This window comes from Stigmatopora nigra, chromosome 14, assembly GCF_051989575.1.
Source record: "Stigmatopora nigra isolate UIUO_SnigA chromosome 14, RoL_Snig_1.1, whole genome shotgun sequence".
NCBI classification, from domain to species: Eukaryota; Metazoa; Chordata; class Actinopteri; order Syngnathiformes; family Syngnathidae; genus Stigmatopora; species Stigmatopora nigra.
Genome location: NC_135521.1, coordinates 8018101 through 8079048, shown reverse-complemented (window position 1 = coordinate 8079048; position 60948 = coordinate 8018101). Strand labels below are relative to the sequence as shown.

The window sequence follows — 60948 nt, the reverse complement described above, 5'->3', positions numbered from 1 at the left end:
TGGTGTTACTTTCAAGCAATATGTTAAATATCGGTCAATTTCTTGTAAATTTTAGGGTATCTAAAAGGTCCTTTTCTATGCACTAACCACTCAACTGCCGGACTGCTCTTGCTTGTGGCATCATGTGACTAATTGGACAAATGACAGGTTGGCTGTGGTTCCCAATCAAGCCTAATTGTCACGTTCCACTTCCACCTCCTTAAATTTGGACGAGATTCAGTCTTGACTGTATTGTGCTGAAGTCTGTTCAACATGTCCCTGCTGTGGTGGTCCTTCCTTTTGGTTGCATGGCCTGTAGCCATATTGGAGGGAAGCACTTTCAGTGAGAGGCCTCCCTGTTATCGACCTATCCCTCGCAAAGCAGACTGGGGAGTCAAGTGAGTTCATTTTTTGTTGCAATTCTACCCTTACTTTTACAAATGAATGAGAGATGCATGCACGTAAGGGATTTTTTATGTGGTGAAACAATGCTCTATTTAGGTGAAACATTGTGCACTTCAAAGTATTTAAGAAAATTGCAAATGACTTTGCTTTCATTACCCAGCAGCAGTTTTTTATTAGTAACTGGAAACAAAGTCCTCTTGCATTATTATATTCACTTTTAGAACTGCACTGCGGGCCCATGAGCTCCTCACCCTGGTGCAGCTGCCCAAGTCTTGGGACTGGAGGAACGTTGATGGGGTCAACTATGTCAGTGCCACTCGCAACCAGCACATCCCCCAGTACTGTGGGTCCTGTTGGGCCCATGGGAGCACCAGTGCCATGGCGGGTAAGGTTTCTATAAATGTCTGAACTGTTAAAAAACAGAATAATTCAGTTTTTTTTTTTTATACTATACTTCTTGGCAGATCGCATTAACATCAAGCGGAGAGCTGCGTGGCCTTCAGCCTACCTGTCAGTTCAGCATGTGCTGGACTGTGCCGACTCTGGTACCTGCCATGGAGGTGACCACGCCGGAGTGTGGGAGTATGCCCACAAGAACGGCATCCCGGACGAGACCTGCAATAACTACCAGGCCATTGATCAAAGTAAGTGTCGTGCAAGGTGCAAAATTATTGCCCGACTAACTTAAAATGTTGCTAGGTGAAATTGAGTTGAGTTATTTTTAGTGATTGTGTATAACGTCTTTCCTGGCTGCAGAATGCCATCCTTTCAATGCATGTGGTACATGTGTCACTTTTGGAGAATGTGACAAAGTGCGCAACTACACTCTGTGGAGAGTGGGTGACTATGGCCTTATCGCAGGACGGGAAAACATGAAGGCAGAAATCTACACGAGAGGACCTATCAGGTTTTGTAAATATTGTTGGTTGTGTGTAGAGTAACACTTTTGTTGCTTTCATTCAATCAGAAAATTGTTATCATATCCGTGTGCATTAAATGGCAGTTTGAAATCTATCATGTGCTGTTTCTCATCTTGCAGCTGTGCAATCATGGCCACTGAGAAACTGGATCTTTACACTGGTGGATTGTACATGGAATACGCCAAATATCCTGCGATCAACCACATTGTGTCTGTGGCCGGCTGGGGGATAGAAAATGGCACAGAATACTGGATCGTACGCAACTCTTGGGGAGAGCCCTGGGTTAGTTGTGATTTGAATGAGAATGCAGAAACTGCTTTGCTTTGTAACACTTCTAACTCAACATCTTACTATTAGGGTGAGCGTGGGTGGCTTAGAATTGTGACCAGTGCCTACAAAGGAGGAAGTGGACCCCTCTACAATCTGGCTATAGAGGAAGACTGCGTGTATGGTGATATCATTGTACCAACTAAATATTAGATTTGTTGAAAACATGTTCATGTCTTGTCCAAATCATGGCAATAAAACTATCAAAATAATTTTTGGGCCTCTTGCTATTAACTTGAAATTGTGGTATTTGATCGATATTATCTGTTTTCCCAAAGTTGGTTTGAATGCAATTACCCAAACTACAAAATATAATCATTTCAGTAGAAAACAATTGTACAAATCTGCCAAATGAATGGTAATAGAAATAATTGATTCTTCAAGCCTAATTTAAATAGAGATATGCCACTTTGTAAACAATAAATGTGAGTCATTTAAACGGTTTTAAAAATATATTTTACTGTTTAAGGGACATCATAATGTAAAATTTGTTTACTGTGCACTCTTTTGATAAAAGAGCTCTAGCATATCATTATTTAATGATTTGATGATGTAACACTCTGGTCTTGCTTGGACCATTTCTTTAAGCGCTTTGAGAACTCCCTGGTCTCTGATGATGGCAATAATGCTGCAGCCCAAAGGGCAAAGCAGGCCTTCCTTTTCCAGATTCTGGAGATCCAAAAGGTACTGTTGTGGGTCATGATCCATAAGCACCAGGTTGAAAGTGCTGCTGGTTCCTGGATCTACTTCAAGAAGGCAGTGCAGTGTTGGGATGATCTGACCTGAGCTGCCTGTCAAAACCTGGAACTACATGTGTTTTATGTCAGCTTGTAGTCATTAAAGTGGACAGATACACAAAAGTTAATACCTGAACCTTGTATAGGTTATTTCAAATCATTCCATTTAAATGAATAAAAACAGAAACACTCAACATGAATGTTTTCCATAGTATTTGACTCATTGCATAGCATTGGCACCGATAGATGTCCAATTCCTACCTGTTTGTGTTTAAAGCCTGCCACCAGGATGATCTCTTCCCCGAGGTCTGCTACCGCAGGGTCCTGCTCTACCGTAAGCAGCTTCCCATCAGCTGGTAACAGACGCAGGAGGAGCACTGAGGCGTAACCGCAATGCATCCCGAGTTCCAGCACCCTTGAGGGTCGGATGTTCTTGACCATCTCATTCACGGCCTGACCTGTGACATAATTGTGAGGCCTTCCACCTGATTTGACAGTTTGAACAGGAGAATATACTGACCAATCTGTGGGCCAAGTGTGATGGAGGCATGTGTCTCTGCGTACACGTCAAAGGCCTCCAAGACACTCTTTGCATTGCCATGGGTACAATGCGAAAAGACAAAGGAGTGCGTCCTCGCGGCGCAGACCTGTCCTCGCAGCAGCCTCAACATCCAGGTCAGTACGACGTAACACAATTGGGCTGCACGGGCGCGGTGGCGACCCAATCCCAGCACGACGGTGGGAAGGAGAGGCAAAGAGGCCATCATTGGCCAAAATGACATTTTGATGGGTTTATGCTGCAATGTTATGGGGGCTTCAAAACCTGCAGATATAGAAATAAAACCACGAGAGAGGGTTGCATTATACAATGCATTGGTACATTATTTTATCAAGTTAATGACTGGTTCCCTCTGTTGACCAGTATTAGTACTACTCTTAGTATTATTTTCAAGTTTTATACAGTATATACGTACACTGTCTTTGAAAACGTTTGGAAGTGAAACAAATATTCTTTACAAATATATAGAATAACTACAAAGATTAATACGAATCTGTCCGACCTTGTTTCAAAAATAACATTTGTTGGCCTAAGGATCCAAAATTCTAAACAGGAATACATGTTGAAATACAGATCTGCATATAAATATCATTTTTTAAGTGATGCAGTAGACTTACCAAGTGTAGATTTGCTTCTGTCAGGCACAGACGCAACAGCTGACTTGCAAATAAACCCCCGATCGACCTAGTAGCACTTCACTTTTGCTGCTACCATGGCAACCAGGACGCCCGAGGACCAGATGAAAACAATTCAGACATTTTCTTTTAGGTAAATATGTATCTTATTCAAAGTTGTATCATAGCTCACCTTTCGATAAGGTATTGATGTGGTACATAATTATCCTTCTTATTCCATCTAGTAGTCGCCACTTGCTTGGATACCTTTGTAGATCCGGTTCTGTTGCAAAATAAGAGCATTGGTTGGATTCCAAATAAATGATCTAAAAATGATTGAAAATGACTTGTATGGTTAAAACCATACCCTTTCTGTTAAACTACCATCAAGTAAGGCTGACACGAACTTACTGTATACCTTCAGCATTTGCAGATCCTACCATATCATATTTCTTTATTGATTATAGATACCGATAACGACTTTTAATACTAGCATACATTTATTGTTGTTGCATGTATCTTTACACTGAGTGTTTAACTACCTGTATGATACTTTGCCCCTCACCTGGCAGCTTGTAGACCAATGAGAGTGACCCGTTTTGATTACCTTTATCTGGACAGTTCTAAAACATTTTCTCTCTGCAGAAATGAGATTTATTTCTTCTGTAAATATACTTCACAATATTTTTCCCCTGTGTATTTGCTTTAATTTATGTTTATGGCGTCTCGTTTAAAAAAGTGTCTTTTTTTTCTTGCAAATGTAAGATTTCTGCAAGACTTATTCTCAGTTTAAATGAATTGGACGTCCATTCTTGTCAAAGCAGAGTCAGTTAAGACAATTCTTGAAAAAAAATCCTATGTTGCTTTATTCAAATAACAGAAATTTTGCAGTAAGGACTCGTTGGAAGTAGGCAATTTTGTTTATCTCACACAAAAGTGCAATAAATAAATGACATTTATGTGGTTGTCACGAGCCATGAATCAAAATAGAATAGTGAATGATGAAAAATAAAAATTAAACAAATGGGATTGATTTGAAAGTTGGATGAATACGAAGGACGTTTCCTTTGTGTGTGTCTTTTTTTCGACTTTCATTGCAAAAGAACACAATAAATATACTCTAGCCACGTTACAAAGACGTCCACCGGCGCCAGCATTTCAAATGACATCTCGCTCGAATGCTCGTCTTTATTACGTCACGCGGTCAAAAGGTACACTCCTCATGAAATGGCCAACTGCGTGTGGCTTTTATTTGTATTCCAACTGCAAGCACCGACACCGGAACTAGTGGCAATGACTGAGGCTAACTTGACGCTAGCTTGCCCACCTCACCACTTGCAACCGTGCAGCCGTGCAGCCCAAACGGACGGAAGCCACCGCGGCTGGATTGCTTCTCCGGTGCCACAACTGGCCGACGCTGACTAATCTGGAATAAGAATTCCAATTTCGGGAGGGAAGCCTAACCGGCTCCGACCAAGATCAGCCATGGAAAATTCGGCGACACCCACCCGACAGTCGCATCAGCATCAGCCGGCGACCGCGTCCGCTTTCCGGGAGGCGCAGAAATGGATCGAGGTAAACCCCCTTCATTTCCAAAATCGGATTATCCTCATGTTTGATGTTGTCTTTTTTGTGGCAATTTGGCATCTTTTCACTCGTTGTCTCGTCACCTGTTGAAAGGTGACGTAGAGGGTAAAAATGGTTGCCCATCACGAATTTGGTCAAGGAAGGTAAAGATGCTGAAATAGTGAGGAGGGGGAGAGGGGGTCTCCATTAGTCTCACATTAACTTAGTGCATGCATCGTTTGCAAGTGTAGATGAACTGAAAATATTGATGTTGCTTGAATGCCAACAGGTGGATTTACAGGGGAATTGTGCCATTGACTGCAACGCTCCGATTCAAATGGATTGTAAGTCGGTTTGTTGTTCTTGCTGTTCTGTTTTCCAAATTGTGAAGACCAAGCTTGGCAATTTGGATATCAAAATCAGATGGATTAGATCGATATGTTTGGGTTTGCTCATTGGATGAATATATTTGAATTTTCTCATTTGATTTATACCATGTTTTGCTGTCAAAATACTACTTTGGTCACCCAAATACATTAAAACGGCAAAAAAGTAGAATATGTGTAACAAAAAAATGATTTGATCTCATTTGACTTTATGGGTGGCATCCTAAACATTTTGCAATGCAAGGCTCCTGATAAGAATAATCTCAAAATATGGCGATACAACAATTATGAGTGCATGGGTTTGGAAATCAATCTATGATATTCCATGATAAAACTATTTAAAGAACTAGTTTGAAATGGAAAATGGACAGTTTGTTTTTCACAAGGTCATGGGCCATCTGCCAAAATATATTGTCTTCACAAAGACTAAGGCAGTAATTTAATGCAACATTTCTGGGGAAAAAAATATAGCAACATTATTGCAATCAAATGAGTGTCTTTACTATTTCAATGCCATTTACAACAATGACAATAAAAGCATTCCATTCAATAAAAGCTAATTTTGGGTGCCATTGACAAATGGTCAACCCATGTCAAGATCAGCTGGATTCCTAATCATGAGTGATATTAATTCCATAATTTTTCTATGTTTAGGTAACAGTGACCAAAATCTCAATATAGAACATTTTTGGAGAAAACAATACCACACATTCAGAAATTGGACCGTGCACAGTTGTTTTTAAATAATCACAAAGTGGAGATTAACAGAGTGCCACAATAATGAGATGATCCATATTAGAAGTGTGCCAACAGAAACAAAGAGCACATCATGTGGAATAAATTGTAGCCTCAATAGCAGAGCGACCCAACAATCAACGCACAAGCATGGTTTTGTTTGCCGCTAGGGAAAATTTCAGTGACAGCAACTTGTCGCTTTTGACTCATCAGGCAGCTCGGCCAGTTCACTCAATGAAAAATCTAATGAATGGTTTGTTATCTGTTTTTTTTGTTTTTTTTTTGTTATTGTTGCTGGTGGAATGTAGCCATGGCTTTGTAGGCTAACAAAGAAAGCTGGCATCGCTGATAAATGCCCTACTTTCAGTCAAATATCAAATAAATGTAATCTTGAACATAACATATTAGAAAACAACCAGGAGTAAAAGACATTTAAATTTGTACATCAGTCTAGTTTAGTGTTATTTATCAATGACAATAATTCAATTGACGAGTTGGTTGTTTTGTACACTTGACACTCTTTGCACACAAAATTTTTTAAAAAAAATCTTCCAAAGTTGGAGCCATCATTTCATCAAATTCCTGGGAGGCTTGTTGGCATCTTTTAAAAAGCTTCTTTTGACCCAGAATCAGAATGGGATCAGTGCATGGCCCTGAATAGGTAACTGATAGTGCAATCACCGTGTTTTTCTTCTCTTTTCCCCCCGCCCCTCAGGGAGGAAGGGGGCTGGTATCGTTGGCCACCTGGTAACGCTCACTGATTCACCGGAGGGAATCCGAGTCTGTGTGAATGAATAAAAGAGTGGCTGAATGTTACGAGGCCTCACCATTCAGGATCTCTGTCCAAGACTGCTAATTTTTTTTTCTCCCTAATAGCTGATCATATCAGAACTTGAGGTCACCAAAAGGTTAAATTCAAAAAATCATATATACATATAAATATACATATACAAACATATACCCCAATTTATTGATTGCCCTCCTTCTCAGGCAAAGTAGGTCGCTTCACGTGACTCCTAAGTGAAGCTGGTATTTCATTGACATAATTTAGTGGGGTTTAGCAGGTCATGAGCTGGTTTTGTAAAACCCTCAGGTTAACACATTCAAAAATGACCTTGAGACGGTCCCTAAAATATTTCAGCTTTCCGTTCCATTGGGTACTCCTCCACTAGATTGAAGTTGCACCTGACTGTTGCATGATTAAGGATAGCAAAAGATTGATACATGATAGATAAGATCAAAAATGATAAATGCCATTCGTCATGTTAGATAGTTAGGACTTAGACTGAGGAACCTTCCCCCATCAAGGGACCGTTTTTAATTGGGTCACGATGGGCTGGGTTGCTTTTCTCATTTCAGAGCTGAGACGGTGGGGAGCTTGACTCTTTTGATCCTCAAGGGAGTTTTGAATCATACCTTGGAAGGAACACTGCCATTGCAGTGGCATTGTGAGATAACAGTGGTATTGCAATATTTTGGATTGTCCATTTTACTTTTTTGTTGTTGTTGTTTTTGTATTAATGAAGTTTCAAATTATGTCGCTTGGAAAAAAAAAGATTATTTGGTTGCAAATCATTGGACAGCGTTGAGCCCGGTATTACTCAGATTAGTATTGTAGCATTTGCCATTTCCCACTATATAGCACTTATACACCAATCACCAATTGTTGAAAAGTGCAACTTTTAAAGTTTCATAGTGCGAGGCCCTTGAGTATGTGCATTGCTGAACCCCAGTCACAGTTGTCAACTGTTGCCGGGCAGCCTTAGCGAGGCACTTTTCCACTCGGCTCATCCATGCACAAAATAGCTCACTCACTCACGAAGATAAACGTGATGAATCCATGCACTCATTAGCATTTGTTGGCCTGCTACAGTAGGGACCTTGTTCTCATGTGAGGTGATGGAAGCGGGCACAGCTCATTTGACCCCGCCTGTGAAACTTTACCAGGAACAGCGATGCGATCTTCTTGAAAAGTGTAATAGAATTCAGCACCTGACATTAGGACGCCCGTCTCTGTATGATTATAAAATGTGTGACAATTCTGAAAGGTAAAACTACTGTGGATAACATCCACTGTGCTTTCACTACTTTCTTTTCTGTAAAGAATGTCAAATAATTCCTGGAGTGAAATAGTTTACATGAAAGCACGGGCCTCTTGAACGCTTATATCGCCATCCTCTTGCTACAAGCAAGGGATAAAGTCTAATCCTAACTAATCTTTCCAGTTGCACCTCCCTCTTTTGAGGGTGATGGGGTGCGGTGCATTAATGGTTCCCAAAATCTGGCTTGTTTCCCACTTGGACAACTTGCATGAATTGAGCAGCATGATAAGTACGCCTTCAGAATCTATTCAGAGGTAAATCTACTTTCACCAGACATTCTAATTCTGACTTTTTCAACTAATAGTAAGACTGATAGGCTCAGGGTGGTTAATTTTCAACAAAAATCTAATTTTGAGTTTCCTGGTTAAAATTGCAATTTTAATTTCATCTGCTCCTGTTTAGAAAATCGCTTCTGGTGCTTTTTTTGATTATGAAACATGTTGCTTTTGCAAGAGAAGGGATGATTTTTACATAACTGTTCATAACCTAATCTGTTTGAGGTGTTACATGTAACAAGTAACAAGCAACAAGCACTGACCCTTACTGAACCTGATGAAGAATGCATTGCTGTTCATCTAGCCCTCATTTTCTTCTTGGATTTCTTTTCTTTTTATTGTTCTGAAGCCCCCTAGTGAGAGGCACAATGGAAGTTTCTGTACATTTGTGGGAGGGTGGTGAAGCTGTGTTTTCTCTCTCTCTCTATTAATATGAGCCCACCACTAACCTGGACTGACAGATGTCCACATTCCCTGAAGTGACATACAGACTTAATGTCAGGGAAAGTGTAAACAAACAGGATTATTAATTTATTTCCCCCATGCAATGGGTGTTTATTCCAACAATTCCAGATATGGAGAGTCATTCGTCATACGTTGAAGCTAAATTGTAAAAAAAATGTTAAATTGTAGAATACATTTGATGTTGTGTTTCCATATTGAAGGTCACTATTTCTCTAAGGATTAATGAAAAGCAAAAAGCGATGGAATTTGTTTCAACGGAATCTTGCCAACATGAGCGATCGGATAAGCCCACATTCTGCTTCAGTGTTGACATAGTACATCGGTGAAGCTTTCCTGATGAGTTCAGTCTTGACAAGTACAGCACATCATTCTCGTGGTGAACAAGTCTGAGCGCGAGGACCAAAAAATACAATGTTATCACTTGGCATCTTTACAGGAGTCTTTGTTGCTTTTAGACAAATCCCAGCATGAATAGAAATCCAGTTGTTGACATCTATGATTGGATACAGCATTTATTTTACAGTATGCTGATCTGTCTGTAAGTTAGTTACTTTATTTAAAACAGCAGTTCCTCACAACAGTACTAGAGGAAACTTAAAATGTTGGCATATTGATGAATTTATTTTGAAGAGCCCATTCCCCTCCCAATCTCATTTGAAAAAACACTCAATATTATTTTGAAAACATTGTGTACAGTACACTGTTCAGTTTTAAATTTAGTCACTATTAAAGGGTACAATGTGGTCTTGTTCTGAAGCAAAGCCCTTTTGAAAAACCTTGTTGATGTTGGGTCTCCAAGCCAGCAGGTCAAGCTGAGGCATCTCCCTCCCTGTTTGAATGAGCTTTTTTGGTGTGGTCAGTGGCTCATTTCCTTCGGAACTCCCAAGAAAATGTAGCTAGCAGGATATTGGAGACTCATGGAGGCCCTCTCGAAAAGACCTTACGCATAAGAAGCTAAGCTGAGAAAGCTGCCGTCAACACGGCGCCTCTTTGTTTCTTTCCCCGCAAGGCTTTAGGGGGGTTGTCACTATTCTTCTTATGTAGTGTGTGGCAAGGTTTTAGTCGGCTAAACTTTGTATTAAGTAATTCAAAACTGACAGCCAACATATTTTTAAACCATGCGAGTATTCAGAAACCCACTGCCAACAGTACGTTGTATTAAATTAAATTAAACTGAAATTTAGCCAAATTCAATGGAACAACTACAACAACTTCCGTCTAAAAAAGTAAATTGCATGAAGCTAAATGTTTCCTTTAAATTTACTTATGACTTGTATAGTCTTTTGAACTTTGTCTATTTTGATTATAGAGTATTTTTATTTTCATTATTTGACATTTCCAAATATATACAACCATCACATCCATTCACACTGCTCTTACTGAAAATGCAAGTGAGATGATGATAATGTAGGTTAGTCGGATGGGGATTTGTGCTGGCTAAATTGAGGAAGCATCATTTGTGCAGCAGAAAGAGGTTGAGAGGACCTTGAAGGCTACATTCAGAGGATGCTTTTAAAGCCATTCAAATCATTTTTTTCTTCTCACTTATTCCATACCCAATCCCATTTCTCTTGCCACTTTTGGCACCAGTCATCATCCTCTACTTAATCCAATACAAGTTCTAAGACCCACAGTGGAGCCAAATACTGTTTTCTCCCCTGTTTTGGGGTGCTCAGCACCCTGTTGCTCTTGTAAAAGAAATGGGGAGGAACTGAACGGAACTAGTCGGCCAGGAGAGAGGTTAATCCACAGCCTAAACATTGTTCCATCATCTAATGCGGGTAGAAAAGGAATGCTGACATTTAGATCAGCATTAGAGCAACTTTAGTGGAAATTTGGTGGGTTTAATCAGAGGGGATTTATCAAGACTTGAGGGCAATACTGGAGGTAGAAAAGGGAAGCAGGGCTGTATTGATGGAATATATAAATGATGATAATTTATTCTGTTAGATTTTTACATTTATGAGGGGATTACATGCATAATTTATTTTAAAAATGCAAGTTTTAAGCATTCACCATCATTTTTTTCAGCATATCGAATTGAATTGACATTAATTTGCTACCCCCCACAACCCATGTGAGGATAAGCATAGCATCAATTCATATATTCACAATAGGGCATCCCTGCAGTGATGGCTAGAGAAAAGATCTGCATCAATGTTTTGTTAGCAGACACCACCATTGACCTCCGATTCAACTTACTGCTGAGACCCCCAGCTAGGGAACGTGCTAAGTCTAAGAACCACGCTGCACAATGTTTAATTTTGCAAAAGGCGCAACTACGGCTATTGTTGCAGTTAATCGGGAACCAAAGGCATTTACAGATTAAGCTCTCCTGCCAAATTGTATTAATGAGATTATTGGTCCCTGAAGCCACAAGATGCACTCACATGTGTTTTTGAACTTGATAATTACATAACCCACTGGGGACAGCATCCTGTAAGAAGAATGCGTCCAACTACAAAAGCGAGCCACGTGGCTCGGCAGTGCTCTTTTTGTTTTGTTTGTGTACTCTGTCCTCGACAGCTAGCTATCAACTCTTAAACGGGCCGATCACGTGTTCGTCGCCTCTGGGCTTGAAAGAGTTGAGCATTACCTAAGCGGGCAAACTCTCTCCCTGCATACCGCCACTTATTGGATGTTAATTTTGGGACAGGTAGAATTTTTTTTTTTTTTTTGTGATGCTGCTACCCTCAGGGTGGGAGGATGAGCAAGAGAGCAATTCAAACAGTCTCCTGTTTTTATTAGGATAATTTTCCAAAACAGAAGATTATATTGGCAAGGGACTTGCAATCCATTGCCAGGCATGATTTGTCCTCATAGGAATTCTTTTTAATCCTGTTTTATCTATTCAAACTCACTGGGAACACTTTGAATGAGTAATTTTCATCTGTTACATTTGATATTCTAGAGAATGATTGTTTCCGGTAGCTTTGATTGGGCTTTGACCACTTTGTATTTTGATTCTCTGCGTTTGCATTCTTTATAAGAAGAGTTAAAGGGTATAATAGGCAGAGAATTCACCAGAACTATTTGTTTGGATAACAATGCAAGTGACATTCCAATGTAAACGAGCAAGTCATGCACATTCCTCCCTCACATCTGACAGCAAACACAATAGGGAATTGAATTTCTGTTAAAAACTAGTCAATAATATAAAAAAATGTTACACATTTGTCTGCACCATTTGAGAATGTGATACAAATGCATGCCAACATGCGGAGCACCTCCTGTAATAAATCCCCTGTCACAACACATTAGCTGCCATGGCCATTCGGTCAGGATGATTGCAGCTTACGGCAAGCTCGTTAGCGTTTAGTACCATTTAACCAGCAATGGGCTTGACGTATGGCCTGCCCCTCTTTTGTGCAGCGTCATTCCCGGAATTTAGAACTTCAAAAGACAGGAAATTAAACGTTTTCATCTTTTTGCATGCTTATCGTTGTGATTTATATGCGAGTAATTTACTTAATCAGTTGGATCATGACTGCTTTTTTTTCGTAGGCGGTGACGGGAAGATGCTTTGGTGACAGGCATTTCAGAGGAGGATTGGAAAATGGAATACTACTATGCGAGTAAGTGGTGAATGATATTCATTTTTGTAGTCTTAACTAAGAGATGGGGTACGATCATGTCATTTTACATCATCTTTTTAACTTTTGATCTTTTTGGCTGCCTTTGACAGGAATAGGCATGTTGTTATTTTAATGGTTGTTATGAGTTGACCTAAATTTGCAAATAAGAAGGTATAAAAATGAAAACTGACTTGTCCTTAATCTAGTGTAATAAGTCCCAGAAGATGTAATAATTTCCCATCCCTACTATGGTATATTTACAGGATTATAATGGATAACTTCAGCATCGAGACAACAGTCCTTTTATGGACCTGTCGAAAGCTGTTCATAGAGAGCGAAACTGAGCAGGGCTTTTCCGTGATTGAAGTTGTCGGACGTATGCGGTGGGAAAGAGGCGCTTTCTAATGGGAAAATTGCATCTTTTCACCACTAAATATCTTTGCCGGAATGCTAACGATATCAAATTGCACAAGGGGATCTTGGTTTGGTTGCTTCCTTCGTGCGACACAATTCATTCCAGTGCTTCCTCCTGGTGAAAATGCATAGAAGATAAAGAAAGTCCACTGCATCATCATGAATTTGATTCTTCTAGTTTAAAAACCTCAATTAAATACTGGAAGGTTATTTCTTTGCTCTTCCTACATTGTATTCATTTATTAATTGTGCTTTTATCCTTCAGATTACTGAGCTCCATTAAACCCGGCTTGGTTAAGAAAATCAACAGACTTCCAACACCAATTGCTGGCCTGGTAAGTCCTGGACCTTTTAATCCTTTGTTGTGTCAACATAAACAGTAGGAATACATTTCCAGCAGATAATATATTCTCGGAGTGGGAAACTCTGGGTACCACGCGATAAAATACGATGTAAGACTCGTGATCATCACTATCTCACCACATGATGTTGCTACAATTATCGATACATTGGTCAGGAAATACGTCTTTTTATTTTTTGACACAATTTGCTATTAATCCTTCAACAATGTTGCTACCCTGATAGAACATTGGTATTATATACAATTAAGACAACATGTGATAATGGGCAGAATTACAGTATATTTCTTTGGTATTTAAGTAAGATGCATGAGATAAACAAGTCTGGGTTGGTCTAAAGTGTCTTATCTGGTGGCGTAGCTAATAGTTTCCAATGAGCCTTGTCCACTTTTTTAGATTATTTTACAAGTGTCTGGTAAACACACCAGCCCCATTTAGCTCGGGCGTTTGTTTTTTCTTTTTCTGAACTGGAACAAGTAATTAGTACACACAACTTTAGTAATTCATCCATTACCCAAAACTTTTAAACAAATAAAAGCGTCTGCTCCATTTGGCCGACAACCAAATCAGTGTGTATCCTACTTCTCGATCAAAGTTTGTTGGGTTATGCTTTTGTAATTTTGTAATCCTATTGGTTTACATAATTTAGTTAAAGTTGCTCAGAAAGTGAAAATTGAATGAGATTCAATATATAATACTATATGACTACTATTAAATCTAATAGATTTAATTATTTTCCTTTTTTTCATGTCTCCAGGCGTTGCCTCACAGGCAACCATAACTAATGAATACAACATGTTTACCCCTTTAATAGAACCATAATTCCTATCTTCCCGCAGCTTTTTATGCCTTATTTTGACTTGCGGTGGCTGCAATTAGGTAGGTGAGAAGCAAACAAACAAGGTCTGCTTTTATCAGGCCTTTTTTTTTAAACAATAAAACAGAGGCAACTCCCCCTTCCTCTTCCTGTTTCGAACTAATGGGGAAAACGAGCCTCTGAGGAGTTTTTCTAATTAGAGCAGCTACCTCAGCGCTCTGGCAGCTTGGCCACCGTCAACAGGTCGCTTGTTGTTGTCTGCTTCCGTTTCATAAACATACCAACCAAATACCAGTTTTGCTCTCTGTTCATTCTGTGGTCTTGTTTTGTCAACAAAACTAGGTTTGCAGCATACAGCAAAAATCTGCAACTTTTGTTTTCAGCAATTAAAAACTTTCCAGAATGACGTCATCAAGTTAAATTTCAAGCGTATTTACGATTTCCTAAAAGTGTTAGTTGTTAATGTAGCTTCCTCTGTGCGGAAATAGCACCGTCCCTAAAACACAGGAAGCCACAGGTCACCTTTATTTTTTTGCTCTGCTTAAAATAGAGAATTTTCTCTGTGTGCAATCATGTGTTTATCTCTATGCAATTTAGCCTATCAACCTGTACAGTTTGATCAACCTTGCACACTAGAATTGACTCTGAACCTCTGGATGTTAAGGCTATTGTATTTGTGTTTCGGTCTGGGGAAAATCAGGGTGGAGAGGAAGTGGTGACACCCTGAGATGGCAAGAGACAAATTGCTTTGCCTTCAGCCCTCAGAATGACAGAAAGCAGGAAAACAAAGTCAGGGGAAACTTTAGGGGGAGAAAGTTCCCTTTTCTCTTGGCTCAGGTTTTGTCCCACACAAATTTTGTTGAAATGAAATTGTCATTGGTGAAAATATTGGACTTCAGTACAGAAACTGCATTTATAAAGCATGCAAGTGGACAATTTTAAACAGATACATTTGCTTATCAATGAATAAATTGAAAGTTTGAAATTAAAGTCATTTGAAAGGAAAATAATTATTGTATTAATTAGTGTATCAAAGCTGACTTTCTTAGCAAATACGGATAGACAAATTCTAATATGGCATAGGGAAGAATATCCTTTTAGACCCCATGTCAATCCATCTATCGTCATTCCATCTGCCGTTTCAGTCAGCTAACCTTTGGGTTTGCATGCAGGACAACTTGAGTGTGTTTCTGCGTGGATGTGAGGAACTAGGACTGAAGGGCTCTCAACTGTTCGACCCCGGAGACCTTCAAGACACGTCAACACGCCCTGCTACCAAGTAAGTCTTACTGTCCCCCTTTTTTATAATAAATATTGATTATTGATGGCTTCATCATCTGTCTGTCTGCCTGCCAGTGCGTTATTGGATGCCACCTCAAATAAGAATAAGTCAGTGCATTTACATCACTGGAAAATTGTGCAGAACAATGACTACATCAGTCATTGTTTCGCCCGGCACGCGCTATTTGTTCTCTGGTGTTGCCTGGTGACACAAGCCTGTGTTTTTAGTTATAAATGTTGCTGTCCTCATACTGGCTAACAAGATGTCATTCCGTAAAGACATCCTGACAAGAGTTTGATGTTGTCTGACTTGTTCTGTCAAGAAGAGAAATTCTTTGGTCAACAAGTCAGCCGTTCCGTTGCAAGTGCATTAACAAAAGAAACATTGAGGGTATATTCAGGCTTGAAGCTATTTTTTTTGTACCTGTTTTCACATTTTTTGAATTCTAGACCATGGTACGGCAGAAGAAGTTAACAAGACCTTTGTACTCATCTCTTACGTGTTTTCAAACAATGACACCATTTGCCAAAATGTAATCTTAATAATCTTGTTAGGAATCTTAATGTGGAGTGTGCAGGATGTGCTCATTGCAGGTGTTATAAGACCTTTGTTTTTAATGTGGTAATTTTGGTTTATTTCCACATTTGTTTTTAAACAGCTTTAATTTATTTGTGTAAATTGAAGGAGTTCCTGTTTTATCAAATGTGGAAAACATTATCCTGCCTGTTTGATTGTTTAAAGGCAAAATGAATGTAATCGGTGCATAAGTTGAGATAAATTGTAGGGAGTGACAATAAAACTCATTGTTGCTGATAAATCCTATTCCTGCTGCCCCCATTTTATAAAGCTCGCCCACTCTCCCTGATCACTTATTTGTATTTTCTATTGTATTAGTAAGTAGATCATTGAAATGACGAGTGACCGTGTTACGCTATCTCGGCCCACAAGTTGCGTGGGAAATCTTAAATCGCTGAACAGGCCGTTTCTTTGTCGGTGATTGTCAATTCATGTGGGCGGTTGCCGCTTTGGATTCTTCTTATGCCAAATATAATTTAGTACATATGAAGTCACCCTTTTCATTCTCTTCCTCTCTGTGTTCTTGTGATTCTCCACAGACGAAGCGATTGCACCCGAAAGCTCAAAAATGTAAGTGCCTTCTTATCAGTGTACCGTTCATGTTTTATTAGTTTTAAAAGCAGTGATAGTTTAAAAAAACAACAACAAACTGGCAATAATACTGCAAGGAAAAAAAGTGTTATCACTGTCTTGACATTTAAAGCACAAGTCAAGGGTTAACGGAAGGTAAAGCCGTTTTTTGCCATCCCACCCCTTTTGCTTTTGTCAATACAAAGTGGGGTCGGCTTCCTCCTACTAAAGACGTGTTTAGCACAGAGCGCCTGCACAAACACGACAAGACCGAGACATTGTTCCCACCTTGAAAAGGAGGCAGGGATGCTGCTGCTGAAAACGTGCTATAGGATGCAAATTGACTTATTGGCCCCATTTGTCCAATGATTTAGAACAGAACATAAAACAATGTAAGACCCAAGTCTTTGAGAGGGCAAAAATAGCCTCAAAAAACATAGAGGCAATTACACAAAACTCTCTACATCCTCTATCTTCCATGTCAATAGAGAACTACGGTGTGATGACTTCGACAAGAGAGCTAAGCATGGCTTAATCTTCTTATTTCAGTCACGTAACCATCAACACGGAACACAAAGCTACCTCGTCATACAAAGCGGATTCAAAGTTCAGTTCATCTTTGTGCACACATTTTACTTCACTGCAGAGCAATTATTTGACCCTAAAACATCTATCATCACCTTTGAAAGTGTCATATCAGGACCAAGCAAGTATCAGTGCAGCACTAAATGCAGTATTTGCTGACATTTTCTTCAAGTACAACTCAAAGCAGGTGCACACACACACACAGACGCGCACACATGTACTCCTTACTGCTGTATTGCAGTTTTGCTTTCAGTGCATCTGCATCAACAAACAAGCAGTGTGAGCTGCCGTGTAACACGCACACACAACTATGCTGGTGTTGGAATCTTGCCAGCAGCAGCGTGGGTTCTGCGGCTGACACAACATACTGCTCAAGTGTGCGTCAGTGTTACTTTGACGAGCAGAAAGATAAACAAGCAGTGTGACAGCAAGCGCAGTACGCCATACTGTTTTAAGACTTGTTTTATCTGTATTTTCAGTGTGCTTCTTCACGTGTTCATCTTATACTCTCACCAGATGCAGTGCACAATACACAGCAATATGCCAGGCTTCAATTATTCACTGTTTTTACCCCCCATTTGGACTCAATCCATATCCCCTGTGTAATGCTGTATACAGTCACTAGCCTTATTTAAATGGAATTCAATTACTTTTTGTATTTTCAGGTGCTGATTACCATCTACTGGCTGGGTCGGGCTGCCAATAGCTGCATCTCTTACAACGGGCCCACTTTGGACCTGAGGGAGTTTGAGGACCTCCTGTCACAGATGCGAAAGGTTTTTATCTTCATTTGACCTGAAAGTGGGCTGATGGTTAGCACATCATTCATTATAAGCTTAACACCAGTCATTTCTGAGCAAATTTATTTTTATGATCTCAAGGTTCAACTAACCCATGCAATATTGATTGATATTATTAACCCCACTGGGGAAAATGGTAACTCCAGTGGACATGTATTCAAATGTTATTGTTAGTTTAAAAATGTTAATGGGAACTAAAGAGCTAAAAATGTAGGGTTAATTTAATCAGGTTGAGTGACAGCTCACTACATAAAACTAACTAGACTTCCCCGTCAAACTTTATCAATGATGTTAGACGTGCCTTGGTCCTGGTTCATGCAATAAAATCTTACCACAAATCTGTGGTTATCTAATAAAAAGCATGCAGGAGAACCCCCCACCCCACCCTTGATTTTGCTGGACAGGAAAGCCCTTTCCCCACCTTCCATTAGCAGCTCAAAAAAAATGTTAAACACCGACAAGACGAAAGGGAGGAGCCCACAAGGTTTTAGAATGTGAGTTTGAAGATTAAATTGGAGACATTGTGCACATTTGAAACGACGTGGGCAGAGTGGGACCTTAATGACTAGACATTTCTGAGAAATGATGCTTGACCAGGTAACATTTCATTTTCATTGACTAATTCTAACCCCTTTTTTTTTAGCATTTTCTTGTTCCTATTCCAACTGGATGTAATGAGCGTCAATTTTCTCTGGCCTCCATCTTTTTAGGAGTCGGAAGAGGCAGAGAGCCCCCAACGCAGCATCCGGGACAGCGGCTACGTCGATTGCTGGGACTCGGAGCGCAGCGATTCGCTTTCCCCGCCCCGGCATTTTCGCGAGGATTCTTTCGACAGCCTGGACTCGTTCGGCTCGCGCTCGCAACAGACGCCGTCGCCGGACGTCCTGGTGCCTCGCAGCAGCAGTGATGGTAGGAAACTTTGATATTTCTGTATGTATTATAGCAGCAAAGGCCCCACTAACTATGGGCAAGCAGCCAATTGCAGGGCACCAAATGTTATTCATTTAAAGAAATTATTAAAACAAACACTCATTTGAGACATATATATTTTAAATGCTGAAATGTACAGTCTGACTCTAAAGCAACGCTATAGCCCTCTAAATTGCCTTATTCATTCATTCTCTGAGTAGCAAGTATTATTTGGTCTAGAAGTATTAATTACATTTTTTTCATGAATGTGGATAGTGACTGATAGGGCGTATCCACAATGACCCATTTTTTTTTCTTCTCTCTCATCTGACATTTGCATCCAAGTTCTGGCACAATTGGCCTGTGTAAAGTAATCTCAGCCTGATGACATTCAAGAGCACCCATAGAAAATTCTAATTCATTCTGAGGAAGACTTCTATCTTCAGTCTGGTCACTTGATACACTTTTTATGAATGAGATGCTTTGTCATTAAATGCCTTTCTTTGGTGCAAATAAATCCAGTGATGTCATGTTACTTTTTGAAAATATTGCCCTTAAGTCACAGAATAGCATGCCTCACTCAAGTGAGGCATTGATTTTTTTTTAAAAAAATTCTCCATGTAGTATGTTACTTGGTGACACGCTAGATTCTGCTCTAAGGTCTGCAATTCCATCAGTACATGTGGTGAACATTTAAGGGAGGAATTTCTGGACTCTTTGAGTCATGCAGGTATCCAATGCTTGGTATTTGTGCACATTCAGGAATGAACACATACCACAGGAATGGTAAACACCACATCCTCACCATGCCTTTCCGTGTTTATGCTGAGGGTTATTATGTAACATTAAAAGGGAAAACCCCTGCTGCCAATCCAGGTGGACCCTGGTTTCTTTCCACCTTGTAAAAAATTGTTTGCAGACCGGGGCGATGAGATTGTAATCATAATCTTTGTTTGGATGTCTAGTAGATGCATGCAGGAATGTGATTCATCTCACTTGCAAACAGATGCACTGATTATTTCATATGCCTATTAAACCAAGCTGTTTTATTAGTATGCGGTAGCTTTTGAGAATCTTGACATTTATTAGGTTTAAAACACTAAAATTAGATTTTAGTGGGCTTGTTAGTGTTTTTTATTTCACTATAATTGATATTGATGAGCAGCTGATAAAAGGGATATTAGTACTTGCTTGTATATTTTCACACTGAGCAGACACACTGGAGACACCACTATTTTGTAAACAAACTATTCTTTTCTTTCTCTTTTGTGTCTGCTTCAAAGGAATAGACAGGACCTAGTCTAGTTTCTTTTATGAGCTTTTAGTGTGTGAGGTCTATCGTGTCAAGTTAGTCTCATATCATCATGAAATTGGTAAACTGCAACTGCATGTCCATGTCCATCTCTCGCCAACAGGCCGCGGCAGTGACTCCGAGTCGGATGGACCGCTGCACCGCAAAGGCCCGGACATCCACAAGGACGACATGTTGGCCCGCCGCACCTCGGTGAGCGAGCCCCGCACCGCCATGCCCTTCAACCAGTACCTGCCCAACAAGTGCAATCAGAGCGGCTACATGCCGACACCGCTGCGCAAGAAGTGCGGCGACACGGAAAACGACGAGCGTAAAAGCTGGAGTACGGCCACCTCGCCGGTGGGAGGAGAAAAACCTTTGAGGTGAGTGCATATTGCAACCTGGTTCAGAATGTCATGGTACTAAAGTTCCAGGGGTGGGCAAACTGGTCCTCGAGGGCCACTATGGGTGCAGGTTTTTGTTCCAACCGATCCAACAAACTGTTTTACCAGTTCTCGATGATGCTAACCCATTTTTGATGTTTTTCCACCCTGTGACTGCTTCTGATTAGCACTCTTATTGAAATTGTCAGGGCTTCCATTTGCCGTCCCTCGTTTCCCCCGAGCTTGCCTGTAGAACAGATGGTACGGATTGTCTGTCATCATCATTTCAAGGGAAAGCAATCTGCGGCTAAGATCTGACATGTATAAATTGGCTCTCGGATTGTTCCTTTGAAATAAGCTGCTGTGTGCATTCTTAGCGGCCGGCTGCAGAGTGTGTGTACGTTAGTGCTGCCAAAATGGAACACTTGTCATGCGGTTGTATCACATCAAGCAAATCCCTATCCCAGGCCTGCGTGGGTAGTCCTCTCGGCTTATTATAAATGAAAGTGATGGAGCTGTGAGGAAAAAAAGGAGATAAAAGTGCAAAAATCTTACATAACAACAGTTTATAAACACTGATGAGTGAAAATCTTTTTTCCCTCTGTTTTATCTGATTTAAGACTTTCTCTGCTCGATGAAGCTTATTTTTGACTGTAAATATGCTAGAAAGCTTGCAAAGCAGAAATGAGGCAGGTGTGGGAGCAAGGGTGCAGCGGGTTGGATCAGGCTGAGTGTAGGAAACGAAGCTCATTTCCTTGCATCCTGAGGGGAGGGTGCTGTGTTACTAGGGAAGACTGGCTGGAAATGCTCATCTTTCAGTGCCATTGACTGTGCTAGAAGCCTAATTTGTTATGATGGGTTAAGGCGAACAAACAAAGTTTCATGTTAATTGCAGTCATTTTAGTAGTAGGCTAATATAGAGACGTTTTTTTGTTTGTTTAATATGGCTCTTTCAACATTTAGGGTTGCCACCCACTGCCCTAACCCAAACCATTATTTCAATTCTTTACCATCTACCCTGTTGACATAAATCAAATACCTAATCCGAATGTAACATTTGTGTCTGTCTTGGTTTGTCTCTCCATGCGCTCATGTGTCCTGCCAGCGAGTCACATGACCCACAGTAAGTCATCCAATTGCCACATAGGAAAATCTGCCAGCCCTTTATTTACCTAATGCATCTAGGACCGCTGCCACAATTGCATTCTTATTGTGGAAAATAGGTAGAGTTACAGAATTCCCATTGAACTTTCACCATTAGAGCATTAAATGATGACAAAAAAGAATTGCTGTCGGAAAGTTGCAAAATAGGTTCAAACTGAATTTAATAAGAAGACACTAGATTTAAAACCTTATTGTTCCATACCAACTTCAATGGAAATTGGCTTTTCATTACATCAAGGATATTTTTAACTGGGTCACATGACTTCATTCCCTGATAATCATAAACATCATGTGGGCTGCCCTGAAGTGATAGCAAATGTGCATATTTGACAGTTCATTTAAAATTTGCTGTCCTTTTGTCCTCTGCAGAAGTGTGAGCCTGATAGACATGCGCAGCCAGGAGAATGTGGCCGCCATTTTGCCACCACATAGTCACGTGCGGCACGAGATAATGCACAATCAGTACAACCAGTTGAAAGAAGAGGACAGCCACTGGCAAGATGTAAGTAAACTGCCTTGAACCTCAGTTTGATGTACAGTATAGTATCCCAAACAAAGTTGACCAGCCAGAGGCTGAATTCAAACATTTTTTTCCCTTACATAAATCTGCCATTACAATGCTGGTAACAGTGTCCATTTGCATGTTTTAGGACTTGGCCCGATGGAAAAATCGCCGGCGCAGCATCTCCCAGGACCTCATCAAGAAGGAGGAAGAGAGGAAGTTGATGGAGCAGCTGATGACTGGAGTCCCCTGCATCTCAGTTAGGAGGAGAAGCATCAAGACGTACAGAGAGATCGTGGAGGACAAGTAGGTCCCGCATCCAAAGCCTTTTTTTGTTGTTGTTGCTAAAAAGCATCCATTTTCCTCTTTTAATGACAGAGAACGTCGCGAGGAGGAGCTGCGAACTGCTTACCGGAGCGCCAAATCTCCCGAGGAAGCATCCTCCATCCTCCAGTGTTACGCCCAGCGCTTTTCCATCAGCGAGACTGTAATGGAGCGTCTGGAGCTGCCCAAGGTTCTGGACCGCAGTGTCTCCGCCGACCCCTTTATGGCGGGCTTCACCGCTCCCCCCTCGCCCCTGCCGACCGAATCCGATGAGACCATGAAGTATCTGAGGCAACAGTCGGCCCCGGCCCCCAGATTCACCTCCACGCTGGAAGCGCACATAGACGAGTGGCCTGGCGGCCCGCTGCCCCACCGGCCACAGATTCGCTCGCGCTCGTCCGAGCCGCCGTCCAACCGGGCGCTGTCGCCCAAACCGCTGCCTTTGATGACCCCCAAGCCTTACTTTCAGTCCTGGCCCACCACACCGGACCCTTGGCCGAGCAAGGTTGGTTGGCTACAAAATTGCAATTTTATCTTAAATTGGGGAAAAATACATGTGTTGCATTTTCAAAATGTTCAAAAGTCACATTTGCATTCACAATTGAAGTCAAAATTCATTTCATGTGTAAATGTTTACTACTAAACTAGCAAGGTTTTAGGAACCATGTACTGTAAGGTATCATGATTTACAAATTTAGTATCTTCAATTACCATTTTTTATTGTTAATTCATTGGCTGAGGTTAACAGAAGAAGAAAAATGCAAATTTGATATATTTGCAAAACAAAGCTCCCCACAACAGGACATGTAAGATAAGAATGAAGGGAAACGATGCTCACTATTTGGGTAAATGTAGCCGAGTGCATCTGTGGAATGTCTTGTCAGGCATCCCAGTCTCACTTTGAATGGAGCCTTGTGTTCCCTATTGACTTAAGAAGTTGTCGGAGTAGAGCCCTCTCAATGTGGAGTGGGCTCTCCCCGGTGGACAAAGAGGGCCCACACAGGCTGCTTAGAGACCGATGAGAAGTTGGAGGTATATAGGGGGTCCGGATCGGGAGGCGGGAACTACGCAGTGAGAAGTTCGCCAGGAGCCTTCACACATATTACTAGCCTCTCTTTGTCTCTGAGGCCCACTTGCTGCTTAGGTCTGCATGCATAAGCTAAAAGCACACTGGTAGGCGGGGCTGAGCATAAATGAAAGCACAAGTGGGCTTTTAGCCCTGCAGATTCATTTTGGGTTGTAATTCTCAATACCTCCCCCAGGGCATCATTTGGTACTGTTTTGTATTAAGTGTCAAAACTCTTTAAAAATGGCACCATTAAAGTCCAATCCAGACTAGCTCATCAACAAAATATATAAAAAAAAACTCATGCCACTTGTGTTGCTTTCTAATTGCATCATGGTAAATGTTAAAAATGTGTCCTAGGCCAATGATTCGCCACGTGTCAACGGCAATGCAGGAGGCGACGACAACTCACCCGCCCCGTCTGAGAGTCAAGACAGCGATTGTTCGCCTGTTTTTTTACCGTCCTCGCCCAAAAGAAGCCCCCAAACCACACACCACATTGTGAACACCTTCACCAAAAGAGCAAGTCCGGTGTTCTCCAACCATGAGGAAGCGTCAAGCGATGTCCAAGACAAAGAAGTCGTTCGTTCGTCAACGCCACCCAGCAGGCCCACTTCACTGCCAGTGGTAAATGAATTGCATATTCTGTGAATTTGCTCAAAAACACACAAATTTGAATCATTTATCATTACACTACAAGCTATGTAAAATGACTTTTTGTTGAACCAGGAATTACACTCGCCCGAAGAAAGCTGCTGTTGGAAGAGTGGAAGGCAATCACTATTGGCGCCAGTAGAAAAAATGAGTGAACCAACAACACAAGACAAAGCATCTGCAGGTCAGATTCATGCAGCTCTGCTACCCCCACCTGGATGCTTGTGTATCTTTCATATTGCAGGCTTGGTGCATTGTTTTTCCAAAAACATTTTGTTTTATTGTCATAAAATGTCTTTGCAGAAACCAAACAAGAGACTGAACTGTCATATCCATCATCTGGAACCTTAGTGGTGAGTCAATAACTCCTAATGCCATTGACAGTGACAGACACCCACTCTGTTAAAATTACTTGCTCATATACATAACACACTATCTTGCTCTCCACTATCCTGTCAAATGTGTAGATGAGCATACAGAGTCACCTAGAGGAGGACCAGAAGATAGAGGAAGTTCCTTGTATGGGATGTCAGCCACCGACACAACAAGGTGACACACACACGTATTCTACTCTAAATACTATCAATGGCCTTCTCCTTTTTAATACTTATATTTTTACACAGCTTTGAACAACAGTAGCTGCTCTCCACAACCAAGCAGCAACCTCAATTTACGCTGGGAGTTCTTTGCAGGTAAAAGTCACCCTTCTAGCTTTTTGTGGTAGAATTCCAAATTATAGTGCACCTCCATTTTTGTTGGAGGGTAACTTACATTTAGAATATTCCTTCTTGAAACTATTACTTTGATTTCTGTTTGATTCGGTTACATTGGCGCATTATTTATCTTAGTACATACCAATTCTGGCAAGGTCATTTTAGTGCCTTGTTGGCCCCAAAACTAGTATCAATTCAACACTAGTTCTAGTCAGGTTTTCTCTCACTATAACCTGAAATACTAACTCTTTTGGTGGTTGGAAAATGAATTGAAAAGCATTTACATTGATTTGCATTCACCTCCTGCAGATAATGGAGCCAAGGATCACAGCAGCAACGTAAGTACAGTCAACATATTTATATATATTTTCTGTGTTTGTAGCAATGTGAGAACAATCCACATTCAATTTTTTATATATATATTGTTTAGAGACCACTTGTCTTGATTCTCATCTGGCTCAAAATTTCACACTTTATGACTTGTTTAAACACAAATAATGCCAAGACGCAATTTTGCGGGGTCGCAATACATTGGAAACTTCCTCACACCTGTTCTCACCTCTGTCCCTTTCTGTCTTCTCTCTCCTTCAGTAGGAGTGGATTGGCTAGCATTGGAGTAGTGCTGTTGTGGTAGATCAACTATCTCAGTCTTCTTCTCCCTCTTTTTCCCCTCTGTATGTATGTGTGTGTGTGTTTCTTGTTGTCTGAGGGTGTCCGGCGTGTGCATGACTATCTCTGTGCTGTGGATTTTTTTGTGGGTGCATGTGTTCGATGTTGGTGGGTGGGCGTCCAATTAGGTGTCTGTGCCGGTGTCGCCTCAGGCCAGACGGGCCGACCGCTGGTCCTGGGACCCGGACGAGGAACGAAAGCGTCAGGAAAGGTGGCAGCAAGAGCAGGAGCGCCTGCTGCAGGTAGTACGAGATTAGTTGGGGAGACAAAGCATGGCGCATGAGGTTCCTTCCTTGCCCTGGCAGGAACCTTGTTTTTCTTTGCGAAAGGGACTGTCAAAAACCATTTCACATTGGCATACATATAGTGTTACTTATAGTTAAGGATTATTATTCTTCATTTCTGGTGTTTGCCCATCGTTGCTCTTAATAAGTAAACCTTGAGCTGACCTTCATTGCTCTTTTTTTTAATGTTCGCAGCTTTTTATATCGCTGCTTTTAACTTGTCTTAAACGTCCACTTGCGTTCCGCTGCCACCATCTGCAGGGCAACCTTGCACAGTACAAGCTCTCATAGCTTGTGCTACTGCCCAAATGTTCCCACTTGGAAAGGCTTCTTCTGCCAAAGATGATGAGTGAATGTGTGATGTCATTTTGTGCTATTTTCCCCTCCCTCTGTGTATCCTGCTACGTGATTCCATCAGCGTCATTATAAACATAACATTGGGTAACATGTTCGAAGTAAAATGTCCATTGTTTTCAGGCCCGAAAACTTTTTTTTGATTCGAATGCCGAATCCTAAACAAATTTTAGTTGTGTCAATGTATCTCGTCAATAGGGTTTCCCCCAGAAAATGGGCAAACCTGGTGCCCACAATGTCTTTGGGAAAGACTTCATATTTCCAATATATATTAAATCATGTAGAAACAGTGCTAGCCTGACATACAAACATCTAAAATTTGCCTCCCACAGTTTGTTATTCTTATCTTTGCATGTTCATCTTCTGCCTGCTGTTTTTTTCTCCTCTTTTTCATCCAATTCCACCTTGACAAGCTCATATTTGTATACACTAGTCTTTTTTTAAAAACACATTTGACATTCATCTAATTGTTATGGCTTCTTCAGTGTCTATGCACATGTGATGTGTTTCTATGGTTACATAGGAGAAGTACCAGCGAGAGCAGGAGAAACTGAAGGAAGAGTGGGAGAAGGCCCAGAAGGAGGTGGCCCAGGAGGAAAGGCGGTACCTTGAGGAGGTGGGAGCAATAATTCAATACTACCCTGTGATATGATATGTAATGAATTCGGGTTTATCTCATGGTAGGAACGTCTGATCCTCCAAGAAACAGTCACACCCCTTACGCCACCATCATCTGCCTCGCCCACTTCCCACAGCCAGGACAACATTGTGCGCTCGCTCGCCGACTGGGAGCGCAAGCAGGAGCGGCTAGAAAAGCTTTCGGTAAAAAAAAAAAACAACCCTTCATACCTTCTTTGTCGGTGTCTTGTATGTGAGTCTGCAAATATTTTGACTCCAGAGACACCTCAAAGAAGTTATTTGTTCTAGTATTACATCTTTACAATTGAAAGTTGTTGTGAAACTACATGCATTGTAATCTTAAACCAATATTGTAGCCTCAAATGAAATTATTGTTTGACTGAAGTACTTTCCTACTGATTGGCCAACGCAGAAGGATGGCACAAAGAAAGTGGGGTGTCGACTCCGAGAAAACAACAAGAACAGTGAAATCAGTACCGTAGATGACAGTGTCCGGACAGCAAAAAGGTTTGTTAACAGTTGTTGAAAATGGCAGGTAGGCTGGTTAAACACTTTAAATTGTCCCTTGGAATGTATGTATTTTTTTTTATTTGCATCCAAATTGGTGCAACACCAAGTAGAACCATAACATTTGTTTTCTTTTTGTGGCCTTCTTCAGCACAGGAATTCAGAGCAGCTGTTTGCAGAATGGCCAGAAGTCTCACCAAAAGACGTCCACGTCCGTCAAGAAGCGTAAAGACGTTGATACCATGCAGCCTGCTGGAGACCGCAGGTGCGTGTTAAATGTGTGTTGGTGTAAATGGACTTGATGTGTCTACTTTTGGCTTCTGTGTTCCATCATTTAAAGAAATGTTCTGCTACTGGCAGTAATTGATGAGGGGAAAGTGTAACCATGGCAACTGTACTGGTGCGCCATAATAGAAACCCAGCTTACGTGAATGACTTGCAGTCTTTCATTTTGCCTGTTGCACCAGCAGAGGGCATCAACTACTTATGCCTTCCTCTTTCCTCATCTTTGCTGCACACTCATCTCATTTTGTCTCATTGTCATCATCATAAACAGGCCATGGAATAAAATAATCTGTTGTCCCCGATTTTCACTGACCTGGTTAGCAGTGCTGGTAATATTTTGGTAGAAACGTGTTCACTAATGGCTTTTCTATGTAGGTCTGTGAGCGGCAAGAAGCTGTGCTCCAGCTGCGGGCAGCCATTGGGCAAGGGGGCCGCCATGATTATAGAGACACTGAGCCTCTATTTTCACATTGACTGTTTTAAGGTCAGTCAAATGTGGGAGCGACCGACAGTAAAATACCTTGCAGGGAATGGCCTGAGCTGTATTATTTGGTCTCTTGTCATCAGTGCGGTGTGTGCGAGGGCCAATTAGGAGACACGTCCACCGGCACCGACGTGCGGATCCGGAGCGGCCTCCTTAACTGCCACCAGTGCTACATTCGCTCCCGCTGTAAGTTGACTATGTTCATACGTATATTCTACTCTTGTCATTTTTCTTCTTCATTTGATCTCCCCTGATTTCTTTTTTTTTTGAAGCGGCAGGACAACCCACGACTTTGTGACACCTCCAGTCAAGTGGAACCCTGTCGCCTGCCAAGCCCCCACCCAATCCCCCAGTCATAATGTGAGGCCAAGCAAAGATTTATTTCATCCACTGACCGCAGTGTTATTATTTTCAGAATGGTGAGTGTCAACACTGAAAAACAATCACTGGCATGAAGCACAATCAATTTGAACTGCTGTTCAGTTCCATACATGTAAAACAAATGCTGTTTATTCCCAGTAATTTTTGGACTATAAGCCGCACCCAACAATTTTTACAAGAAAATAGTATATATTCATATATAGCCGCACCGTACACTTTTTGTGATGACATGTATGAAAAAAATCTAAATTGAATTCTTTTTTTTATGAACTCTTTCAGTGCCATTGACGATATATTTGCAATCATGTGGCTCTTAAAATGATTAAATCAAAACTCTTAGGAGTTCAATTCAATGTCCAATCTGTTTGAACTGGGAAGTTGGCATTGAATGAAGCCTCTCCGCAAATAGCGTCCAATCTGGTAAAAATAAAATTCTTCCTTGGCCATGTTGCACCTTACCAACAATTGGTTTATCACAATTAGACGTCCAATCCATTTGAAGTGGAAGTTTTCTCACTTCAAATGGATCGGCCGTGGAGCAGCCAAAGAATTAACTGTAAGGAAAATTATACCAAACCTCTGTTGACATCTATCTGTTCATACAAAAACAAATAATTGAGTGGCGTTTCTTGTGCATTCCAATATGATTTATTCTCTGATACCTAAAAGACACCTGTAAAAATCAACATCTAAACCGCACTGCAATGTAATCCACAGGGTTCAAGCGGATGAAAAAGTACTTATAGTCCAAAAATTACAGTACTTGAATTGGATTTTTGAAAGCAACTGACCACTATTTTTCACCAAAAGATGTACATTGCCGAAATTGAGCCTCGAGTTAGGCAAACGAACGCTCGCAATGTGCAACAAGGGACCTCCACCAAGAAAAGCATCATTTTGAATGAGCACTCAATCTTCCACTTGAGTAACAACGATCAAAATGGTTATTCCAAACCATCCGCAAAGTTTCCACTGACACAAACGCTTTGAATGTAATTCACTTGGGCAATAACTAACTCGCTACTTTCACGTGCCTTAGGAACAAAAAAAAGATGTCCCCGCGGGAAAGAAACATTTAAAAAGGGGGAAGGTGGATCTTTTGTGAAATTTCATTTGAAGGAGAAAAGTGGCCAAAGCCTACTCGTAATTGTACTGCAAACTCCTTGGTTGCAAGTCGCCCACTTTTCCGCCTCAGTGATTTTTGCAGTGATTGAATGCACTTGTCGTCCCATTTGAAAATTGACCTTCCGCTTTAACCGCGCCGCTTGGAATCATCCACTTTTGTATATTTTTGTTCTTAACTCCTTAAAGTGAGTGCGCAATGCTTGAATGGAAGTTTTCTTTTCTGTTCTTGATAAACCTATGCAGGCTTCCACGTATAGTCGTTTGAATAGCCCAAAAAAATGGAGCTGCCATTTGCTCCCATCGACGTCCAATCCATTTCAACTTGGAGGTCTGGCAGTCATCTTTCAGGGCCCTTGACGTTGATAGACCTCCAATCCATTTTGAAGTGGGGAGGGATAGTGGCAAATGAACCTTGCATTCATTCAATGCAGCCCTTCCACTTCAAATGGTTTAGACGTCCACTAGTGATAAATTGGTGGAAGGGTGCATCTTGGCCAGAGGAAGATTTTATTTTTATTTTCTTACCAAATGAATTGGGCGTTTATTGCTGTCAATGCTAGGCAATGAGTTTTTTTTTGCTTCATTTGCGTTTGAAGAGCTGCTCAATGTGCTGCAGATGTTTTAAAAATAATGCAAATGAAATGCACGTTTAAGCCTAAAACCAAAAGAAAAGAAAAAAAGAAGAAAAAAAAGGGTTTTCAAAAATCTAAGCAATAGCCAATGTGCTTGCCGAGCTTTTTCCTCTTGTCAATATTTTCCCGCTTCTCCCTCTTGTACTGTGGAGGCTTTTTGTGTATTTATTGTAGTAGTCACCTAAACTATCACAACATTTAGATGTATTCTTTCTTTCACTGTGTCAATACAAAGATGTGTTTATAAATAAAATCATCCAAAGTCGGCATTAGTTTGTGTTTTTTAAACTTTCATCAGCCTGATCACATCATACGAGATCGGAATCGTGTGAAAAAAAGGGTTTTTAGGATTATTTTATGGTTTAAAAGGCAACCAAATGTCAATATATAGTAGTAGATGTGTGTTCTTACTATAACTGCAACAACAAACAAACAAAAAAAGGCCTTTTGTTTTTTGCGGTAATTATTTTTTTTTGTATCATCAACAACCATCTCAATACCTTGGAAAACTATGTGCACACGTAGAAATATTCCCTTCTTAAATATAAGTATCCAGTACCTAACATAACATAAATAACCTTCCAGACAATAACACTCACAACAAAGTGGGAGATTTAAAAAAAAGAACATGCAAATTAAATAAATACAACATTTGCATACATTCCCTTTTTAAAAAAAATAAACTCTCCGACATAAAATGAAGACTACGCGCCTACAATTCAACTATCAGGAGACAAGAATACATTTGAACACTTTACAATTGGAGCCACAAACACACTGAAGTAGAAAGACTCACAAAACAGAAATTCATGTCCATGAAGGAAGGGAAAGGGGGGGTGGGGCTTTGCTGTATTTGTGCCTTTTTTATTATTATTATTATTATTATTAGAGAGGGTCGTTTGTGTATTAAAAAGAAAAAATCCAACCTTGGACCGATAAATAAAAGCTATGTGTGATAACTTCATTCCTTAAGAAAACATTTTAACCCATTTGGCTGTCATTGATAGCGATAGACGTCCAATCCTTTTCAAGTGGGAGGGTTGAATTTGTCTCTTTGTAATAAACTAATGTGCGTCTTTGTTTCAGTCATTGGACCGTGATTGGCTGGCAACCAATTGATGGTGTACTGCCAATATTACCTGGGATTGCCTGTGGCACCCCCGTGGATTTTGTGAGGAGACGCGACACAAGAAAATGAAATCATTGGCTACCTTTAACGGCACTTGCCATCTATTTGAATTGAGTGAATGAAATGTTTTGAATTTTACTACAGTGATCAACTAATGGGTGGAAAGGTGGATCTTTTGGACGTGTATGGCCTTCAACGGCAGCCAATGACGCTCCGGCCCGCTCGCTCGCTCGGAAGTGTAAAGGAACGCTTTCGATAAGTACAGCAAAGGCCACACAAAAGGAGGACAAAACTAGCAGGTTTGAAATGTCCATCAGTCTGTGACAGTCATTAGAACATGCCACTTTTGACCAAGGCGGCCTTGGCTCCGTTCTGTCTTTGCAAGGACGACAAGACGCTGGCGAAGGGCCCGCCGAGCGAGTCCGGGATGGAGGTGATGGTCCCCGGAGCTGGGGCCCAGCCTTGACCCGCCGACGTCACCCCTACCCCCGTCACCCCCATGCCGGACGACACGACGCCCTTTCCGGCATCCACCTGTCCGCCGTTGCCACCGTTCACTTGCCCGCCGGTGGGGCTAGGGCCCCCGCAGTTGGAGGTGGGAACCGGGTTGGGGCCTCCCGTGCTGTCCGGGTCGGTGGATTTGGCGTCTTTGCTGTCGTCGTCTCGCGGGTCCAATTTTTTGCCGGAACTGGATTTGGCAGCGGCGGCGGCGGCTGCAGCCGCACGCTCCTGCTTGCGGAATTTGGCCCGCCGGTTCTGGAACCAAACCTGCAGATAAAGCCGATAAATTGCTTTAATTTTAAATGACAAAAATAATTATAATAATACAGTAATCCTAGGTAGGCCTTTTTGAGATATTGTTAACCTGAATATGTTCATATTAGCAATTGAACTCATTTGATTTTTTGAATTTATTTTTTACTCAAGGCAGGGGTAATATTGTCACCGTTAGTAATTATACTTACTAATTAATATTGTCCTTTAGTATTGCATTAACTTTTAGAATTATATTTTTATGAATTTCACATACTTAAATAAATATATTAATTAAGTCATGTTTGTAAAAACTGAATGAAACTGAATAAAAATAGTGCACTGGTTTTACAACCTAATAACACTATATGAACATTTCTTTTCATAGCCTGCCATTGACGGTGCTACACGTCCATTTCCACTGAGAAGACAACGATCTCTACCAGTCACCAGCATTAATGTAAGTACAATTTTGTTGTGATAAAGGGCACTTAGATTAATGGTGGTGATATTTTTTTAAAGCCAAAATTAAAGGCTAGCTCTATATATGTATATATACAGTGCAAGTAAGCAACACTCGGTCACTATTCATCTTTGCACCAATGTAAGTCTATTTCAAATATTTACATTAATCCTAAAGAAAATAAAAACATTTTATTTGAATGACTACATTTGTGAAAAAATCCAAATGCTTTTGGGAAATTATAAAATGTACAAATATGATTGAACTCCAATGTTAATTGAAATGAATCAAATATTTTAACAGAATGAAAAAAGACTAGAAACTAGAAGCCTTCAAATTCAGCCACATAATTTTAAAGCCGATATATTAAAAAATTCATAGCCATTTTCCTCCCCATTTACACTATAAAACTGTTTCAGTTGAATTTCAGGATCCAAAACATTTTTCTAAATCAGCTAAAAATCGGACTTAGCAAATGCAACTTTGAAATGAAGTGACAAATCGCCTATGTTGAAAATAACAATGTTTTTCCCACCGTACCTGCACTCTGGCTTCGGTCAGATCAATCTTGAGGGCCAACTCCTCCCGAGTGTAAATGTCTGGATAGTGAGTCTCGGCAAAGACCCTCTCCAGCTCCTTAAGTTGCGCGCTGGTGAAGGTGGTCCTTATGCGCCTCTGCTTGCGCTTCTCGTTGAGACCCCCGTGATCCGTGAACAGCTTGTATGGAACTGCGGGGGAGGAAGAAAAGAAAATCATGCATCAACGTCAGTGCTTTAACTTTTAGACGGAAATAGGCATCCAATCTGGCGAAGGGATTTAAGATGAAATGACGAAATATACCACAGCGTGCTTTTTGAATAGCTTCACACTTAGTGGAGAAATGTAGGGGAGGGGATTAAAAAATAAAAACTTAAGCATTCAACAAGTGACTTTTCCATGTAAAAGTATTTTATTGCCTGTCAAAACGGGCGTAAATCCGCTCAAGTTGTCATAAGCGCTCGCCTCACGCGCTGACTCCCAATTTAGTCTCCAATAATGAGTTTTGCTCTTTGCTTATCTAATTATTCGTCTCATCGCAAAGTAAACACATTAGGGCGGCTTATAGGATAATTCTGTTGGAGGCTTTCGGGTGTGACACGCGCTGGTAACCGAATTAGGCTCGCAACACGAAAGCACGAGCCCACTCGCCCGCCCCCCCAAAAAATTCCTTCATTTGTGTAAGCAAATGTCCCGGCGTGCTTACCTGCAGCGTAGGGGCTGCTCTGGTGGTCCCTCAGCGAACCCAGGCTGCAGGAACCGGGCGCCAGCGACGGGCATCCGCCGGTGGTTCCGAAGGTGGTCCGGATGGGGTTGTACTGGAAGCCCCCGGCCTGGCTGCACGAGCTGAAGTCCGCGTAGGCCGACGCCAAGCTGGTGGTGTCCATGCCGGCCATGCACGACTCGTAGGCGGACGAGTTGAGGTAAGAGTACTCCATTTTATACATTTGGGAAAGGGGGGAACCCGGGGGAGAAAAGAATTGGGCGAAATCCTCGAAAACGGGGGGCTTCTGCTTCGGCTGTGGCTGGGATGCTGGTCCTGATGCTGGTGCTGATGCTGCTGATGCTGTTGATGGGGATTGTTACTATTTTGGGGGGAGGGCTGTGCGCTTGATGTTGACTGCTCGGCGGCCGCTCCAAAAGTGGCCCCCTTTATAGCAGCCCAGTCGCGTTTTGTCAAAAGCCCCCTAAGAGCCGCCTCGCCGGAGGTCTCCAGAGCATATAGAGCTCATCATCAGCGCGGACAAAAGCTGGTGCACTGCCTCCTTCCGTCCTCCTTTTCCTACTACGAGCTCTGCTGCTGCCTCCCTGCTTTACATGACAATAAGTCATCAGTCTATCTATCGTCCGAGCTGCAGCATCATTGATCCAACCCATCCGACGCGAGAAGTAAGCCCCCCACCCCCACGCCCCTACGTGGCTGCACCTCTAATTGCAATGCAATAGCAATAGCGCCATTACAGGCAAAGGAAAGGAGCCGAGGAGTGGCCCCCCTATTTTTTTAGGGGGTGGGGGGGCATCTAATTCAATCTTCCCCACTTGCCTATAAGGCGATGATTCGCCCTCATGCGATTTAGCTATATAAGAGCCTTTAAGGGCAAGCGTTCGGTTTGGATCGCTTACAAATTTTACATTTTCAAAATTAGAATAGTGGTAACATAAGAAGTGACTCTGAATTTATTCCTATTTGATTGCTGCCAAACCTTCCAAGTCAAAAGGAATGGGATGTCTATCGTTGTCAATTGCAAACCAATAAGAAAATATTGCGTGGTGCGTTGAAAGAAATTCTGAATTTTGCAGTACGTCACTAAAATACTGTGGTGTAAACTTTATAGTGTGCAATTGAAGTTATGCATATGAATATGTGCAATGACTATTGTAATTTGATTCCTGTTCAATGTGATTGTACGTCTATTGCTGTCTAACTTTTGCTAATTTTACTATAAATCAGCATAAAAATACTCAACATATATATATAAGTAAATAATTTCCACAAACCTAACAACTAACACTATTTGGAATATACAATCTTTATAAATCAATGAAATGTAAGTTAAAAAAACAGTTATTGTCATAATTAAATAGCATTAATATCATGTATCTGGTTCAGTTGCTACAGAAAATGAAGCCAAAATATGAATAATTAATAGTAAAGCGGTGCAGAAAATGAATGAAGGAAAAAAACCTATTTTTTTTGTGGGTCTTATTGGCCTCCCATAATCTCAATTCATTTGAAAAATTAGCTTTTTTTTCAAGTGAGTTCATATAAATTATAAACAATCCACCTTTCATTGTTAAATGTCATTCAATTGACTTCCTAATTGTCTTTATTGCTTCCTCTAATGCTTTCATGTCTTTAAAAAAAATGTAAACAAGAGGCCAAACCCATTCAAACAAGCACATTTCAAGTCTAGCAGATTCTCCTCCTAAAATATGAAAATATTCTGACAGACCTATTAAAAACCATATTTTGTTCAAATTTCCTAGTCAAAAATAGCCCATGTCTTTTGCAACAAAAAGGCATTTGTTACATCTCCTCCCCCTGCATTGCGTTTTGTACCATTTTGCTTCGTTTGCCCAACAAATTATGTAAATGGCGTGCAGGTTCTTTTCTGACACGAACGAGCTCGCTACATTTCTAGGCCTGAAGAAGGAGAATTGAGCTAATTGGATTACGGAGGGGGAAAAGGTCCGAACGGCGCCCACCGTCCTCCCTCCACGCGTCTGGCGGCCACACAAAGGCAGCAAAAGTAATCGAATAAGGCTCAAAAGGAAGCACAAGTCCAAACGCAATTAAAAGCTGGCCCTTCTTGCCGTCCAACCCCTATATTCCCCACCTTCTTTTGATTTCTTCTTTCTCACCAACTCCATTTTCTTTGTTCTTTTCTTTGCTTTTTCTCTTTTACCATGTTTACACCTGCTGCAAGTCACAGGTCATAATACTAGGCACATCTGTCTCTACCAAACCAGCGATATCTACGATGCACATGCAGAACACACACACACACATTTATATAGAAATTACAGAAAAAATGAAGATGATAAACAATATATAGATATTAAATTATCCATAAATTTCAGTTTGTATAGTCCAAATAAGATGATCGAACAAATTTGTACACTCATTTTCACCAATACTTCAAATTAAAAGTGCAAATGTTAAACAAGTAATACCATTTCATTTAAAAAAAGGAAAACAACATTTATTACAAAATATTTTAAGGACTTATTTGATGTTAGTGTATAAATATTTACACGTACGGTAAAAAAAAGTATATTTTTCCAAATAAAACCATGATACACAGTATTCATACATTATTATTACAAATAATTATGAAACAAGCATATAAATAAAACAATGCCATTCAATTCAATTCAAGACCCATTAATGTGCGAATTAGGATGGTATTCACCCCATATAAATTAATATATGAATACTAAAACATAAGTATTTTCAATGGTCAAAAAATAATCACTAGCCTACACACAGTTAAAGTCTTAAATGGCAATTTTGAGCATATGTGCACTGTAGTAAACACTGAAACAGTTAAAATAATTTTCCCAAAATATAAGATTAAAAAAATATATCATATAAAAGTGACCCAAAAAAATCAAGTGTGTACCATTATTGTTGGACTGGTAACTATTGTTGCATGTTGTCCCCAGTAAATCATTAAAGCCATGTAGTCTATGTAGCGGCCATTAAAGTTGCACATGAAGGTCCTCCTAAAATAGGGTGACGTGGTTGGGCGCTGGTATAAAATAGATGAAGATGTTCCTCACTTCAATAAATCACAACACAAAGCTTTACGCCTCCCCTCCATTTAACCGAGGCCAGGAATGCCATTGTGGTGGGTTAAAGAGGGGCTGGGCCAGAGGGGTCCCCCTGTCACTTCTCATTGTCATCATTAATATCACCGCTCGTTCACTTTTAATATGTACGTATTCATACAACAACCTTTTAGCTTGATGTCTCAATTGCCAACATGGCTAAAAGTAAGTTTCAAAATTTTGCCCACAATAGTATATATATATAAAACATGTGGCCTTTGTTAATGATTATGACAAAATATATTCATTATTTAGCAACACAAAAAAGTATTTGTAGTTCAGGAATATCATTATGATCAGACAAAATGCACTTTTCTATGTCAGACAATGAAGGGCACACAAAGAAAAATATGGTTTACGAGAATAAATCGCAATATTACAAGAAAAATTGGAAATGTTATAAGATTAATGTTATCATTATGTTAGTATTATATGTATGGAGGTAGTGTGTTTAATTTAGCTAAATTCGCTACTACTGTACTAAGTAACCCTTATTTTTAAATTTCATTTTAACCAAAACCATAATGCACAATGTAAAATACCTAAGATTACCTTAATGCTGTAATGTTGTGACTTTTCATCATAATTTGATGTAAAGTATGACTATACAAATATGGTTATATTTAGACTTTAGTCATAGTATTACATGGTATGACAATATTCTCATAATATTATGAATTTATTCTCCTAGTCCTACTTTTTTTCCCATTTGTGATCCTAATACTACATTGTACTTCTGTGAGGGAAATCTTTTAAAATAAATGTATGCTTTATTCTAAAGTTGCCTAAAATTAAATTTGAAAAACATCAACAAAAATGTGAGTTCTTGGTGTCCTGTTTTGGAGCCAATGACAAATGTGACTTAAAAGTAAGTGAGACGGGTTGAAAAAGCGTTGCGTTTCCCAGCACGCAGATGGAACGTGACATCTGGAGAAGAAGCCAATTCAATTAGTTTGTGCGTACACACACACGCACGCACACAGGCCTTCAGGAAATACGCACCAGCATGAAAACATGTCACCGATGCATTCAGACTTGCTCGCGGAAGGTTGTGCCATGGTATGAAAAGCCTTCTTGATTAAATTGGACAGACTTCCATGGTGTACAAAACCAAGCCTACAAAACTCTTTCAATGATGGAATAAAAAATAAATCTCAGGCCCTGACACCAATTTCACTGGTCTACTCAAAATTGGGTCTCTAGGCCCCATTAAGACGAAATTGACCGTTTTGTTTGGAAAAGTCATTTTCATCATTTCAAAATTTTCATCAATTAATAACTAAAAAGCACATCAATGAAATGAAAATGGTTATCATTAAATGATATGATGAGTATTGGGCTACACACAATCACACACACAAAAAGATTTGGTGTACGAGAATAATAATTTTAGTCTTATGAGAATAAGTCATGCATTTAATATTACAAGTTAAAGTCATAATATATTGAGAAAAAATGGATTGTCATATGATATTAAAGTTAGATTACTCCATATCTTTACTGAATGTTGTGAGAATAAAGTCATAATGTTATTTTACGTAATATCACAAGATTAAAATCTAATACTATGTGAAAATTTGCGGTATATTTATGTAATATGTATGGATTCAGTGTGGTTAATTTTGCTGAATTGACTACAATGTACTTTACAAAGCAGTTTGCCAATCAGTATTTTAAAGAAGGAAATTCTTACTCTTTTGGCACATCAACATTAAATACATAGACGAGGATAATTCTAATTCTACATCATTCATGTCATTTTTTTCAGATTCATTTGCAGCTAATATTATGCCTAATATTACATGACCACCACCCCCCCCTTATAACATTACATTGCCTATTTAAACCTCCTAATGTTAATGCATTTTTTCTTGCAATATTTCGACTTTTGTCGAGGACAGACAATTGCATGGCGTCATCGTTTGATGACCATTGAGAGGATTCTCAAAGACTGAGATGCGTAAAGCTCAGCATCTTTCTCCCCCACCGTCAGCCTCTTAAGTGAGTAAGCGGGCCTTTTGCATTAGCATAAAAATCTCATTCCGTGGATGAGATCAGGAAGCGCAGGAGCCTCCGACGCGGCCTTGGCACGGCCGAGCGAGAGGATCAATCCCTAAATGACTCGGAGCTCCACGTGGACATTAACGCAGGCAAATGCCCATCGACCCGCCTTCCAAATCCGATTTGGACGGGGGAAGAAGAAGATGTGATCATTAAATCTCTTTGCCCCACGCTCAGGAATTTGATTCATAAAATCGTCGGGATTAAATTCTTATCGGGAGCCCTTGTCATCGTTTTGGTCGGTCGGCCGCTTAACGCGGCTGCCCGATGGCCTTCATGAGATTTCGGCCTGTAAATAAACTCGTAATTCAATCTGGCCAGCGCCCGCGCTCACTGTGCTTCGTGGCCGTGCCGTGCGGGATGTCTCGCTTCGGACTGCCATACGTGCATTGGTCACTTTACCGTTGATCCATTTGGTCAAAATGGCTGCAATGCCTTCATTTTAGTGTCTATTCCGTGTTTTTTGGGGGGTTACTCCTTGTTGGTTTTTGGTCACTTCCTTTTGGGATCATTACCTCTTGATTTTAGGGCCTTTTTATGTCACTTTCTGTAGATTTATTTTTTTAGGTCACTTACTATTAACATCTTTACATTTTTCCTCCACTGGAAATGACTGGAAATGAATATTGGTATAACATCAAAATTTGTACAGTTTTTTCAAGTGCAAATTACGTGATTTGAACAAAAAATGTGCCTTTTTCCCCCCAACCTAAAATTTCACCAAAATCCATTCCCTATAAAATGCACCCTCTATTTTTGGGGTAAATCTTTGAATATCCCATTGCTCACATTTGCATTTCCTGTACGAGATATTCCATCTGATTGTCATATTCCTTCCAAAATAATTTAGAAACTGTTTTGAAGCATCATCAGTTTTGCATCAGCAGGTCAAAGCATATTTTTACGTTCCTAGGACCCCCCCACCCCATCCCCGCATGAGCAATCGACGGCGATTAGGCCCCATAAATCAGCTGCGTGACCCGTTATTATTGTTGAATTGAATAGCTGTTGGGGAAGTGAGGGTCAGTGTCATTAACTTGCTCCCTCCCTCCTTCCCTCTCCACGGCGCACCCCCTGTCCGCGGGCCCCCTGAAGGCATGTGGCCCCTTTATACAAGGACCTGCTGGCTAATAATGCCTCAAAGCTTAATCACACATGCATTAAGCGGCAGACAGCGGCCTTTTGTGCGCGCGGACCGCCTTTACTGGAATGAGGCGATTAATGGTCATCTGAGCGGCAGGCGACAAGGCGGCGCAGAGAATGATGGAGAGCTTTTTAATGGCGCTGCGCGGGCGGGTGGGCGCGGAGGGTCTAGCCGAGAGGAAGCACCGCCATAATTACAGTACCCCCTGTTCCTCGCCATCCATCATAAAACGTCAAGGTCGTCGTTTTTGCCACCATGGTACGTGTGCCCCCCGCCGCCCACATATACACGGACACCTGCGCGCCCGTCCCCCGCCATCTACACTTCATATTCGGTCGTGACCACTTGATTGAGCCGGTGGCCCCCACCTGCATCGACGAAGCGTCACGCCGCTCATTTGCATGCGGGTAATGAAGATGGCTAATCGTTACTAAACAGCGAGCGGGTAGAAATTAAATAGCGTTTTGAAGCCCTACATAATTGTCAAAAAAATAACTGTACTAGTGTCATTTTATATGAATTTGGAACTCAAACCGTGTTCCATTACCACGTCACAGTTATTTTGTACGTAACGCCTCATCATAGGTTTCAATATATGATTAGTACTTCTCATTTTTAGCTGTAATTTTTATTTGAATATTTCACCCTTTTTTTTAACTTTACAGACTTGATGCCCCTTTGAATGCCCTAAAAACAGGCCGCTTTTTCCTCTATTGCTCGTCTTCCTCCTGCCGTTTTATCTCGACGTGACAAATCACCGGCGTGGGCACTTTTGCAAGCGACCGTGCGCTCCCTCATCATCGCCGACTGTAAATTTGATCACGACCGAGCGAGGGGACCCCGAAGGCCTCCGCTCGCCTAATGATGAATCGTCGCATTACTTCTCATGTTTATGCATCACTGCGCCACGTGAGGATCTCTAGAGAACCTGGAAACAGTTTCCTGGCTTCGTCTCGGTGGTCAGAGGTGGTCCGGGCCCGAATGCGGACCCTCGTAATGAAAGCCCGACGGCCTCGGGGGTGATATCGAGTCCTGGGGAAAGAGCGAGCCGAGCAATAAGACTTAATGTGATCATCCGAGACGGGTAGGCGTGCTTTCAAAAGCTGTCAGGTGACAGCATGATGAAGTCAGGATTGGATTTGGAGCCGGGCGTCCGAGTGGCACGTCGGATACGAAATTGATAGGCAATATGTGTTGGTGAGAACAATTACATTGCCGCGGAAGAGCCAGATTGCAATGCGGGCAGCCCCAAAATGCTGCAAAAGCCTCCTTTCTTGCGTCAAATGAGAACTCGATTAGGCCGATATTTGTGCTCTGTTCATTTGGACCGATTTGTTCTGTCATAGCAGAATAGACATAGAGAAATATCTGAAATAGTTTATAAGGCTAATCATGTTTGTGTGGTTTTTTTTTTAGGGCCCATGCCATTTTTGGGTGCCCGATATCAATTATGAGACACCCGGGAGGCGACGTGGTTCAAAATATTTTAACATTTCTAAAACACCAATTGTTTCATAACCAATGCTTAAACCTTGCAGCCCATCGCCCGCATTCACATCAACCATTGATAACGACATCCCATTTTTTAAAAGTGACCTTGCCCGTGACACACGCACACGAGTCACGGCCCACCTTAAAAACAACTTTTGCCGCCCCCCCCCTTTCTGAAATCATCTCCCTTTCCATCTCGTCTCTGCTGCTGGCTGTTTAAACTCACATCCCCCCTTTAACGTCTCACTAATGTGATTAGAGGCTGGCTAATGGCTTTCCTTCTGCTCTGCCCACCCACCCGCATAGAAATACATACACACACACACACACACACACACACACACACACACTCAGACACACACACACACACACTCTGCAGTGAGGCAACATCTGCAAAGTAAGAAGGAGAGAAAAGATCAGAGCGGAAGATGAGAACTTGTTTTGATACATTTGTAAGTAAGGATTTTTGGGAAGGGGGGGTGGGTCGGCTGCTGGTCCACTCCCGCCCCCACCCCACTGGGGAGTCAATCTATACGGGGGTGGAGCAGGCAGAGACAGGTGCATTTGTGGGCAAATCGGGTTAGCCGAGACATGCCACATCCAATTGGGGCAAATTGATGTGAGACTTTGCCGCGTCTGCGGCGGCCATCGCGGCAAAGGTCAGCGTGACGAGACGCAATGACATCAATGCGGTCCGCGCCCCAACCCGCCCATACTGATTCGCCAACATGACGCTTGTTGGCGGAGGGCCATCCATGTTGTTGTTGGGCTTTAATAAATGCAGTTGGCTTAGTTTGTCTGATGTCCATGGTAGACAATGAGTTAAAAAGTCAAATTTACTTTTCTTCTAGCCACGAAACAACCACCCACCCATGCTTTTATCTTTAACAGACCTCCCGTCTTTTTGAAGTTAGACGTCTCGCATTGTCAATGACAGAAAATCGAGTGAAGCAGGGTGACCTAGCCAGAATAGCAATTATTTTACATTCAAGTGAGTATGCATTAAATCTATATATGTGTGTATGTATGTATGTATATATATATATATATATATATATATATATATATATATATATATATATATATATATATATATATATATATATATATATATATATATATATATATATATATATATATATATATATATATATATATATATATATATATATATATATATATATATATATATATATATATATATATATATATATATATATATATATATATATATATATATATATATATATATATATATATATATATATATATATATATATATATATGATATAGATATATATATCATATATATATATATGATATAGATATATATATCATATATATATATATATATATATATATATATATATATATATGATATAGATATATATATCATATATATATATATATATATATATATATATATATATATATATATATATATATATATATTCATACACATCTATAGTTATATATATATATATATATATAGTAGATCTATATTGATGTACTGTTTTGACCCGAGATAGCATAAAGTTGGAAATTCTTCCAAAGCATTCTGGGAAATATAAGCAAGGGTCAAGCCGAATAAGGGTGATCCCCTCCCCTTAACATCAGCGGCGACATTGAGCTCACGGTCCTGTTGGCCCCCTGACCCAGCGCTGTCCCCCATTATGGAGCAGTCAGAAAGCTTTTAGGGGTTACGCTCACGCCCAAAGATGGATGACGGCAAATGAGAGACGGGGTGCTCTATGGAGCAGGTGGTTGAGGAGAGGACGTCTCGCTTAATGCCTTTAATTCAATCATTAGGAAAAGTGGATGGATGATAGATTCAAAAATGGATGAATATTTGGCCCCGCCTTCCCATGCAATGACTGCAAACGTTACCTCAGGCGACTTTTCATTTCATGTGTGTCTCCATGCAAAAACAACAATACGTGCAGTTGTGATGTGATTATGGTCTGTTGCTTCCTGTAATCACATCACGTGACCTCCTCATCTTCCTCCTTTCTCTGTTTATTGTTGCCTACTACAGTTAAACACAATCCCATTGGCGTGAAGTCCATGCTTCATTTTTTTGCATGGACTAGCTGGAAATTTTCCATTTATGTTAGGAGACTAAATGTATGCATCCTCAAGATTAATTGACAAATGAATCATCTATTTTGCAAGTTTGCAGCATACTCTTTAGAAATAATGTTGACCTCAAGATACTTTTCAAGCCTCTTGGACATTTATTGCCATCAACAGGTGTTTTCTATATCAGTTTCCCTTTTTCACTAACTACCACGACACATACTCTGTGACCTGTGCTGGCAAGGAATGAGTTAAGCTATTGATAACTTTTGAATAACCACTGTAGGGACCACTGCTCCCAAAAGAGTTAGTTAGTGTCTCCCCAATGCAATCGTAAAAGGGCAAAAAGCCACGGATAAAAACCCAAGTCCAGCAAAGTAGATGTGAGTGGGCGGGGCCGGCCTTCCAGTGAAAGATGGCCACTTTTACAAAGGCGGACGCGGCCAAAGAAAAATAACCAAGCGGGCCAACTGTGATGGCCGCTGAATATATCGGGCACTCTGCCTTAAGGGTTCGTATGCCTATGTGTGTGTTTGTGTGTGTGGCGGGGCGGGGGGCCGAGGGGTTAAGTAGGATAGAAGGCGGCCATACTTCAGATTGGCAGCAAGCTGCTGCAAAGATAATCGAATCACAGGATGCAATTCAATTAGGGCGGAGGGTCTCTGGGGCCGAGCAGCCAGCCAGGCAGCAGCCGGTGCCACTACTGGTGGGGCTTGGAGTGGAAGTTTGGGGGGGGTGGGCTAGAGGGGCTGCGGTGGATGGTAGTTTTCCTCCCCTCTGCCAGGGCCGCATGAATGCAGATGAAATTTGAAATATGAAAATCTGCAATAATTTATGAACGGTGTCAGGATGCTGCTGGAGGCAGAGGGTCGGGGGGAGGAAGATAAGGGTGAGGAAGAGTTTGGTTTTATGCCAAGCTCCTGTGTGAAGGAAGATGACGACTTTATCATTATTTCATTTTTTAACTCATTGTCTTGGTTGCATGAGTTCCCTTGTGTGACCCAGATATTTGCTATTGTCATCAACCCGCCTGTGTATTTAAACCCCGTGTTTGAGTGCGTCAGTGTGGAAGTGTTTTCCGTCTTTTTTATGATGCACATCTCCCCCAAATTGTCCTCCTCAGTTCATTCTAATCTGTTTTTATTATTTGTATGGTTACTTTCTAATTATATTTTCCTTTAAAATCTTAAATTGTGCACAAGCACTACCCTCTCGTATCACACACAAATCTTAACACAAACACCCATTATGAAAAACAATGTTCAAACATTTATTGTAATATTCCTATGTAATATACCTTTCAATACTGGGTGCATTTTTGGGATGCAAAATCCTCCCAAATGATCATGTCTTTTATTCAAAAGAACTACTAAATTACCCCAAACATATTTTTTTCCCAATTCAACAATGGATATACTCAAGGTATTTTTTACAAGCCCCTGCGATTCCTCATAAATATAGTTACCTTTGCCAAAATAATCCTACTATAAATTCTTTAATTGTGCAGAGTGCTTCCTTCGATCCGCTTCCTCGCTCATGGATGTGTGTGTGTGTGTGTGTGTGTGTGTGTGTGTGTGTGTGTGTGTGTGTGTGTGAGTGTGTGTGTGTATGCAAGAAGCTCTTAGACAGATTATTGCTCATTAGAGGCGTCCATTATGTCAGGAGGAATCCTTTTTCATTTACACAAATTTGCCCGGAGATTTTTTTTTTCTTATTTATCCATCTGTCCATTATCGGAGATGGAAAATCGGATTAGGCTGCGTTGATTCTCCGCTCGCCAATAATTTCCCCCAGCGCACATCTCGGCCTTATGTTGACCCTCAAGCCGCATAACAGCATCGGCACGGCAATGGGGTAATTGCATTCAATCAAGTGTTTGATGAACATTTAAATCTTGGTAGCTGTCTAAAATTATATTATATTACTAGTTGGGTGTTATGAAATTGAGATTTTTGTGTATTTTTTGGGGTATTTTTCTAGACTTATAAATGTTAGTTTGCTAGTCCCAGTTGTTTATTGAAATGGCACAAAAATAAAATAATGTTAGAAACTACCACTTATGTGGATTGGACGTCCTTTTCCGTCAAAGTCCCACAACAGCAAAAAAATAGGAGGAAAAGTGAAAAATACACATGGATGACAGATTTACAACAACAGTTTATTTTTTTCAATTTATTACAGCTTTAAAAAAAAATCATTTCATTTATTTAGAATCATTATACTTTTCATTATTTATGGATTTTGTGTGTGTGCGCATGATTTGACTGACTTCCAAATTGGATTCCTCAATTAATGGATTCATTTTCTTTAAAATAATGTATACATTTATATAAATTATCACAATTTGATGTCAAATGAGGTCTCCCAAATATTGTCTCATGGGCTGTCATCGCAACTTCATGTTGGCCTGCAGGACGTCGTGTCGTCCGGCCATCGAAAAAGATTGTCGTCTAATTGTGCTTTTCAGTGCCGCTGTGCACCGACGGATGAGCGAGGGTGTGTAGTTGCTGGGAGTCTTGGGTTTGGGGGGTTGGGGGCAGGGTAGTGCAGGAATCCCAGCTAGCGGCCTGTCATTGACTCGTCCCGGCAGAGGTCAGCGTTCTTGTTGTGGCCACCAGAGTTGCTGACGGCGTGGTCGCCATCAATCACTTTCTGGAGGCCGGATCATCGAGTTCCCACTTCCAATCTAGACTCTGCCACCTCTAGCAGGAGCGGTAGAACATTTTCATCCAGAACACATCCACCATTGCTCTCATCCTGCAGACGGGATAAACTGATTACCCGCCAACATCCTTCTCCGAGGTGGATGGGCGCTGGCGGGAGGAGGGGTAGGGTCTCTATTGAGCGGGCGGCGGTGGTAGCGGTGGCGGGGGCCTGCCTCTCCACTATCCAGGGCTCTTTATTGAGGCGTCTATGGGTCTTTATGCCGCCAGTGCTCGGCCTTGCCCTCTCCGTCATCAATCATCCCGCCGTCCAGACTCCTTGGCCAATCAGGGCCCTCCAGGAAGCTCTAAAAGAGACAAATAGAACATTGGCGTGTTGACGGCGCTCGTCTTTGAGTGACAGCGAGCGGGTTCGGCCCGATAAGGGACCGCAGCAGTAGTATCTTGGAAATTATTCGACCTAAAATAATGCTAAAGAAAATCCTTCATTTGTGAATTTACAGTCAATGTAAAATGTGTGAGCTTGAATTTGTGATGTTTCAGTACTTTTTCTGTACTCTAACAAGGAGGTCAATGGTCAAAATTTGCAACACGTTTCAAGGACTGTTGATGAATTAGAAGGCGTCCATCCACTCCCAAAACACTCCATAATCAACCTTAAGAAGAAGATTCTTAACCCTTTCATGCATAACCTTTGGTCATTACTTTTTTTCTGTCCCTGATTACCCAACATGACCAATCCATTTCGGCAAATGACCAAAGTGAACAAGGGCCATCTTTCGAATCGCTTTCCACTGTAAGGACTATAGTCCCTGAAAAGGTTGATAATAATTTTAAAAAAAGAAATAAAAAGAAGTGCTCTGGATTTTTTAGCGCCAGTGGCGAGACTCGCTTGACAAATCGTCTCATTTTGTAGCGGGCGGTTGCGTTTCCTGAGGTGAGGTCTGCACTGGCTGCTAATAGACATCTAATTGATGGGACCTCGCTCCAGTTTCCGTGCTCTCTGCCTTTATTGCGCCTCTGCCAGCATCTGCTGTAAAATAGCTCTGTAATTACATTGGATATCCTCTTCTTTTTCTTCCTGGAAGGGGTTGCAATGCTTCTAAAAGTGGTGGGAATTCTTCTTAAACAAAAATAAATACTTGCTATAATGTCATGCTTTTAACTGGTTGGGGTTTTAAAATTTGAATTCAAATTTTATAATTTTTTTATAGTATTTGACAACAATAACCATGCAAGTCCTTTTAAACAGGCAGAAACAAACGGTTTATTAAAGCTGACGCCAATTTATTTGTAGGGGTTGAAAAAGATGACCTGACATCAACAGGAACTGACCTGAAAACGCCACAAACTTTACAGAAAGTGACCCGGAAGTGCAAGTGACCTATATCATCACTGCCAGCATCTCACGGTCAAAATGTCCACCACCACCGTCAATGGCAGCCAAGGAATAAAATGAGTGTCCTTTATAACGACTCAATCGGGAAAAACGACTCAACAGCTCATTTGATTGATGAAAACAAAGTCTTTCCTCAACTGTGCACTCCTTACTTCAGGTGCAATTCATCTCCCTGAGTTGACCCCATGACCTCCGGCGAACAAAATGTCACCGCGGGACAACAGAGGACGTCTTTTACCATGTCTGCATCCGAAGGTATTTTCCCACCATGTCTACAAATTCAATATTTTTCAGCATTTTGTCCTATGAAGCACTACAAAAACAGCCAGCATTTAAAACATTGAGCCGGCCTCTATTGGGTATGGTGCAGGTGTACCTAATAGCCTATCCTACTCCACCAATGTTGTGATATACTGTTGTGTATTTATTTCTTTAGACCTTAGCCCCTTCCCCCCCTAAATCAAAGGCTGCCCATTTATCATGGCGACCGGACAGCTTTCTTATGTTACTACCTTACACCGCTCGCTTCAAGCCACCGAATTCCACATTTTTATGGAAAAGCGCAGTCATTTTGATTGATGAAATCCAAAGATGTCCAAAGCAATCCGGGGGATCCCCAACTGTGGCGCACCGGCGGGGTGCTGCACTGTTGCCATTGTCCCACGCAAAGAAAAGGGGAGCCACGTCCCGGGGAGGGAAGAAATCACCATTTTAGCCTCAAAAGGGACGGGGGGAAAAAAGTCCAAAGTTTTCTTTTACAGGCAGTGGGAAAGTGGAGGAAAACTTTTTCCTCTTCTAACAACTGAAACAATGTACTTGTTCTTGCTGCTTTCAGCTATAGAGACGAGGATCGGGCTCATAGAACACGCTGGGGATAATGAATTGATTGTTGGTGTGGATCAACATAAAGATGCATATAGTATAAAAGTCCCCCTCACTTCATTTCCCTCTTAATGGGGCATGAATCTAAGGCTGAATTCACACTGTGATGGCGAATTCGGAATTTTTGTAGGGCTATACACACTGCAAAAAGCTGACTTATTAGTGAAAGAACGGATATGCATTGTAAATCATGTGTTCCAGCGTTTATGAAAGTAAATGCATATTTTGTGAGGTTTCTGGCATCCTGTATTTAAAAAAAAGTAGGATTTTATACAATCGGAGCTAACATTATCTAGCTTTGAGTATAGTGTCATGGTCCACTAATATAAGCCACTAGAATGACTTCATCGGTATCAAGGACAGTTGACATCCAATCATCCTTTGAATGTGAATTTAAACGAGTTTGTGACTAGAAGATGTCCAATCTACTTGAACTGGGAGGTTGGTGGTCAGTCCCCTACTTAAAATGTATTGGATGTCTTATGGCATATAAAAAAAAAAAAAGATAGTATCTTTATAGATTTTTTCTGGCGACATTGCCACTTGTTCAAGATGCATATGTCACATTTGTATGGGTCTTTGTTTCTAATGCAGAGGCATCAGATTCTAGTTATCCAGATTTTATCCAATCAATCCAAAAAATTGGAATTCGTTCTCACACTGCATAAAAAGTTAACAGTGTGTTGCACCGGTGCAAAAAAAAACGGTAAGCTTACCGGTGCCCACGGAGTCCGTAAAGGTCCCGGACAGGGCCGACTCGGCTCCTAATTGCGGGCCCCGCGGGCGGCGGGGCTGCCGGCTGCGGCCGACACTAAGCGCCTGCAGGCAGCTAGTGGAGCAGCTTGTCAACCTCTAATTGACAAGGCCTTGTCTGTGGTAGCGGCAGCTGCTCCTAAGCACCGCGCCACGCACAATCGGAGCCGCGACACGGTCCCGACGTCGCCCCCAGGACACTTTTAAGATGGGCGAGCAGGAAAAAAAAACAGTGTTTAAAGGGAGATTTATTGGAGCTCCCTTTGGGCAATGCGGTATTAAGTAGGCAATATAAGGGCCTTATTGGGTGCAAAGGGGACGCACGCTGCTGGTATTAATAAAAGAGGCCAATTAGAATGGACAGGTGATATGAATCATGGCGCAAACAAGACTAGCAAATAAAAGCAACCCGGATTACCTGTCACACGCGGGTTGGAAAAAGTGCATTGTTTTTTTTCTCAACACATCTTACAAATGTGCATTGGGATTGTCATTCCCAAATCCATTTCATATAATGGACATTTTTCAGAGTTGCATTTGAGCTGAGCTCCGAAAGATCCAATGAGTTAACCAGGGGTGCTGGAGCCTATCCCGGCCAACTATGGGAAGTAGGCAGAGGCGCACTGAATTGTAGTCGGCATCACGAAAGTTGGTCACAAGATCTATCATTTTTGGACCAAAAACAAAAGAAAAATCTTAACAAACCCTGCCTTTGAAAACTCCCCAGGAAGCAGCCGTTTTCAGTCAGTTTTACCCAAGAGTATCTTGGACACGGCGAACAAATAAGTCAAAAAGCGTCTCTGGCGTTGTCACAACTCTGACAGGCCGTAGACGGATCGCTCACCGAGCCCCTTTTGTACCCCGTGTCACCGCCAGCAGCTGGTGGTGGCATTCCCGGCCCTCGGACGGTGGCCTTTGACCCCGGCGAAGGGTGAGAAGGGGGTGGCGGCTCTCCGGACAGGGCGGTCCGGCCGTCGCCACAGCGCTTGTGATAGCTCGGGTCAGCAGGGGCCAAGTTTCCAGCGAGGAAAAAGGCGAACAAAAAGCCCCAGAAGCTCACCATGCCAGTGGGATCATTAGTTGGAAGGTTTGTTTAACTAATTAGCAAGCTGGGCAAGCCCGGGGAGGCTTTATGGACAACACGGACGTCATACCGGAAGGTGCGGACACCACTTTGTAAAAGAGAAAGTGCTGTGGCAGCTTCAATTTCATTGTGTTATGACGCCTTGATAGATCAAGCCAAAGCATGAGATGCAACGATATGTGTGCATTACACTTTGTATTTTTTCATGCACATATTTTTTGTATGGTTCAATGTACTATCATTCGCCCCATCACAATCAAAACGAATTTGACGTCTAGCGCCGTGAATGGCAGTCAAACACGAGCATTTAAAGGCAATCTTCACAGTTTGAATGAATTGGGCATCCATCGTTGACAATGAAATAGTCTCAGAGATTGAGAGGAATACAAAATTTTTGAAAGATTGTCCACCTATGTGCAATAAATAAAATACATGAACTATTTTTCCATTCAAAAAATAGCTGATTTTAATACTGTAATAGTTGCATCATAGATTGATTTCCTCTTGTATGGCTGTCTTGGGAGGTAATCATTATTGCGAACATTTTTTATCGCAAATTGCATTGAGATTTATCAACAGGTTCCCTTGTTTTAACAGTTCACGTCCTCAACTATTAGATAGAGAAGATTCGATAACATTACATTTTTTTTTACCTATTATTATCATCCTTATTATCATTGAGTTTAAGACCGCTAATTAAAAGAAATCATTTAGTGAATGTTCCCAATCAGGAGGCGTGCGCGACTCTCCCGTTTAGCGTTGGGGTGTCAAAGCCGCCCCACCCACTCAATCTGGGAAGGCCCTTTTTCTTTCTTCCCCTTTCAGCCATTTCTCACCGCACCAACTTTTTGTGTTAAATGTTAACAAGTCGGCACAGCGCATTTAATGGCCCACAACAAATGTGTGTTGACTCCAACACTTGCCTCCATTGTGGCCATTGTACGCCTGCCCCGAATGGCGAGATTTATCTCTTTTTGATATCGAATTCCTTCTGTCATCAAGACTGCTCTCCTGTTGACTTTTCTTGACCCCCTTTCACCCCGCTGCCTTAACGTTCCCATATTTAACACGGGACCTTCAACGTAGTACCACGCCCACCTTAAGAAAGCTTTCAATGCTCAGGGCGTCCTTTTTTCCGGCATGTGCTGTTTACTCTGTTCTTGAACTTCAGGGTCCCTAAATGCTACTTCAGTGTCCCAAATGCTACTTTGAACCAGCACTGATACTAGTTTACGATCCTGCACTTAAATAATATCATTGGATTTGGTGTTTACTTGGAAATAATGTGCCAATGTTCTGTAGTATTCATTTTTCGAGGTCTAACTTTACAAATGCAGGTCGCCTGACACAAGATGGTCACCAATTTCTTCTGTTCAAATAAGCTCATCACTAATAGTCATCCGCTGCATATGAAATGGTTACGAGTGGATGTTAATTCATTTGCTGCCACCCCTTCCACTTCAAATAGATTTGACGTCTAGTCCTATGAATAAGAAGTAGATGCTTTGACGTCGATAAAATAATCCAATTTAATATCAAATATGGTATCGATAACCAAAAAAAATAGTACCCTTGCAACACTAAGTACATTCAACCCCTACATACGTCCCAGAATGCATTGCAAGGTTTTTTTAGTGCAAAACAACACATGATATATAAATGTACAAGCTCAAAATTGACTTAAGTCAAGTTCCTTAAGCCACTTCCAGGGAATTTGTAAGCAATAATTCACCAAATAAATCCATATTGGTAAATTCTATGTTACAATTCTTAATTATAGGCTTTGCAGCCAATGTCGCGTCCTCGCAAGACGCTGAGAACTCTGCATGACCTTCAACCCTAAACCCCCCGCCACCCATCGTCGCCAGTCGCACACCAGTCTGAATTCCATAATTCTTTGGGGGAGAAGAAAATCTTCCTTTTTGACAATTTAATAGTGCAAACTAATCATGCGGCTGACACGGGCCATTCATCTGGCGTCGCGCTGACAAAGAGCGGGGCCTTCTCTCTGCAGTTTGTCGCGGACGTGGCGGTCCGTTTCCACATGGAGTGCACAATAAAACCATTGTTAACTCTTTATGGCTGTGTTTGCCAAGCCACCCAAACTCAGTGTATCAAACACACGAATCTTGGCCACGGCGCTTACTTTTTTTGTCGGTCACGGACGTCCAGTCGATTCGAAGTGGCAGCGACCATTCGGGGGAAATAGTTAACTTTGGACTCAGACAGCCCCTCCACAAATCCATCCCGTTAGTTCAAAATGAGGCTTCTGCTCATCTCTTAGCAAGGGGTGGTGGTGGGGGGTCTGTTTAAAGCCCCTCAAGTTATGAATCTGTTTCGGAATCAATTTAGCCGTGCAGGCATTTTCCCCAAACATCCAGCAACTAGCGAAATTGATCCGCCGGGATCTCACCTCTCGGTGCGCCTCAATAACAGAGACATCAAGCGCTAGGTATAATTTTTAATATATATGCAATAAATGTTCAATTTGTTTCCCCGGGAAGGACGGCGAATAATAAAGGCACATTTAACAGCACATCCATTACGCGCAAACAATGAGCGGGCGAGAGTGTGTTTGATTAATTTGCCTTTTGATTGTGTTGGAGGATGCAATAAAAGACGCTTGACTTTGCAGCACTTTTGACCGCTTTACTGCCGCGTAAATATGTTTGCATGATTTTGTTTGATGCCCGTCCAGGTCTTTTGTTTTGCTCCCCAGATGGGACCTGGACATTTCCATACAAATCATGCAAATTATGAATGACATTTTCGAGGTGTCACCAAGAAGAACTGTTGCAATAATGTGAAGAGCCTCTTTTAAAAGTATGATAGGAGGATATTTATTAACATTATCTCAATATTTGTTAACATTATCTCAATTGCTTTTTGTACTTCCCTAAAGAGGAACAAGGGTCTTCAAATTTTGGCATTATTGGTTGAAATCTTGAAAAGAATTGAACAAAATAAGTCTTTTTTTGTTTTGGTTTTAATTTTTGCTATAGAGGGAGTGCAGAATTTCATTTCAATGTTATTTGCAATATCATGACTTGATTTAATCTCTTTTTATCACTAGAAAAATACTTAGGGTGTTTCTTTTGCATCTATTTTTTTTCTTTTTTGGGAATGTCTTACCATGCTTTATAATAATGTCCAATAAAATGCAAGTGCATTTACTCTTCTGTTTTCTATTACATTGAAATGATAGTAAATGCACTTTTGTTTTCTTCTACCAAAGGCCAACTAAATCCTGTTTACACTCATTTTGAAAAAGGCTATCAAAACACAATTAAAAGTATTGCTATTTTTTAATAACTGTATCCATTTGGGACTGCAGATAAAGACATAGGTAGAGGGAGTGATGTCTGTTTTAAGGCGGTTTCTGCTAGGGTCCCCTGTTCACATTCAAAGTGGAAAAAATGGCCTGCCCGATGCCTCTGAGGTGAACTGATGAATGACCGAACTATAGGAGGACACGACCAGACGACAAGTAATGGACGCCCGGCATGCAGCCCATTTTATGCTGACCATCCTCCTCATGCCACCACTGCCATTGTTTGTGTGCGTGTGTGTGGACACCCTAATTCAACACACACAAATTGAGAAAAGTCAGCCTTTCTTTCCTTTCAATGTCAATAGTATTCTTGCTTACTGCACTATGCGTCGAGTAGACTCCCAAGGGGTGACGGTGGTCCGACACATCATACCTTGAGCTTTTAAACTTATGTACAGCGCGTTAGAATACATCATTATATAGTGCTTGTTAAGTGTTTCTCCTAAAAATGTCATTTTCATATTAATATTTGACGCTTCCTATTTTACGATTATATTTTGTAACAATAATTATTGATACAGGATACACATTTCTTCTTCATAAAAGAAAGCAATTTTTCTTCTAAATGTATTTATTGATCTTACCTTTCTTTTTTATTAAATACATTTTTGACTTTAGATAAATGTTGAGTTGTATTGACTAGGGCGGCCTGTAAATCTTTTTCCTGAATATATGTGTTGAATTCAACTCATAAAATGAGCATCATCAATTTGGATTGTTCAAAATCAATATTCACAATCTTTGACAAGAATATTCAAATCATGTAATTATTGTTTTTTCATTTCTGAAATTGGAACATTACAAAGAAAACACATGCACTAAAGTATTTTTGATACAAAATTGCTGTATATACAGTACATGAAATATCTTGTGTGTGTTTTTAGAGTTTTTCTACTGGAGATATTAATATATATCCATCTTACCATCTAAATATATTGTTTACTTAACTATATCTATATGTATAGTTGTCAAGTTGAGTTTTTTTTAACGCATTTTATCCAGTAAACGTGCATGACCATCGACAAAAGAACAAATCCAAGCTTGACAAAAAGTAAAAAGAGCCTTGGTAATTGTATTAGTGATATGGTGACGACCCTCTTATGCTTTTTTCCACTCCTTTCCAGCTTCCTTTACCTCGCTTGTCGAGGCAAACAAATGCGATTTTGTTCGGACTTTAAAAAGAGCCATAAAAGAAGTCAAATCTTAACGCTTCACTTCTATTCTCCTCAAACACTTTGATGTGGCATTTTGATTTCTCTTTTTTTTCTCTCTCTTTCAACTTCCAAGAAATGTTTTAAACCAAAAACTCATGCAAATATAGGCAAAAACGTGTACTTTAGGTTTATTTCACTATTTATTTATTTCTGTTTGGATCAACCAGGTAATATTTACGTTGTTATTGTTATTAGGGTTTAATACTTATATACTTTATACTTTTCAAATTGATTAGCACATATTTTTTCATTAAAAAAATACAAACTGAAATTAGATGTACATATTAAAAAAATAACATTGTATGGGTTGTATAGAATTACGTTTGAACGCTTAGATAGAAAACCAGCAATTAGAATGGGCCAGTATATAACTGAATATCTTCAAAATATCATGCAATGACCATCTCTACCATGATGTAAAATTGTATTCTTCACAAATAATAGATCCAATAATTCTATCAATATTAAAAATGAAAACATTATAGACTAAAACCATTCATATTCAATTTTTTCCCTTTGTTAATCCATTAGGATTTCTGCATCCCCAAAAATGATCAAATAACCAATGTCATACCATACAGAAAACTACAATAATAAAATAAATTAAATGCAATCATATTTTTTGATGATTTTGATTTTAAAAAATGTGAATCTCTTAAATACAAATCCCACAGGCAAATACATTAAATTTAAAGTGTGTGTGCATGTGCCTTCATAAAGCATGACGCATTTTACTTCATTTGCCACAGTCAATATTCAAAGCTGATTAATTAAAACACATTAATTAATCACCCACTATAAACACAAATAATACAGTCCTTTTTTTAAATTAAAAAGCATGCAATGCAAGGAGACTGCGGTTCTTACCTATTTACGCAATGTGTGCGTGTGTTGGGGGGTTAGGGGGGTGTATGGAGTGTATATGTGCTGGTCCTCCGCCTGGTCACATGGATATGAAAAAAATAAAAATAAAGCAGTATATTTTCCCCCATGCATTTGCGATTCCCTTTAGCAAGTGAAAACTTTGTGTCCTCCTGCGCACCATTTTATACATGATGAGCCGCCAGTAATGGGATTATTAAACAAAAACGTTTCAGGCGCCGGCGTTAACCTTTTTTAATGCCTAATTGGGTTTTGCAAAGAAATAATTAGATTCTACAGTGCTTACACGCACTGCCTATATTTTCGAATGGCGTCTGCATATGAGAGAAAGCAAGTATTGTGTTGTTGCACCGTGAATGCAAAATGCAGGTATGCACTAAAAAAATCAAGTGCAACATTAAAAACATGGTGCAAGCGAATAAAGTGCATTTAAAGCGCATTTGTTTTGTCTATTTGCAAACTCGGCTCCAGTTTTCTGTCCGATGGCGCCCTCTGTTGTCACAGATGGCGTAAAACACTTGAAGGTGACCATCATGTGTCGAAAACATTCAATGAGAAAAACTTTATTGACAATGAATTGTGTCTACTGTAAGATACTAGTACGTATAGGGTAACAGGAAGTCCCCCAACCCCGGATGTTCCTCTTCCCTATGGTCGCGATAGTTTGAGAGATTTCGTGGTCCAACCAAGAAGGTCAGCTGATCATTCACTACTAGCGTGTACGTCAGAGTGAGGAGACCACCACAAGCGGCAAAGAAGTACCACGCCTGGACACATGTAAGTATTGTCCACTTACAGTCCGCCGTCATGTCCCCTTCTGTGCACCAATATGGCAAATAAGCGAGGTTATTTAGTCATCTGGCGAGCGCACACCGGAGAATGCCGCTGTTAGCTTTAGCCCCGGTGCTAGCCAAAAAGAAGCTTCGAGATTCACCTGCCGCCAGCTGCCTTTGAAGAGGCGTCGAAAAGCCAAGAGTCATCGTCGTTAATGTGTGCTAACGTCGATATTTCTGATTTCTGATAGTGAAGTCGCAATTAAAGTTATCTCATTGAAAATTCTATTTCATTACTCCAAAGACAACCGGTGATGGCAGTCGCAACTTTGGAAGTTTACTTGTAGAGAAGCCAGGTTGTTTTGACGTATTGCAGAAAATGAATGAATGAATGAATGAATGTCATTTCAAATGATCGTTGACGTTATTACCCGATTGCAACATGGGATACATCGGTATACCAGACTCTATACTGAGTTGTTCGCCTCCGTGACGGCTATTCACCTCTCAAATTGCAATGCTTCTTTGTATCCTGTCTTATTATGTTATTATACTTTAACACAAGTCTTATGTCAGACTTATTGGACACCTATATGCTGTATTTTATCCTGATCAGAGTGACACATAAGCACACCGGTCTTCAAGATGGCAGACAACAGCCAACAAGGCCCTCCAAGACAAGGGCCACTGGTAAGTCACCAACTTAACTTTTTTCTCGTGTTTTTGCTTAGATATGCCTAAATTGCTCAATTGCCAAAAATTAATTCCAAGTCATTCTCCTCTCTGCAGCTTATCTGTACCCAACTTTACTTAATAGCCCAAAATTCAATCAATCTTGGTGTGTAATTTCATTGAAAACTTCAGTACAGCACAAGGGGATGCTAAAGATAAGACCACAAACACAAATTCCCCGGAATCAAAACACTCATAAATGCCCATAAATCCGTATCACTTTTTTTCTGACTGCTTATTCCATAGTTACTACACAAATGTGTTTTTTTCTTCACATATTAATGCTACATTTTAGCCAGAGCATGGTTTTGTTGTTCAGGTGGTCGTCCATTTGCAACAAAAATCTGCCAAAATTGGATTTTGTTTTCAATGAATAGCCATGATTTTTTTCTTCAAATAAATCGACTGATAAAATGAATACAATCTTTTGCAACTCAAGGCACTTTTTAACCAAAGATTCTACTCCCCTAGCAATTTCTAATGAGCAACAAGCTGGAGACAGCCATGTGGCTCTCACGCCTCTTCACCGTCTACTGCTCAGTCATGTTCATACTGCCCATCTTGGGGTGAGTTCCCTGACATCCGTCGCCGTTTCGAATCAATAAATGTTTCATAACATGCAGACACTTTTGTCTCAGGCCCTATGCAGCGTCCAATTTCTATCAGCGGGCCCTTCTGTCCAACGCGCTCACTAGCGCCCTGCGACTGCACCAGAGGCTTCCCAGATTCCAGCTGAGCCGTGCGTTCCTTGCGCAAGCTCTTCAGGAGGACAGCTGCCACTACTTGCTCTACTCGCTCATCCTCGTGAATTCCTACCCCATTACCAGTATCCTTCATTTAACCATCTTTTCAAGACATAAGTGAAAATGCCCCCAAGTTGTTCTTTAATCTGTTGACTCCAGTGAGCATCTTTCCAGTCTTCCTCTTCTCCCTACTCCACGCAACCACTTACACCAAAAAGTTTTTTGATGTGAGTTATTTCTGCCATTTTAGTTTTTAGTTATTGTTGCTGTAAATGCATAATTTATGATTGCTAGTTTGAATAGATGTAGTACTAGTGGGTGAGTTTTTCCACATGGAAACATAATTGTTATTGTCCTTTCAGGCATTAGGCCCAAACAGCTTGATGTTCATCAGGAACCTCCTGGACAAAGTTTCAACTAATCAGCAGAACATCCTCAAGTTCATCGCCTGTAATGAGATCTTCTTGATGCCTGCCACCGTCTTCATGCTTTTCAGGTTCGGCTTAAGAACGCCCTAATCGTCCATAGGAAATTACTCGTGGGAAAGTAAAGCTTTCCCATAAATTGTATTTTCTGGTGGTAAGTAGGTTAAAGAATGCAGCCTGTGATTTGGTTTCTCTTTTATCTGCAGTGGCCAGGGAAACTTGCTGTTGCCTTTCATCTACTATCGCTTCCTCAGCCTCCGCTACACGTCCAGAAGAAACCCGTACTGCCGGTAAGAGAAGCGACTGGCCGTGGTCGTTTTGTTCTTTCTTATAGCCATGTGTCATTTTTGCCAGCACTCTCTTCACTGAGCTGCGAATCCTCCTGGAGCACTTCATCATGAAACCGGCATGCCCCGCCTTCTTCCGGAGGATGTGCCTTAGCAGTATCGCTTTTGTCAGCCGCCTGGCCCCCACTGGCGTCTGAAATGACGTCCCTCCATTCCTCTTCGACCGCTGCTGAAGTTGTGACTTCCATTTTGGATGAGGACACACAATGGCGACGTCAATGGACATTTTGTGTTTTTGTTGTTGAGATGACAAATTGACAGCTTGCTTCAATTCAAGACCAGCCGGTGGTACTGCTGCACTGAAGTATCTTTTTTTTTGTCATCCTTTTCTCCATCTCCTGTCTTAATATAACCTCATCAAAAAAAGGCGGACCCAACCATCTTTTGTTACGCCCCAGAAAGTGGAATCCATCTTAGTGTCCTCCAATGACCTTATTTATTCAATAATGTTCTGAGATTAGTAACATGTTGGTCTTATAGTATATGATTACGAATAAGAACATTATGCCAGATGAAGATAGAGTAATGATTGTGATTTAGTTTCACTTCATATTTAACATTGTTTTTTTGTATATGCTCTTTAAAGGCCTAGCTTCACTTCTTTTAATGTCCAACTGTCACGTCTGCTGTATTTTATACAAAAGCATAAATTATGGATATTATACTTTTGAATTTCTCTTGAAAAAGAAATTAACTGCATGATGCATGGCATCCACAAAGTTGAAGTGAAGCGGCCTTATATACATAATGATTCATTGAATATAGTATACATTTTTTAATGCATTTACTATCCATGTACTAATTGTTTTGCCAATGGTCTCTCAACGTTTGCCTCCTGATGAACCACGTTTAACCCAAATTGAGATCTTAAAGATTAGGAAATAAAATACTAAATAGTAGTATTTTTGAACTATTCTTGCCCCATCTTTGTGGCCACGTCTCTGTTTTGGAACGTACTAGCCAATCACAATACTACTTGAATGTGTAATGCTTTAAACCTCGTCCAATGATCGTGCAGTTTACTGTCATTGCAACGTTGCCATGGAAACTGGGTTTAATCCACATCCTCGTTCTATATTCCTCTCGTTTTCGACCCGAGTGCAGTTTTCATTTACTTTCTCCTGTTCGTTTTGTCTGTATTTTACTTAACGTCTTCGTGTTGTAAGTGCTTACTTAAAATTCGAGTGATTACGTCGCTATTACTAACTAGCTAGCTAACCCACGTTAGCACTCGAGCTAATCTTCTTGAGTGGCTAATCCCTCTATCTGCCATCTCCTTACTTTTCTTCCAATGAAAAACATCAGACGTCGGTTACGATTTGTAATTGACAGATGGACCGCATGATTCAACCTTTTATAGCCGGATGAACATCACATTTGGCGGCTTGTGTTGTTAAATCTTCCGGATTCAAATTCGCCTCAAATAAAGATGGAGATTAATCTCAACCGAGTTGATTATCTTCAGGTAAGTATTTACTTTACACTTTTATGGGCATATTTCAGGAAGTTTAACTTTCATCTAATCAAACTGTCACTTGTAGGTTGGGGTAACATCACAAAAAACAATGAAGCTTCTGCCTTCACTTGGAAGAAAAGCTACCCAGAAGGTACCATCATATAATGCTAATCTAAATAAGGCAATGTTTTTCACACATTTCAATAAATAATGTGCACATATGTGTGTGTCTTGTTGTTTTTTTGCAGGTGGCTATTGCCGACCAAGATGGTATATTGACATGTTTTGGGATGAAGAAAAGTGAAGCAGTAGTGAGTGACATTTCCATTCAATCAATGATGCATTTGATCAAGATGTCAATACTA

At 40.8% G+C, this 60948-nt stretch overlaps 6 protein-coding genes across 11 annotated transcripts in view; 4 read left to right on the top strand and 2 right to left on the bottom strand.

Annotated features, from left to right (window-relative positions):
* Positions 1 to 210: 210 nt before the first annotated feature.
* Positions 211 to 1838, top strand: LOC144207393 (cathepsin Z-like). The gene is made up of 6 exons (XM_077732852.1): positions 211 to 377; positions 606 to 769; positions 849 to 1028; positions 1141 to 1291; positions 1424 to 1586; positions 1662 to 1838. Exons 1-6 carry the CDS (start codon positions 253 to 255, stop codon positions 1782 to 1784), a joined length of 906 nt encoding a protein of 301 aa, XP_077588978.1. The 5' UTR covers positions 211 to 252; the 3' UTR covers positions 1785 to 1838.
* A 271-nt stretch (positions 1839 to 2109) lies between these two features.
* Positions 2110 to 3808, bottom strand: LOC144207828 (transmembrane O-methyltransferase-like). The gene is made up of 5 exons (XM_077733471.1): positions 3735 to 3808; positions 3545 to 3634; positions 2889 to 3191; positions 2630 to 2826; positions 2110 to 2438 (listed from the first exon to the last, which is right to left on the bottom strand). Exons 3-5 carry the CDS (start codon positions 3148 to 3150, stop codon positions 2124 to 2126), a joined length of 774 nt encoding a protein of 257 aa, XP_077589597.1. The 5' UTR covers positions 3151 to 3191; positions 3545 to 3634; positions 3735 to 3808; the 3' UTR covers positions 2110 to 2123.
* An 877-nt stretch (positions 3809 to 4685) lies between these two features.
* Positions 4686 to 28696, top strand: LOC144207823 (LIM and calponin homology domains-containing protein 1-like). Of its 5 annotated transcripts, XM_077733467.1 has the most exons (27): positions 5014 to 5116; positions 5397 to 5451; positions 12575 to 12645; positions 13325 to 13394; positions 15408 to 15514; positions 16633 to 16663; positions 17914 to 18024; positions 18759 to 18957; positions 20373 to 20631; positions 21737 to 21754; positions 22165 to 22297; positions 22446 to 22603; positions 22676 to 23126; positions 24048 to 24314; positions 24417 to 24525; positions 24645 to 24694; positions 24809 to 24890; positions 24965 to 25033; positions 25364 to 25392; positions 25852 to 25965; positions 26885 to 26977; positions 27046 to 27183; positions 27413 to 27507; positions 27659 to 27772; positions 28168 to 28276; positions 28360 to 28462; positions 28549 to 28696. In XM_077733467.1, exons 7-27 carry the CDS (start codon positions 18016 to 18018, stop codon positions 28572 to 28574), a joined length of 2625 nt encoding a protein of 874 aa, XP_077589593.1. In that variant the 5' UTR covers positions 5014 to 5116; positions 5397 to 5451; positions 12575 to 12645; positions 13325 to 13394; positions 15408 to 15514; positions 16633 to 16663; positions 17914 to 18015; the 3' UTR covers positions 28575 to 28696. The 5 variants fall into 5 exon arrangements, with proteins under 5 accessions (XP_077589589.1, XP_077589590.1, XP_077589591.1 ...); XM_077733463.1 differs by lacking the exon at positions 5397 to 5451 and having other exon boundaries at positions 4686 to 5116; XM_077733464.1 differs by lacking the exons at positions 5397 to 5451; positions 21737 to 21754 and having other exon boundaries at positions 4689 to 5116.
* A 2194-nt stretch (positions 28697 to 30890) lies between these two features.
* On the bottom strand, positions 30891 to 34603 carry phox2bb (paired like homeobox 2Bb). Its single transcript, XM_077733470.1, has 3 exons — positions 34003 to 34603; positions 33300 to 33487; positions 30891 to 32311 (listed from the first exon to the last, which is right to left on the bottom strand). Exons 1-3 carry the CDS (start codon positions 34241 to 34243, stop codon positions 31874 to 31876), a joined length of 867 nt encoding a protein of 288 aa, XP_077589596.1. The 5' UTR covers positions 34244 to 34603; the 3' UTR covers positions 30891 to 31873.
* Positions 34604 to 56719: 22116 nt separating this feature from the next.
* tmem33 (transmembrane protein 33) lies at positions 56720 to 60029 on the top strand. 2 transcript variants are annotated; one of them, XM_077733472.1, is made up of 8 exons: positions 56720 to 56884; positions 57497 to 57570; positions 58084 to 58178; positions 58251 to 58438; positions 58515 to 58582; positions 58718 to 58851; positions 58987 to 59070; positions 59135 to 60029. In XM_077733472.1, the coding sequence occupies exons 2-8, from the start codon at positions 57526 to 57528 to the stop codon at positions 59262 to 59264; spliced, it is 744 nt and encodes a 247-aa protein (XP_077589598.1). In that variant the 5' UTR covers positions 56720 to 56884; positions 57497 to 57525; the 3' UTR covers positions 59265 to 60029. The 2 variants fall into 2 exon arrangements, with proteins under 2 accessions (XP_077589598.1, XP_077589599.1); XM_077733473.1 differs by lacking the exon at positions 56720 to 56884 and adding an exon at positions 57080 to 57236.
* A 148-nt stretch (positions 60030 to 60177) lies between these two features.
* The window catches only part of bbs7 (Bardet-Biedl syndrome 7), a 4396-nt gene continuing 3625 nt past the window's right edge, over positions 60178 to 60948 (top strand). The window contains exons 1-3 of the mRNA XM_077733468.1: positions 60178 to 60592; positions 60669 to 60734; positions 60832 to 60894. Of these exons, the coding sequence (XP_077589594.1) occupies positions 60557 to 60592; positions 60669 to 60734; positions 60832 to 60894 (165 nt within the window). The 5' untranslated portion in view covers positions 60178 to 60556. The remainder of the gene's footprint in view (positions 60593 to 60668; positions 60735 to 60831; positions 60895 to 60948) is intronic.

Bases quoted from the DNA above. Each gene is read 5' to 3' on its own strand.
- tmem33 (XM_077733472.1), top strand. From the start codon at position 57,526: ATGGCAGACAACAGCCAACAAGGCCCTCCAAGACAAGGGCCACTG. The intron at 57,571-58,083 runs GTAAGTCACCAA...CTACTCCCCTAG, and splicing joins CTCCAAGACAAGGGCCACTG to CAATTTCTAATGAGCAACAA. The intron at 58,179-58,250 runs GTGAGTTCCCTG...CTTTTGTCTCAG, and splicing joins TTCATACTGCCCATCTTGGG to GCCCTATGCAGCGTCCAATT.
- phox2bb (XM_077733470.1), bottom strand. From the start codon at position 34,243: ATGTATAAAATGGAGTACTCTTACCTCAACTCGTCCGCCTACGAGTCG. The intron at 33,488-34,002 runs GTAAGCACGCCG...CCTCCCCCGCAG, and splicing joins GAGCAGCCCCTACGCTGCAG to TTCCATACAAGCTGTTCACG. The intron at 32,312-33,299 runs GTACGGTGGGAA...CTTTATCTGCAG, and splicing joins TGACCGAAGCCAGAGTGCAG to GTTTGGTTCCAGAACCGGCG.
- LOC144207393 (XM_077732852.1), top strand. From the start codon at position 253: ATGTCCCTGCTGTGGTGGTCCTTCCTTTTGGTTGCATGGCCTGTAGCC. The intron at 378-605 runs GTGAGTTCATTT...ATTCACTTTTAG, and splicing joins AAAGCAGACTGGGGAGTCAA to AACTGCACTGCGGGCCCATG. The intron at 1,587-1,661 runs GTTAGTTGTGAT...TCTTACTATTAG, and splicing joins ACTCTTGGGGAGAGCCCTGG to GGTGAGCGTGGGTGGCTTAG.
- LOC144207823 (XM_077733463.1), top strand. From the start codon at position 5,027: ATGGAAAATTCGGCGACACCCACCCGACAGTCGCATCAGCATCAGCCG. The intron at 16,664-17,913 runs GTAAGTGCCTTC...TTGTATTTTCAG, and splicing joins GCACCCGAAAGCTCAAAAAT to GTGCTGATTACCATCTACTG. The intron at 23,127-24,047 runs GTTGGTTGGCTA...AATGTGTCCTAG, and splicing joins CGGACCCTTGGCCGAGCAAG to GCCAATGATTCGCCACGTGT.
- LOC144207828 (XM_077733471.1), bottom strand. From the start codon at position 3,150: ATGTCATTTTGGCCAATGATGGCCTCTTTGCCTCTCCTTCCCACCGTC. The intron at 2,827-2,888 runs GTCAGTATATTC...ATTATGTCACAG, and splicing joins CACACTTGGCCCACAGATTG to GTCAGGCCGTGAATGAGATG. The intron at 2,439-2,629 runs GTAGGAATTGGA...AAACACATGTAG, and splicing joins CAGGCTTTAAACACAAACAG to TTCCAGGTTTTGACAGGCAG.